General features: G+C 34.8%; 1 pseudogene; it reads right to left on the reverse strand.

Annotated features, from left to right (window-relative positions):
• Window positions 1-12,021: 12,021 nt before the first annotated feature.
• On the reverse strand, window positions 12,022-13,246 carry LOC100963067 (annotated as a pseudogene).
• Between the last annotated feature and the right edge of the window lie 43,792 nt (window positions 13,247-57,038).

Here is a 57,038-nt window from a genome sequence, read left to right on the forward strand (position 1 = left end):
GCTTCTGTAAAAAGCTGGCTGCAGTTCGCCATCTTGGCTCCGCCCCCCATACAATTTCTTTAGTGAGTTTTGTAGGAAGACATTTTAATTTTTTTGCTGGCCAATTGATCTTGATAATATTCCTCAGACTTTAATTCATGGATATATAGATATAAAAGGCATATTTGATACAACATTTGGTTGGCATTGATCTACATAGACATCTGAATAAATCTTAAAAAATCTGTCATGGCAACAAGAATGTGAGCATAAACTCCTTGACACGTGTGACCTACTCACACTGAAATTGTTTGAAATGTCTCTTCACTTCCAGCCCAAACCTTCCCAGTGAAATTCTTTTAGTGACTTCTCAATTTAATCCCTCTAAATCTTTAAATCTAATGACAAAGATACTTATTTACTTGCATCAGTTAATGTTATATTAAAACATTTCATAAGCGCAGATATTTATTTTATTTCTAGGTCAGATTATGGGGCAGTAATATTGATTTTATCATGTTCACAAAAATAAAATGTCACCAAAGATACACATAAAATTGCTATGAACCATTGATAGAGGAGAATGTATACTTTGTTCATTGTGATCATCCTTTGTCCAGAATATAAAAGGTAAATAAATATTGGTTATGAATGAATGTCACACTGTGTGGAAAATCAAGCTAATTAACGTGGGTGTCAAAACAACCTTGCACTCTTAAATCTCCCTTTCACACCATTCCAAGCCAGCTTGCTATCATTACTAAACCCTTAGCTCTTTCTTTGTCTGCATTCTTGTTCATGCTCTACGTCTTATTTGTTTCAAAGTTTTAATCAAGACTGACCTCCTTAATTAAATAATTCCTGAATTAGCTCATCCTTTGGGATGAGTTTCTACTACATTTTTGAGTTCCTACATAATGTTGTTTGGGAACATTATTTGATGTATGTTCGCTGTTCTAACTACACTATGGATCTTAAAGATAGAGGCAGAAATATAGATATTAGAGAAACTGAAAGAGCAATTTATTTCCTAAGCATACTCTCTCTCCAAAGTGGTATTTGTTTCACCATTTTTTCCAAGCAGAGATGTTGTTTGAGTTTATAGTTATTAATACATTATGAAAAGAAGCATTATAATGGTGAAACACTAAAAAGACATCTTCAGATAGCTACTCTTTTTTCTTTTTTTTTTTTTTTAACATGTTTGTTCCCCAAGGAGTAGACAGTAATAGACGTGGCCCTGTCTGGACCTATCTCTGAGCTTCCTCCACAAATTTTAGAACTCTCCTGCTTTTGCCCCAGGCAGAAGATAAACACTTCTGTTATTCATAGGCTAGCATGTGTTTATATGTTGTCACATTGTCATGGGAAGGACAGAAATGGCATATAAGATTTTCTGAGAATTGTAATTTTGCTGAGATTTTAATCAAAGCTCTACTTTAAGGTAAAAACCTGAAGAATATGACATAAATCCTAAATCAACAAAGTTCAACAATGTATCTTCTTAAGGTTAAAATATTTTTCTTTTAAAGAATGCTAAGGAAAGATCCAAGTTGAGCCTTCTGTTTGTAACAATCTTTCTTTCATTCTTATGACCTGTGCTATAAATGTGCTTAGCTTATTCATCTTTACCCTAAATTTTGAAAATATGAATAAATCGGAAAATAACCTTGTTTCCCTACTTCCCTTCTAAAGCAACACTTATTGAAATTGCATTCAGTGTTTGGTCCCTTACACCTACCCCAAAGCTTAGATAATGTCCAAGAAAATTGCTGCAAGGCAGTAAGTCTGTCTGTTCCCACACACGTTTCATTAGTGCAGCTTTTGCCACATCAGAGATTGAAGGTCATGAGGTCATGGCTCATTGGGAAGCATGCTAGTCAACCCCATATCAGATCTGATTATTAAGGTTTGCAGATTAGCCCAACAAAGTACAGTGAACTCCAAGGAACCACACTGAAATTTTGGCAGGTCCCCAGGATTGGATTTTTAATAACCTTGTTGAAATTTTGGTAGGTTACTTAGATTACGCAATCAGATGGGTTCCTGCAGTAGACTAGTCTGGGTGGACTAGTTTTTTCACTTAAAAGAAATGAGCACTTGGACTCTGTGATGTCTTATGGTAGTAAAAGACCCCCTTTTCATGCTATCAGAGGAAAATGGCTGATTGATGGAGAATTGTGGCTAACTAGAAAAAAATCATCTTTACTGGCACTGTAAGAAATCATAATTTTGCCTGCGTCTCTGGATAAGACAGACAAACTTTTCTCTAAGTCATCTGTTGTCTGTCTTCCTAGAAAGGTGATTTTTTTTCATGATAAATTAATTATAGTAGAACATTTGTAAGTTGACCACCCAAGGAACTGTAAGAAACTGATCAATATACAGGGGTGGTCAACACAAGGTAGTAGAACTACTGTACTGATATGTACATGTGGTGCATGTCCGGTCTGTGAAAATTAGGTTAACTTAAGGTGGTGGTTGATGTCAATAGGTGGTCAACTCTGGAGGTTCTACTATATTTATATTTGGCATTAATAGTAAAAAGTGAGTAAAAATAAATCTATGAAGCTCCCTTTCTTGAAAAATAGTTTATAAGCCATAACAAAAACTGTGCTTCTTCATATCCTCAAATTAATTATCAAACTGATAAAATAAGAGCTCTTAAAAATACTTGATCAATGTAAATGTAGCATAATTATTGTTTGGGAAGCTTTCTTTAATTTTTTTTTTTGCAGTTAACAAGAGACTTACTTTTATTATAAATCCTTCCCCTTCCACATCCTGTCATTATTTAATTGAAACTTAAAAAAAAACTTTTCCTTCCCTCTCCTATTTATTTCTTGAAATGTGGCTTATGATGGGGCCATTTTAAAAAATTATTTCAATGTATTATGGTGAAGTTTTTATTTTAATGAGGAAAACTATTTGAAGACAATTTTTTAACCCATTCATTGTATTTGTGAAAATAAGTGCACTCATAGTTTACAGATTAAGGGAAGAGTTTCAAAATATCAGTACACTTAAAACAGTTTTCTTTTCTTTTTTTGGAGACAGAATCTCACTTCTTCTCCCTGGGTAGACTGTCATCATAACTTATAGCAACCTCAAACTCTTGGGTTCAAGCAATACTCCTACCTCAGCCTCCTGAGTATGTGGGAGTACAGGCATGTACCACTATGCCTGGCTGATTTTTCTGTTTTTTTTGTAAGATAGGTGGCTCTTGCTCAGGCTGGTCTTGAACTCCTGAGGCTGCCTCAGCCTCCCAGAGTACTAGGATTATAGGCCTAAGCCACCACACTTGGTCAAAATAATTTTCTTCATTGTTTCTCTATCTTCTTTCCCTATTTTTGTTGTTGACTCATATGTCCTCTCCCCACTAAGAGTCTGCTAATTTTGGCAATTTTTTTTTTTTTTAGAGATAGAGTCTCACTTTGTTGCTCTCAGTGCTGTAGTGTCGTAGCTCACAGTAGCCTCTAGCTCTTGGGCTTAGCCGATTCTCTTGCCTCAGCCTCTGGAATAGCTGGGACTAAAGGCATTTGCCACAACACCTGACTATTATTCTTTTTTGTTGTTGTTGTTGTTGTTTGCAGCTTGCCTGGACTGGGTTTGAACCTGCCACCCTCGTTATATGGGGCTGGCACCCTACTCACTGAGCCATAGGCACCATCCATAATTTTGGCTAATTTATTTACTCAAAAGCCAGCATGTGGTGAGTTTGTTGTAACATAGCCAGAGAGAAGCTCTAAGCTTTCTAGGGTATTATGGGGCATGAGGATACCTCCAATAAAAGACTCCTTGAAGGGCTAGCTGTATAATCTGCAAAACAGTCATGCAGACTCTAGTATTTAGAAATTAAGAATTTCAAGATGGTAGCAGAGAGCATTAAACCCATCTTGGAAAGCACTGGAGGCCTTGTGAGTACAGGGCTCTTCATGACTACAGTCTTCCTTGACAACTGACCCCAAGACATCTTCTGGCTGGCCTTCTCTTTGGTTTCCTCATCCCTTTGCTTTCCTCCTATCATGGCTTGTGTGATCTGATTCTAATGCCCTGTTTTGTGTGTTTGGTCCCACACTCTTCACTGCACAATTTTAAGTCTTCTGGGGGAGGGGGGGTCCCTGGGATTAATCAATCACATGTTTTAAGATTAAATAGTAGCATCTTAATCACCAGAATTCCATTACCTTTCTTCTTCCCCTGCCCTCAAATTTTGGAGAGATCTAAGAACCAAATATGTACACTACCTGGGTAAATGGGTAATTACAACTTGGACTTTACCTAACAAATGCAAACAATGTGGCCTAATTGTATACACTCTCATATTAATCTGAAATAAAATTAAAAATATAAAAACTGAATATGCATTTTTTATTTCTGGATGTGGTTTATCTTTGAATTTATGACCTCTGTGAACTGGACCAGACAGTAACTTATTGGAATTTAATAAAACCATAAGCCTTTGATTTCACATTTTTTCTCATTTCTGGGCCCCATCCATAGCCTTATAATTCTGCAGATCAACAGTTTACTTTCTAGGAAGAGAAAGAAAGTGTGACAGAAGTAGAGGGAAAACATGTTCTAAAAAAGGACCTTTGAAACTAAAGGCATTTTTGAGATCAAAAATTTTCAGCCCCTCAAGCACACAATGCAAACAAGGAAAGTCAAGAAACCAAAGAATATATAGAGATTATTTTCAAAACAAATCATCCTCAGAGGTGGAGCTTATACTCCTGACATTAGTGTAAGGAATGGGCCCAAGTAGGTGACAGCATCCACATTTCATGTTGGCCCTATGTTTCCATTAATAATTCTTCATTTCTAATGTCCCTTTTTAATCCTCCCAATAACGGATAAGGTAAGGGATGTAGCAATACTCACTTTTGTTAATGAAGAAACTGGGGCTCAAGTGTTTTATCTGATATCTCCATGGTCACAAAACAAAGTTGTAAAAATTTGATAAGAACTCCCAATTCCCAAATGCCTGGTCAAGAGCTTTGTTGTATCTTCTTATCTTCCTGCTAGCATGGAAGATACAACAGAACAAGATGTTTGTCATTGCTGTCACTGTTTATTCCATTTCCATGTTGTTTCTAGATTCATTGTCCCTCAGGTCTCTAACTTCCTTTGCTTTGTTTTTCTTCTTTTCCTATTTATCATTCTTATGTATGACAACTCTTTATTTTACACGAGTCTAATTTTTTTTGATGGTCTGTTTGTTCAAGTATGGTATTTGAAACTGTTTCTTTGATATTCATTATTTCAGTAATGGGCGAGATAGCATGCTAAAAATTATTACAAGTGTTAGCTTAACCAGTAACTGTACTTTCCATACGTGACTGCATACGACATATAATCTCTCAGAACTGGGCTCAATAGTTATTTGCCCTGAGCTATTTTGTTAGCATTAAATACCATCCTGCACTTAGACAACTTAAGACTATACGGTCACTTAGCTACTTGCTTTTTTTTTTTTTCATTGCTTCCCATTTAAGCCAAAGACTAAATGAACAATTAGGACTTGGGATGTATGAGGGATGTGTTGTATTTGGCATGGACCCTAATGATCAGATAATGAACAGCTTTATTCCTATCAAGAGGATATTCTAAAGGATGGTTTCGTTTCTTAATGCTGACCCTCACTCTGAGAGGCAGGCTGCTCTAATCATGATAGTTAATGACCAATAAGTGGCAATTTGTCACATTTTCATTCTTTATTCCAGGCCTCAGCCAACCTCTAACATAAAGGATTCAAACTATGATGAAATGCTTTAACAGGTAATGATGAGAAAGATGATGAGGATTTTAAGGGCAGAGTTCATGCTCCATATGTTCTCTGTAGTAATCACATTGAAAAATAGTAGTTTGGTTCCAAGGCACTACGCAGTTTGATTCACTGGTCATTTATTGACTACCCTACATGGAACTCATTATAGTACATAGGAACTGAATATCAAGGTACAAATCTCCTCCTCTAAAAAACTTATTTTGTAGCAGGAAGCGAAGTTTTTATAAGAATTTAAATGAAATAGATTAAGACAGATTTGGCTGCTAGATTTGTGTACAGAAAACATTATAAATTTGGAGGGAATATCAGAACTCTCCTAAAGTTATGAAGACCTTTAAATGGTTTCGTATATACCCTTGGCTTGTGCATACTTGACATTGAATATGAACATAACCCAACATTTTAGAAGTTCGCAGTTAAATTGTGGAAGTTCATTAGCTACATGATTAAAGCTGATCTTCTGTGTTTAAATTTCCATAATCCATTTACAAGGTTTATCCATTTAAAATCTCTAAATTAGCAGTTTTCTCTGCTACTGTCATTCAGGTCATTGCACCTTAGATAAGCTTAAATGTTTAAGTGTTCCCTGTAAAGAAAGCAAACAAAATTTAAATATCTAATGTAGGAAGGTCAAATCAAGGAAAATAATCATCATTGGTCTGAACAGAAACTTTTATTATTAGAAGCTACTATTCTATGAATTATCCTGAAATAGTCTATACATAAAATTGTTCTATAAGTCAGAGACAAATTTTCTAATAATGGAAATATCTTAAAATATCATGATTTCATTTTTCATTTGGCCATAATATATCATATAGTCTAGATCCATTCTCATGAAGGATCATCCAAATCAAGTTGAAAATGAAAATAAACCTATTTTAGTGCCTTTGTTACTGATAATACTAAATGCCCAGGGAATCTCAAATAATGTAAGTGTTATATGTTATAATTTATGTTTAGAATCAGAATATGTTCTTTAAAAAGAGATACTTTACAAGATTTAATTAATTCAGTTGTAATTATATATGGTATGAAAGATGGGCGAATAAAATAGAAAGTAGATAAACATAAATAGAAATCAAAATTGTGGTGATGAAACTCAAAACATCATTGGTCACCAAATATGAATCTCTCAAAAAAGAATTTTGGTAATTAGAGACAATGGCCTACAACTTATAAAAACTTTTTGATTCTATAAAAAAAGATTTCTTTACTTAGTGCTTACTGTATCTGTCAAACACTGGGGGAGATATTTCTCTCCACAAAGCATAAAATCTAGTTGAAGAACTAAAATGCCAACATAAATAACTGCAATGGTTGGTAGACCATAAAAGATTCATATCTGAGGTCCAGAAAAAGTAATATGACTATTGAAAGGTGAGGAATATTGTGGAATCCTAGTCCAAAATACTGCCATCACAAATATTTACCACTTTTTAACCTCATTCAAGGAACTTCTGAGAACAGGACAATCTCCTGGCAAACCTCCAGATCCCTTGTGACTTGGAGGCAACCCACCAAGTGACCCAGTGTTCCTGGATGAGAGAGAGTCCAAATGTTTTACGATAGGCAGATGTTATAGATTAATATCCTTATGACACTTTGTTGCAAGGGTTGAGGAGTAAGTTGTGTAGCCCCTGATAAGTAATGTATACCAGAAAGTCACTTGTTGGCCCTGGTTCAACCTTTTGTACCTTGACTAAATAAAACACTGTGAGACGAAGGGTTCTGGGCTCTCCTGTACCTTTGGTGGGTCTCACCTCTTGCAGCTTGCGCTTCTCATCTGTGTCCTGGTCTTCTTCTTCATGTGACTCGGTCACAGTAGAATATCATTCTCAACAGATAGGATGGGAAGCGAGTTGATTTAATAATAAAGATTCTACAGATCAAGTGGTGTTACACTGGGTAGGCCCTGGGAGGATGAGGTAAGTTAAATGTAGAGGTGCCCGTGTTGTAGGAAGCATAGTGAACACTTTGCTGGACTGAGAAACTGAGGAATTGATGGACAGAACTCAAGTATTTTGAAAAGAATGTAGGAACACATGTATGGATGAGCCTTGAATGCCAAGTTGAAGGATAGAATTGTCTCATTCTATTTAGCAAATCATGTATCATGCAATTTACTTCTTATGCTGTACTCAAATCTGTGGCTATAAAAACCACCATGACAAGAAGATTTTAGTTCTCAATGAATACTTTTGGTCAGAGGAAAGCTAGGCTATGATTCAAAAGCAATAATTTGAACGTGAAGTGTAAAATAAACTGGAAAGGAAATGACCTGGGCAATACCCTCTCAAATGTCAGCATTCTCAATTTTATTTTATTAAAAGTTCTGCAAAGGACATCTCTTAAGAGAAGAAGAAAAATAAATATGCCAAATTATGTTTAGTGGCCGGTAGAAAGAAAAATTCTAAGTGGAATGAGCCTTTTTTTTTTTAAAAGGAATTCCAAGTTAATGTTATAATTTCACTTAAGTGAAGGTAATTCTGACATGCAGAGCCACCAGAATGATTTATTTCTTTAATATGCACAACTGCATTCACTAATGAGGGCAGAGGCATGGTGCCAGATTGTGAAAACACCAGTGTTCCTGCCCTCTCAGGAGATTGTCTCAGCAACTTAAGATCAGGACAAGAGAAAAGGAAGTGGTACTGAGGATCTGAGTGAGAGGGGTAAGGATGATGGAGGGGAGAGGGAAAAAAGGTTATGCTAAAATTAAAGAAAGGAATAAACATAAGCAAAATTAAAACTCATTCTTAAATTTCAGAGTGGAGAAATATGGCTCACTTGAATCATAATAAATGATTTCTCTAAAATTCTGCTGCTAAATTACTCAAGTGATTTTTCTCCATATGGTAGGCAGCATTCTAGGATGCTCCATAAGATTCCCACCTCTTGAAGTTGACAACCTGTTTAATCCATTTCCCCTGGGAGTCGATCAAACCCATGAATATGAGGATGCCTCTGCTGTATGTATATTACATAATATGGAAGAAATGAAGATATTTTTGCAGATGTAATTACGATTCCTCTAGTCCATTGGAGTCCTTTCAGTCCATTGGAAGGGAGATTATCCTGAGTGAGCCTGACCTAATCAGGTGGCCTATTTTTGAGTTTTGGGGTTCATTCTACTACAGCAAGAGTTTTATGTATTTCAATCTAAGCACCCCAAACTCTTTTGCTAATAGCAGAATATTTGTAAAGCATATGCCATCTACATCTGATATTTTTCTGCAAAATCTTGGACCATTATCAAATTCCTAAAATAATTTCCATGACCTCAGTGAAAGACTAGATAATAGATTCTGTTTTTGAATCAGGAATAGGCAAAAGTTGAGTAGTATTAGAAATTTGTGAACATAACTAATTGTCAAAAATCTCAAGGATTAATAAACAAATTCAACTTCTTGATTATATTGGTGTAATTCTTTTTAGTATCAAGTGACTAAAAGGAAAAAAGACCTATAACAAAGTGAAACCTTCAGATTTTAATCAGACAGTGATTATGAATAAAATGCATTAGACTATTTGCTTATTGGGAGAAAAAAAGGTTTTGATAACATATCATAATGTAACTTCATTTTCATATTTTTCTTGCACATAGGTAAAATCCATTGAAGCCTTGAACATATCAGGAATTTGTGTATGAACTAATCTTAGTGGAGCTTAATTCCGTCTTACAGAAAAAACTGAATTCAGAAAAGAACAACATGCTTTAGGAATCCAATGGATCTAGGTAGTCACCAAGGAAAAACATTTTTATTTTGCATGTTTTAAAATAAATGTTTGCTTTTTCTTTGATTATTGGTTTGTTTTTTAAATATTTAAATATATATAAAACCAAATTGATTTTGTTGATAGATAACCTTATCACTCAAATCCTTTATTAAGGGAAATTCCTCACAATACAAGTTAAAAAGTAACATGAAACTTAAGATGAACAATGCTTATGCTGACAGATGTATACATTATTAAAATTTATATATATCATTACATTTTTGAACACATGTAAAAGTCCAAGGATTAAACAATGTTAAACTATGCACAACAACAATCCTGTAGAGCAGATTTTTTTTGAACAATAAAAATTTTTATTGTGGACATCCCAGTGTGATATGTTTTTTAGGGAGTTTAAAGGTTATGGACTTATTTTCCCAGAACATATTATATAATAACTTATCAATAACATTTTTTTAATCAAATGAGTATAAATATAATGATAAGGGTTCACTTCAGTGTAAACTTTTGTTGTGGATGTATTTTACACAATAAATACAATATCTGCCTAAAATGTTATGCTAAATGTAAAATCTGAACAAATTGCTTTTTGAAAAAATTCAAGTGAAAGCTTACAGTATTATGGTATATATTTCTCACTAGTATTTATAGAAATTAATATCTGCATACTCATTACTTTAGTGTTTATGTAGCTGAAGGCTCTGGTGGCCTGCTGAATGGGGAAATTTTGATGCGTCTATTTAATACTTTAGAAAAAGTATGCTGTTCTCTCTTGCTTACTTTGACAGGCAAAGGCCTTCTGAAGCTGTACAGAAGCAACAGAGCAGAACTCATAACTATGATTTCTGGAGTAAATCTCAAGAGAATTCTCAGGAGAAGATACAACACAATTCTCAGGAGAAGACACCAATAAATGACTCCTTTTCAGTCTAGTAAGATAGTATGGTGATCTTTTTACTTAGTTTCTCTAATTCATGGATATATCATGAATGTCATCTTGCTTTGTGTGGGTAAAAATAATTGATAAGATATTTAGGAGTGCTTTGTAAGTGCATGATGTTCTGCAAATGCTCAGTAGTTAAGAGAAAAGCTCATTGTAACATATAAATCAAGTCTACTGGGAGAGGACGAATTCCAGGAAAGAAATCAGGCAAAGTGCCACCATGTCAGAGGCCTGGGCATTGTCTAGCAGAGTTAGGTATATAACCTTCTTTATCATCTGTTGCATCAGATACGATGGGCTACCTCCATGAGACACAGGTAGATGCCAGATTACTCTTTAGAGCTCTCAGACTTGCTCAATGATAACATCTCTGACCTAAGGTATTACATATCTATGCAGTGCAAGCCATGCTGGGGATGGAGCAAAGAGTGTGTTCGTCCTCCCAGAGCTTTGAGGTAGTGGACAGGGCTGGCAGTTAAATACATCTTAATATTTTGCAAACGACAGATGGCTGGAGCTCTTCCTGGTTGGGGGTGAAGTTTGTCAGAAAAAGCTTTTCAGGTAAGTGCCTGCCCTGCCTCTTGGTTACTGGGCTGAAAGTTTGTGCTAGGAAAGGATCATAATACCCAAAAGGTGATATTATGTTTCCAAAAAATTTCTAGTAGGATTATTTTGCATAGATACCGTGCACTAACCGATTGTGCCACACTGGAGCTCCAAGGATTATTTTAGAATTTTCATTTATTCTACTTATATCAGTTACTGACTGATGTCTCCCTCCAATCTGTACTTTAGCATATGTCATCCTTCCTCTCTGCCTCTCAAATTTCAGTTTCCTTCTAGCAGAATAAACTCCTGAATTTAGCTTTCAGGGTTCTCCAGAATCTGACTCTAACTCATGACTCTTAAAATTCAACAAAAAGAAAGTATAGTCTGGACATGGCAACTTCTGAGCTTCCTCAGTTGTGACTTTCGGTCTTTATCTATCTTTGCCTTTAAAAATAATTTAAGACATAACTGAAGTCCTATTTTCTTTGTGAGCTCTCTGATTCTACTCCTTGGAAAAATATTTATTTTCTAAAACTAAAAGATTTTGTTTGTTGTTTAGAATGTTAATTTGGCACTTACCTGTATAATCTTTTTTGAGATTTCACTGACATAAAATATTTAAATTTGAGAGACTTCGTTACCTGAAAAGAAAATGAGACTGCCTGAAAAATAAGTGCAAACATTATTTCATGTGCCACAATTACACAGTGAGCTCATGAGTCTTAATGCTACAAAATTCCAACACATACTTTAGCTCTGCTGTTTTTCAGATGCAGACTAACTCATTCTGAAGAATATAATACATCTATTTAATAGATGAATGTTTTATAACAGTTCTGTTCAAAATGATAAGATTATACTTTATGATATTTTATTCTTCTGTGCATTTATTTTTGGCTTTCCAACTACATTTTATTTTATTTTATTATTTTTTGTCTCACTGCTTCTTCAGTCAGGTATTTATTCAAAAAAGCCTGTCCAAAAATGATTTGACCTTTATGGAATAAACAAATTTAAGAGTTTATGCAGCAGGCTTCTTTTCAGCTGCTGGTTTTTTGGTAGATGCACCATTTTTTTTCCTACCTAAAACTTTTTCTGCTTCTTAACACCAACAGACTTTTCCTTTTTCTTCACAGCTTCAGGCTTCTTGCCTGCAAACCCCTTCCTATCTGACTTGACCTGTAGTGCTGTAGCTGCCTTACTCACCCAAAGTTTAAGATCCCTGACCTGGTGAAGAGTGGGATTCTGGCATGTGGTCTTTGCATATGAGTTTAACTTCAACACAATTCTCAGGTTTTTCAGTGGTTTCCTCCTCAGGACTTTGTGATGATCTTTTTGCATGGTGCTTGAAGAGCTCTTTGGATCTCTGGTCTTTTCAAGATTCTATTAAGGTCTGTGTTCATCATCTTGGGCATGGGAAGGTTGTAGGTACTCTTGAGGGATGCACCTTTATGCCAAATGACATGCAATCCATTTAACTTCCTCAAATCACTCTCAGACCAAATGCAGAAGTGTCCCACATACCCACCAGGAGCCAGTTTCACAATGTTCAGCTTGCTTACATTAAGCAGAGTAATTCCAGGGGTGTTCCTGAAGGCCTTGATGATACCATTGTCCTTATTTTAGATGATGCAGGGTCTCTGCCCTGGATACGACAGTGGTTTCTTATTTTGCCTTGGCCAGCCCTCATTTCCTGAAAGATATAAATCTTTTGATATCATTCCAGGATTAAGTTTCTTAAGAAAACAGCCTCCTTGGTCATTCTGATAGCTTTCAACTTTATCTTTCACCACCAAAGGAAGTTCAGGAACTTCCTCAATACAATGACTTTTGGACATGACCAGTGCTGGTAAGGCTGAGGCATCTAGGGCAGAGTAGATGGCATACTTCATTTGGGTTGTACACTTTCTATGCTGCCAGCAATGGCAGGTTTTGGTTGGTAAAAACATGCAGTCTCCATGACATGTATTTCTAAAAGCACCCTGGCCAGAATGGTGAGTTCCACCACTTTGAACTCTAGGAATTCTACACACAGCTCTGTCAGTACCCAGGAATCAGTTCCAGTCTGAGGACCTGCTGATTCACTGACAGCACAAGGCTGTCTGATATTTTTGCTCAAGTTGGTGTGGAACAAAGTTCATGATATCTGGTCAAATGAGAGCCTTGAAGACAGCAGGCAGTGACAATTTGCCAGATGACTTCTCATTTTTAGAGTGCACTGATCTCAGTAGACAAGCACAAGCCATTGTGAAGAGAGGGAACAGCCACTCTCCTCTCAACCTGGTGGCTTCTATTGGAAAAATTCCAGCTATATTTTAGTAAGTGCAATGAAGTGAGGATCTTTCTTCTTACCCTCCCAAATTCCTCTTTTTCTTTAGTTTATTTCCTTCCTCCTCCCCTTCCTTCCATATTTACTCATTAAATATGTTTAAACTATACACTCATTTAGGGAGCACTTGGATGCCAGAAAGAGCCTGTCTTAAATTAAGGAGTATAAAGAAAAGACCTACCAGGGTATGTTAAAGAATCCCAGTAATGGAAATATAGCTAGATTTCTAGAGGTGCTAGAATTAGAAACTAGAAAATCATTACTTAATAAAATAGTTATTTGATCTCTTTTTCCTTCTCTGAGGGAATATATCCTCTTATCTCTGCTTTTCTCTTTGTATCTTCTCAATTATCTTCATTTTCACCATAAACCTGTCTCTCACTAATTTTGGGGCACACACGACTTAAAAAATAAGAAACTACATTTTCTGAAAACATGACTTTCCAGATTCAGAACCACTACCAACTGATTCCTAGGATTTGTGACTCAGAGTTCAGATTTTGAAGAGAGAGAAACTAATCTCATCTCATGGTCCAAGTTTCCACTCTTTGTCCAAACAAGACAGAGGAAGGATTATGGTTGAACAAAGTTGGCAAGTGAATCCATCTCCTTTTGCTAGAATCATTGCAGCAGGAGGATCTGTCAACAAATGACAGAACAGCCTAAATATGTCTGTTATATTTGTTATACATCAAGAACTTTGGTAGGCATCATGAATGACAAAGGATAACATTTGAGAAGACAAAACTTGAACTAAAATAAAGAAATGAGATTCAAAAAGAAACAATAAGCATAAAACTTGGTAAATCTATTGATAAATATAAATAAAAACCAAACAAAACTTCTAGAAATAAAAAAAATTATTTAAGGAAATATAAAATACAATGGAAGGTTTTAAAAATAGACTAGACCAGGCAGAAGACAGGATCTCAGAGATTGAAGACAACTCTTTCAAACTAATTCAGTCTGTCAAAATTAATGAATAGAGAATTAAGAGGAACAAACAAAGCCTACAAGAAATATGGGATTATGTAAAATGCCGAATTATAAGAATCATAGGCATACCTGAGGCTGAAGGGAAAAACACACAAAGGCTGGAAAACCTATTTGAGAGAATAATGGAGGGAAACTTCCTTTGTCTAGATGTCTAGTTGCAAGAAGCTCAATGAATATCAGGGAGATTTATCACAAAGAGGTAATCACCAAGATATATAATCATCAGACTTGCCAAACTTCCTTCAGATTGACAAAGGAGGAACTCTTGTGAACAGTAAAGTGAAAATATCAAGTAATTTACAAAGGAAAACCCAGTAGGCTAACTGTAGACTTCTCAACTGAGATCTTACAAGCCAAAAGGACTGGGGCCCCATCTTCAGTCTTCTTAAGCAGAACAGTTTCCAGTCTACCATTTTGTATCCTAAAAATTAAGTTTCATAAACAAACAAACAAACAAACAAATAAACAAAAATAAAGACTCTTCGAGTCAGGTAAACACTGAGAGAATTTGTTAAGCCCAAACCTGCTGTGCACCAAAGACTCAGAACTGCATTATACTTGGATCAACATGATGGTCACCCTCCAGTGTAAAAACATCCAAAAAATAAAACTCAAAGTATAAATAAAGCAATAGTACACAAGGTAAAACAAATCAATAAGGTATTAACCAACAAGATGAACAGAATAGCATCCCACAAATCAATTTTTTTGATCAATGTACATGATTTGAATTCCACACTCAAAGAGACATAGGCCGAATGGATTAAAAAGTACAAGCTAAATATCTCCTGTCTCCATGAAACACATCTAACCCACAAAGACTCTTATAGACTCAAGATCAAAGGATAACAAAAATATTCCATGCAAATAAAACCAAAAGAAAGCAGATGCAGACATTCTTGTATCAGACAAAATTGACTTTAAATAAATAATAGCAGAAAAAGACAAACAGTAATTATATAATAGTAGAGGGAGCAATTCAACAAGGAGACATAACAATCCTCAATATTTATGCACCTAACACAAGAACACCATTATTTATAAAGCAAACCCTAGTAGATGTTCACAGGAGATGAATAGTAAAACTGTAATTGTCAGGGACTTCACCTTACTGAAAGAAATGGAGGGACCCACACAGAAAATAAACAAACACTTGACTTAAATGAGATGATAGAACTATCAGGGCTCACAGATATTTCCAGAACAAGTTACTCCAAAACTACTGAATATACATTCTACTTTTCAGCACAAGGAACATTCTTCAAGAGTGATCTTACTTTAGGCCACAAACCATGCCTCAACAATTAAAAAAATTGAAATTATAGCATGTATCATAGACCAAAGTGGAATAAAATTAGAAATCAACAAAAAGAGTAGCATCCAATTCTACACAAAGTCATTGAAATTGAACAACCTACTGCTGAATGATTATTAGAACAAAAATGAAATAAGATGTAAATTAAAAGATTCCTTAAACTGAATGACAAAGAAGACACAGTTACCAAAATCTGTAGGTACAGCAAGATCAGTCTTAAGGGAATACTGATAGCCTTAAATGCCTCCAACAAAGACACAGGCAAAGATTAAATATTGTCAATCTAATGTCACATCTCAAGGAAGTAGAAAAGGAAGAGCAAATCAAACCTAAAGTGAGCAGAAGGAAAGAATACCTGAGCTCAGAGTAGGACTAAACAAAATTAAAAACTAACAAAAAATTATATAGATCAACTAAACAAAAATTTCCTTAAAAAGATAAAGAAAATTGGTAGGCTTCTTTCTAGATTAGTCAGGAATAGAAGAGAAAGAACTCACATAGCTCAATTAGAAAAGAAAAAGGAGATATTATAACTGATACTACAGAAATACAAAATATCATCTGTGAATACTATGAAAATCTCTACACATAAACTAAAAAATAAAGGAAACAGACAAATCACAAACACAAAATCTCCTAAGACTCACTGAGGAAGAAATAGAACACCTGAACAGACCAAGAATGAGCAATCTGATTAAAGTAGCAATTAAACACCTTCTAACAATAATAACAAAAAAACATAGACCAGATGGATTCATATACAAATTTTACCAGACCTAAAACGAAGAGATGGTGCTCATTCTACACAAATTATTCCATAACATCAAGGAGGGAATTCCCCTATCTTCTGCCACAAAGCAAGTATCATCTTGATACCAAAGCCAAAAAGATGCAACAGCAACAACAACAAAAATAAAACTGCAGACCAACAGTCTTTGTGAAGAGCAATGTAAAAATCCTCAACAAAATACTAGAAACCCAAATTCAACAGCATTTTGAAAGAATAATCCACCATGACCAAGAGGGCTTCATCCCTGGGATGCAAGGATGGTTCAACATATATAAATGGATAAATGTGGCACATCACATAAACAAAAGCAAAAATAAAGATTATAAGATCATTTCAATAGATGCAAAAAAAAAGAAAGAAAGAAAAGAAATCAACAAAATTCAACACCATCTCATGATAAAAACTTTCTACAATCTAGGAAAATATCTCAAAATTATATGTGGCATATATGACAACCTCACATCCAGCATCATACTGAATGTAGAAAAGTCAAAATGATTTTCAACTGAGAACTGGGACAAGAGTGTCTTGCAATCAAGCAAAAGAAGGGAATGAAGATTATCCAAATCAAAGGACATCAGAGGACATCAAACTGTAGCTTTTTGAAGACAATTTGACATTATATGTAGAAAATCCCAATGATTTCACCAATTGATTCCTGGGATAGATAATTAAATTCAGCAAAGTCTCAGGTTACAGAATCAATGTATAAAAATCAGTAGCATTCCTATATACCAATAACAGTCAAACTGAGATTCAAATCAAAGACTCAATAAAATTCACAATTGCAGCAAAGAAAATAAACATACCTAGGAATATACTTAGTAAAGGAGATGATAGATCTCTATGAAGAGAGCTATGAACCATGAAGAAAATATATTGCAGATGGTACAAGCAAGTGGAAAAACATATCATCATCATGGATCAGTAGAATCAATATTATTTAAAGGTCCATACTACTCCAAATGATTTACCAATTCAATGTAATCCCTAACAAAATGCCAATGTCATATTTCAGAGGTCTAGAAAAAATAACTCTATGTTTTTTATGGAATTAAAAAGGACTCTGAATAGCCTAAGCAATATTAAGGGAGGGAAACAAATCAGCATCACATTATTAGACTGCAAAACAAAATGGTATTGGCACAAAAATAGAGATATAGACCAATGGAACAGAACAGAAAATCCAGATATAAAACCATCCACATACATAAAACTGATCTTTGATAGGAAAGACTATAATATATTCTGGGAAGGAGAATCCATGGTCAATAAATGATGCTGGGAAAGTTGGACAGCCACATGCAGAAGAATGAAACAGGATCCACATCTCTTAACATTTTCAAAAATTATATCAGTATGGATAAAGGACTTGAATGTAAGGCATGAAACCACAAGAATTCTAGAAGGAAATGTTCAGAAAACTCTTCTAGATATTGGCCTAGGCAAAGAATTTATGAAGAAGACCCCAGTGGCAATCAAAGCAACAGCAATAATAAATAAATGTAACTTGATTAAATAAAACTTAGCTTCTGCACAACCAAGGAAATATTTAACCAAGTAAATAGACAAGCTACAGAATTAGAGAAAATATTCCCAAGCTATACATCCAATAAAGGACTAAGAATCAAAATCTATAAAGAACTCTAGAAAATCAGAAAGTAAAAAAATCAAACAACTCCATTAAAAAGTGGGCAAAAGACGTAAATAAAGCTTTCAAAAGAAGATAGACAAATATCCAACAAATATATGGAAAAATACTCCACTTAACTAATCATCAGGGAAATGTAAATTAAAACCACAATGGGGTATTGTCTTACCCAGGTAAAACTGACCTTTATTAAAAAGTAAAAAAGCAATAGAAGCTGGCATGGATACAGAGAGAAGGAATGATTATACACTCTTGGTGGTACTGAAAATTATCAATAATACAATGTTTGTGGAAAACAGTATGGATATTCCTCAAAAAGTAAAAGTAGATCTACCATGTGATCCAGTAATCCCACTACTGGGAAATAAAGTCATTTTTATCAAAAACACACCTATATTTGAATGTTTATCACAGCACAAATTTACAACCACAAAGATATGGTATCAACTCAAATGTCCATCATCAGTGATGAACTAAATGGTTTACATGTAAACCACGGAACACTATGCAGTCATGAAGAAAGATGAATTAAGACCTTTCACAAAATTTGGGTGGAATTGGAGACCATTATCCTAAGTAGAGTATCTAAAGAATACAAAAACAAACACCACAAGTGCTCACCATGAAATTGGAGCTAACTGATGAGCGCACATTTGTATAGAGGGAAGTAAACACCAATAACAATCAACCAGAGATGAAGGGGATGTAGGGTTGGGTGAAAACCTTTTTATGAGTACAATGAACACTAGCTAGGTGATGGGTACACTTATAATCATGACTCAAGAAATATCAGAGCAATCCACGCAACTCAAACATTTGTATCTCATAATACTTTGAAAATAAATAAATAAATAAAATTGAGAAAAAGAGAATAGAGTGATGAGGATTTGGAGTCAGGCAAAAGATTGAAAAGATATGAAAAGAAGATCCAGAAGAGTTTTTGTCAATCTCACAGGTACTGAAAAGCAGCACAGTGGAGTTCAGGGCTAATGATGTACTCTGTACTCAAGGGAGAGTGATGCTGATACATGGCAATATGACAAGAAGTATCCAGGGCTCATTGTTCTTTCTGAATATATTTGCTGAATTCAAGTTCCTCAAGATAAGAGGTAAGTACAACTCCTCCAAGAAGCAGAGAGGAGTTTTGTTTTTTTTTTTTTTTTGGCAATTTCAAACTTCCATGGAGGCAGAAGATATAGATCAGAAATTACCAAGGATGAAGGGGCCTACTAAATGACCCAATGCCTTTGTATCCTATATGCCAAAATGAATCAGAAGTACAGAATCAATCTTATAAAACTTCAATGTAATTGTCAATCAGTAAAATACCTAATTGATCCAAGAAAAAAAACAGTGGAAATTACAGACCTGAAATACATGAAGTTGGACAATTAAGTTCACAAACTCATCCTAGAAAAAGTGATACATACCATTACTGAATGTCCTTGTGGTCACCTTCAAAGTACTCCTCTTGGAAAACTATGCACTGACATCAGTCCTTATTCCACCCATCAAATCAATTTTGGAGCTCTTTTTTTCTAGAACGGCCATTAGAGCTGGTGTTGAATATGACCTGACAATTAAGAAGAAAAACTCATTCTAGAAAAAGTGGGACATATCTCATTGCTGAGTATTATTACTATGGTCACCTTCGAAGTACTCCCCTTGGCCATCTGGTGATGTATAATAGTTTTTAAATCAATTAAGAAAGAAGAATACAGATTAATATTGTCTTATGATTAGACAATTACCTTTACCAGTGCTCTTTGATTATTTTGCATGGATTTGAATCTTTATCTGGGATTACTTATTTTTAGTCCAAAGTACTTCTGTTATTATTTTTAATAAATCTGTTTTGTTACCAAAGAATTCTCTCCGTTTTTGTTTACCTCATGTCTTTATTTTGTCTTCAGTTTTGAAGGGTAGTTTCACTGGACATAAGATTCTTAGTTGACATTTTATTTTCATTTCAGCTCTTGAATATGTCATCCTACTGCCTTCTGGACTCCTGGTTTTCTGATGAGAAGTCAGCTGTTAATCTTATTGGGGTTCCCTTGTATATGACAATTCACTTTTTTTTTCCTTGCTGCTTCTAAAATTTTCTGTTTGGAATTTTTCAGTTTAAAAATGTGTAGAATAAGGTTTTTCAGCTAATTTTGAGAAATATTCTGCCATAATTTCTACAAATATTTTTCTGCTCTCTTGTTCATCCTTCTCTCCTTTCATTATTTTCATTATGTACATGCTAGTGCTCCTTTAAGGAGTCCTCTATATCTCTGAGGTTCTGTTTTCTTTTTTAGTTCTATTTTTCCATTTTTAAAATTGCATAGTATCTGTGAATCTTGTGTATGAATCACAATTTCTTGTTTCTTTTCATGTCTCATAATTTTTTGTTAAAATACAGAAATTTTAGGTATATGTTGTAGCATCTCCTGATACTGATTCCCTTCCCTTCACTTTAAGGTTGGTTTTAATTGTGTTTCCCGTTTATTTGTTTTGTGACTTTATTTGATTTAGTGAATTCTATTTTACCCCTAATGTGAAGCCTTTGGTGTTGCTCCTCAGAAGGCACTGTCTTGGAGCTACGCACAACTTAATCCACTTGATTTAGTAGGACCCTCTTCTGCAGTTTCTTTCCTTTGTCTATCTCTCTGTTGAGCTGTCTGACTCATGTGGAATTACACTCAATCCTTAGTCATCCCATTATAATTCTAATTTTTGAAATGGCCTGGGGAATAAATTGCTCAGCTGTTTCTGGTACAACTAAGTTTTGAGGCCAATCTTTGATGTTTGTTCTGACTCCAGAATGTTCCTTTATAGCTACCCTTTTCCTTATTTCTCTCTGGTGAACTAGCTGGTTAACCTTATTGCTTTTAGTTAAAATTATCTGTTGTTAACAGCACCCTCGTTCCTAAGCTTTCTTAAACACTATTTCAAATAAAGTCAATTCCTTTGGGGAGAGATTGGGCTTTCTTTCTTTCTTTCTTTCTTTCTTTCTTTCTTTCTTTCTTTCTTTCTTTCTTTCTTTCTTTCTTTTTTTAAATCAACTACATGTCTCTCTGACAAAAGTACTAAAGCCACCACTCTGAGCACTGGCCCTGATGACAGCCTCTGGTCTTCTTGCCTATCTTCTATGCAACTTCTCCTCTACAAAGGAGTTGGGGTGATCAAGGCCCTCATTTATCTGGCATGCCATAGCTGGGGCATATCCTCTATCCTCTGAGTGGGGGTTCGGTGGAGGAAAGGAGAACTCATCCTCTCAGCTGCACTCAGCAAGAAGTTACATTCTTCAACTAGGGGCTGAAGGGGATGAAAAATACTGGCTTCCTAGTGTTCCCATTGAGATATGAGAAGACATGATGGGGAGCTTAGTGGAAGGTGAGCTCTGTCTTCTTAGGTACACCTGCCCAGAGTGGAACGTCTTTCAAATTGAGAAGGGACAGTACAGACGAGGCGGTATGAAGGGAGTAGCTCAAAGGCCCCAGCTTCTCGTTGTTTTTGCCAAGTTCCAGTAGATTTTCTTGAATAAATGTTTCCTGATTTGCTGTAAGCCCTTAGGACAATTTTCCAAGAATTTAAGTGGTTCTTTTTTATGGTTTTTGTCAACTTTGCTTGTTTAGCTGAGTAGTAGTCTGCAGTACTTCTCAGGCTACCATCCCAGGAGTGGAACTGCTGGAAGAGAATTTTGTGTAGGTATCACAAATCTGTGGTCTTGTCTTTTTATCCAATCTGACAATGTTTGCCTTTTAAATGGGCTTTTAATGTTATTTATATTTAATGCAATTAGTGATATGGTTGGCTTTTAATATATTATCTTATTTTTTCTTTTCTATTTATGTCATCTGTTCTTTGTTTTTCCTTCCCTTGTTGTCTGTCTTTTCTCGAATTATCTTTTGTGATTTATTTTATCTCCTTTTAGCTCATTTTAGTAAGCAATTATTTTACTTATTGCTTGTACTAAAACAATCACTCAACACCACAGTTTCAGCATTATTTGTTGTGTATTTTAGTGATTGCCTTAATATTTATTGTAGTCATCTTTAACTTATCACATTCTATATCCACGTAATATTATTCTATTTCATGTATTGAAAAAGAACATTAAAGCAATATACATTTATTTTTCCTCTCTTAGACTTAGTGCTATTATTATTATGCATTTCCTTATCTTCCTATGTTATTAAAACCCCCAAAGCTTTCTTATTACTTTTTATTTAAGCAGTCAATTATATTTAAAAGAGATCTAAATAGTAAAAAGGAAAGTCTTTATATTTATCTATATAGTTACTTTTTCTTGTAATGTTAATTTTCTTGTGTTGATATAGGTTTTGATTTGATATTATTTTAATTCTGCTTGGACTTCCCTTATTGTTTCTTACAATGCAGATCTGAAGATGAAGAATTCTTGCAAAGTTTTATATCTGAATAAGTCTTTATTTTACTTTCATATTTAGAAGATATTTCAACTTATTGACAAATTCTAGACCAAATTCCAACCTCTCTTCCTGCCCTGTAGGTAAAGATGCTGCTCCAGTCTTTTTGCTTTCATTGTTTCTGACAGGAGATATGTTGCCATTCTTATCTTTGTTCCTCTGCTTGTGGTGTGTCATTTGCTCTAGCTACTTAAAAGATTTTCTCTTTATTACTGGTTTTCCATAATTTGATTATGAAGCATCTTAGTATAGATTTCTTCATCTTTACCAAATTTGAGATTAGCTGAACACTTTAGCCAAGGGCTTCATAATTTTCATCAATTTTGTAAAAATTTCAGTTATTATTACTTCATATACGTTTTCAACCACCAACTTATATACCTGTTCAGATTTCTTACTTACATGTATATTTATCTGTTTGAAGTTGCACCTGGAAACTTTCTCAAGTCAGTAAGTTAGGAAAACAGTGGGGCTTATGTCCATTTTTCTCCTCTTTTGTGATTCACAGTCCCTTTTGTACTGAATTTCAATATCTTAAATGCCACTATGCTATATATTCTGCTTATGCTTTAGTTGTTTCACATGGGAAGGAAATCTAGTCCCCATTACAACATCTTTACTAGAAACAGCAGTCTCTAGAATGTCTATTACTTTCTAGAGAGAAAAATGTATTGGACATTTTCACGGGTCTCAATGCCAACTCTCTGCATGAAGGAAAATATATATGAGTCAAAATTACAACATTGTTGTTTAGTGGACATAGATGCCAAGCAAGAGAAAATTCCTACTAAGTTTTAAATTGATAAAGGCTAAACATGTAAGACAATCCAAACACCACAACCTCAAAAGAATGGGAAATTAAGAATACAACAAATGGAAAAAAAATGACACCTAACATTTACATAAAATCAGGGAAAACATCTGAAAAATAGTGTTATTTGAAGAATTTGAAAGTGACTTGTTTTCCACAATCTACTCATGTATGTATATTATCAGGAAAAGGTACAAGTAAAATGCAGCACATATATTTGTATGATAAAATCCCCATAAACTAATAAAAATGAATGTAGAATAGGTATACATACAAATATGGATCATAGTGATACTTTCAGAAATAACCCTTTGACTTAGCAAGATATACAAGGCAGAATCAGAAAGACACAGAACAGTACAATAGTATCAAATATTTATTACAACGAGGATACTGACATTTCACAGATCACAATTTTTGCCATAGAAGACAATGTAGTGGATGGTTTGTATCTGGGAATGTTGAATCTGCCATGACTAAAGATGGAAATAGGACAAAAGATCTAGGTAGTTGACTTAACTCAGAAGTCTTCAATAAATTTGGGGAGTTGATAGGAACAATGAGATTTTGAGTACTTCAAAGAATCTACAGGTTCTTGGAAAAGAAATATAGACTATCTTATGAAAGCTACAGGTAGATTATTATGCTGAGTATGTGGTGGGTAGCATAGATAAGGTCCAAAGAACCCAAGAGCACCAGAAATAAATCGAATGAACTCAAGTTATCAAGGAGGAGAATCATTAAAATGAAAACCTCCATGTCCAGAGCCAAAGCACACACTCTTCTTACTAGGCATAACTTAGCAACTTTAATTAGTAGACTTCAACAGACAGAAAAAGCATGGATCCTCAGAAATAAGCAGGACCAGCAATATTTTAGCAGGTGCCAGCATCTGTACTCAGGAACTGGATCAAACATCAAAACTCCAGATAAGTGCAGAAAGACTAGAAACCATATCAGGAAACACCTTTAATATCTCCTATGAGGGAGGAGCCAGCTGACAGACATCTTCCAGACAAAAGTACTAGAAATATGCAAGAAAGGTAATTCAGAAAATTATTATATTAATATTAAGAAATTTATTATATCCTCAAAAAGAACTACTTGACACTGATTTTTTTAAAAAGCAGAAGTCTTAGCTTCGTATGTTACTTCCTCTCAACAATCTGTCTCCAAAATAAATACTTAAGATTTTTCAGAAAATTTAAAAGCTGTATATGAATATATGTTAATTATTTTTCCCACTCTTGTTATACATACACACACAAATAAGAAAATATAGTCTCTCTGTCTTTCTCCCTTCATTCCTCTTTTATTCATCATTTTCTAGCTACCTAAACAATTACTAATTCAGGGTAGGTTAAGTATTTGTTAACTAAATGAACATACACATAATCTTTGTATATGATAAAAGAAACACAACAAAACAAAATAAGGAAAGATGATGAGAAAATCAGATATATGAAAAAAATGAGACTTGTAGGAAACTATTTTGTTCTACCCTAACTATACTAATACATTTCTATACCTGGATGATTTTCTAGGAAACTAAAAATTTTTTAAAATTATAAAAAGGATTAAAATTGAAAGACACAAATTATATAAGGTCAAAGATATAACACTGTCTATTTCTATCTCCCTAAAAATGCTTCACCACCTCAAGATGTTTGAGCAGATCAATTCTATCAAACATAAAGTAACATAAAATTTATTTGCTATTTAAAATATTCCAAACATGCTAAGTAAATGAGGTTTAAAGTTTGTTTAATGAAGCTGGCAAAACATCTATAAAGGAGAATTGGAGAAAACAGTATAAAGAATATAATAAACTAATAAATGTCAATGAAAGTATCCTTAATAAAGTATTAGCAAATAGAATCCAACAGCATGTTAAAATATATTAAGATACAACAAATCAGGATGCATAGCAGGAATGCAAAGATGGTTTAATATTAATTATTTCATCAACATAATTTAAAATATGAAAGGTAGAGTTATATTATTCTACAAAGATGTTGAAAATTCAGTGTCAATTGATTAAAATGATTCTTAATGAAATAGTAGTAAATTTATAGAATCTTCACATGTAAAACAGGTGCATCTCAACCCAAAAGTCAGAATCTTGACTGATATAGTAACACAAGAAGCATTTCTACTAAAGACAGTTACAAGAGATAGCTACCAAATTATTGCTATTACTTAAAATTTTTCTGGTACTGTCAAAACAAAGGGAAAATAATTAAAAAATGGCTGTTAAATGTTTTTGTTCTTAAGTGGACCAAATAAATTGATAACACTTGGCTGAGATTCTAGAAGATATTAGGTTTACTGTGGTTGAAATGGTGTGTAACCTAAGAAAAGTTACTTATTTGGAATTAATTTTTATGAGGAAAGAATGAGTGCATTTCCAAAGTGGCAGAAGGTATTTTTTTTGTAGGTGTCCAGGCTGGGTTTCTCAACTAGCCTCTTTCCTACACTATTTGAAAAGCAGATGTAAGTAGTGCGTGATATTTCTACTAGCTTTGTATTATTTTTTCTGTTTAATATTTGCATTTTAATAAAATGGATCTGAAAGGGTTGTTTCATAGTGCTACTTGAAGTGTTCAGCTATTTATTATTTGACCTCAGTCTTGAGAAATTCTCTTGAATGTAAATTTATGAGCACATTCTCAGAAGGGGTAAACAGGAAGTAGTGGTGAAAGGAGAAAATTGCCCATCCAGCTATACAACTGCCAGCTATGCAATTTTAATGGCAATAAATAACACAATCAATTTTAACAAAAATTTTAAGATGCACTGTCTAAATTCAGGGAGAATTAGGAAAAGGATTTATTTTAGCAATTTAGAAAAATGATGTTGTATTTTAATGTAATTTGTTCAGTCATTTACAGACTATCAATTAAGAAAGTAGTCATATTTTTGATGTAATGAATTTTGGATTTGTTTTCAAAATTCATATAAAATGTTTTCTAAATGTTAAAGGAAAAAAATCTAGTTTGCTAAACTTTAGGGAAGAAGATTAGTTATTTTTTACTTTGAATTTAAGAGAAACAGCTCATTTGTTGTTTTGTTTTGCTTCCAGAATGTAATTTATCTTGGGCCAAAGAAAGCCAAGAAAGAATTCAAACCAGACAATGTAAAAAAACATGTTTTTCTACTGAAATACCACTAAAGTGATGGTAAGAATAAAAAACATTATAAACCCATAAGGCAAAAGAGAATGGCTGAAGACAAGGAAGACAGAAAATATCAGAAATGGAGCTCAGCATGATATCTTAAAATATAAATAAAATGAACAAGGGATAACTCATCATAGAAATTAGAAAAATTTGAATTTTAGTTTCCATTTTATGGTGAGGATCAATCAATAAATAATTTGATTATTCCCACAGGATTTCCAGATTGGCAGCAACTACATATTGAAATACGGAATATGGTGGTGGTGGATGGGGGCAAAACAGAAAAAAATGTTGAAAATTGATAATACAAAACAATTAGGCCTCTCATTCTAGTTTTTTCTCTACTTGCCACTCTAAGTAGCAGAAGAATACCTCCTCTTCACCTGCAACAGAAGTCTGGATGTTTATTCTTTTTGGAGGACAACCTAGAAGGACTCTGGGTTAAGGAACAGTTGGCACTGTTGAATGTGGTATTGCTGCATTAAAGTCATAGGTTTATATCTCCTCAGGTGAAGTCTGAAAGATTCCGCTGGGAAAACTGGCAGAACAAAGAGAAAAGCAACTGAGATATTGGTCTCTTTTCAGTAATCCCGCATGCTGAGGCCCTTCAGCTAATAAGCTCTCCTACTTAGAGAGTGAGACTCTGGTCATCTTTATGACTACTGCACACATTAGCTAATGACCACAAATATTCAAGGAAATGTCTTACATCAAAGGCAGAAACCAAAAGAGGAATTCAGAGGAGGCCAAGCCAATTTAGGAGGCTGAAAAAAGACAATTAATACAAATGTAAAATACATAGATAAGAGAAGGTAATGTATTCTTGACTTAAAACCAGTTTACATTAGAAAAGGAATGATCTCAGAATTAAAAAAATGCTCTTGAAAATGAAAATGTATTAGCAGAAATAATAATTCAAAAATATATATGATAAGGCTTAGAAGATAAAGTTGAAGAAATCCAGGAAAGAAAATAAAGGCCAAAGAGAGAAAACTGGAATACACATGATCATCTGATTTAACAAAAGGGGTTGACTGCCAATTTGTTTGTAAAGAATGGTCTTAGTAAATGATGCTGTTCAGTTGTTCATCTATACCGAAAAAACTCTTGACTCCTAATACACACTATACACCAAAATAAACTTGAGATGGATCATGCACTTAAATGTGAATGATAAAGTATTAGTTTTGGGGAAAATATTTAGGAGACTATTATGCGTATAGTTAAAGATTTCCTAGAATAAGACACAAAGAGCACTAACCATTAAACCAACAAGAAAGATTGAAGGTGGAAATTCATTAAAATTAATAACTTCTGTTCATACAGGGAAAATACCAGTTGCAGAATGGGAGATGTCTGCCACACTCTAGTCCCCTTTAATTGAGGGGATACGTTCCAAGGGCACCAAATGATACCTGAAACTATGGATAATATTGAACCTTATATATACTATGTTTTTTCCACAGATACCTGTGATTAAGTTTAATTTATAAATCAGGCACAGTAAGCAGTTAACAATAAATAAGAATGAAATAGAACAATTATGACAATATATTGTAATAGTTCCTTGAATGTGTTCTTACAAAAAAAATTTTTTTTATTAAGTCATTTGTACATAGATCATAAATGCCTTTATGCCATTACGAGATTCAATGTGTTGATTATTTGTACAAACTGGAGTGCTTACATCCTACTAAACAACATAGACTTCACCTGAAAATTTTTTATCGTACTGTTCTGCTGGTAAGGTAAGTGGTACTGTAGAAAGTGAAATCATAGATACGGGGAGACTATGCATGTATATCCAACGAAGGACTTGTATCCAGAATAAATAAATAAACTAACAAATAAATGAGAAAACCCAAAAGAATTTCAAAAATGGATAAAAGCCTTGAATAGAACTTTTGAAAATAGGGCACATGTATGATTAGTAGGCCTATTGAAAGTTCTTCAACCCGAGTAGTAATCAGGGACATGCAATCTCAAGGCACAGTAGTTATCACTACACATTTGCCAAAGTATTGAAAATGAATGTGTGGAGGAGGAAAGTTGAGTAGCTGAAAATCTCCTATATTGTTGGTGGATGTATAAATTGGCACAATTGCTCTTAAAAACTGACAGTACTCATGGACCTCAATGCTTTATGAGTCTGAAATTCCCCTGGATGAAAAGCCCATGAAAATGAGTGCATATATCCATCACAAGACATACATGATCAAGTTTATAGCAGCTTCATGTATAGTTGCCCAAGACTGGAGATGGCCTAAATATCCAGCAACAGCTGAGTGGGTAAATAAATGAAGCTATATTTGTATAATCAAATGCTACATTGCAATAACGAGAACCTTTCTATTACATGCTATGTCACTGCTGAATCTTACAGACATGGCTGAGGGAAAAAAGTCAGGCACAAAAGAATACATAACAGATTATTCCATTTACATGTTCACAAGAGGCACCATTAATTTATGACAACAGAGGTTAGATTACTTGTTACCTTTGGAGATGTTGATTGAGAGATGGCAGGAGGAAGTCTTTGAAGTGTTGGAGAGTATTTTATATCTTGATTTAGATTATGGATATGATGTTTCCAGATGCAAAAATTCATCAAGATATATACTTGAGTACATTTTGCTGCATATAAACTGAGTCTCAACATAAAAAAGGAGAGAGAAAATGCAAAGCAAATTAGAGTATCCTTCCAGGAGACCTGTTATAGTTCATAGGGCTGTTAATCAATATGCCTATTGTCCTTGCAGGAACCTGGTGGGATTGCTCCTCTCCACCCTTTTGCAGTGAGGCATGGGGATGGGACTTTTGTTGACTGATAAAAGGTGAGAAGTGAGGCAAGTTCCTTCTGTGTGGAATTTTTAACAGCCAGTGTGTGATTTACCCTGTTGCCCTTTCTGCTTCAGTCCTGAGATCTCTGGGGACAGTGGGGACTCAGTTACCTGATAGCCTTATAGTAAGAATTATGTGGAGCTGAACTCTTTTCTGGTTCCCTTTAAACTTACAATGTCAGTGGGGTGTAAACAGCTGCCATATTAAACCACTGAAAATTTGACTTTTTACTGTAACACAACAGAGCTCATTAGAACTCATTCGAAGGCCCACCTTCCAAAAAGAGAGAAAGGATAAAAAAGGAATGATAAAGTAGTAAAATAGATAAATAGATAAATAAATAAAAGCAAGCATGTTTCCCAGGATGCATTTTCCAGGAAAAAAGCCCCTGTCAGTGCTGAGTACAACAAATGAACAGCACCAGACCCATGCCATGGTGCCAGCACATCACTAGCTTACCTTTCCTGGGAAAAGTCCTTCAATATATGCCACACCCAAATAATCTAGAAAGATAATAAAGTATGGCAGAGTATCCCAAATATTGTCTCCCCTTCTTTCGTCCTAACAGAAATTAGACAACCTCGCTGTCTCCGTGCAGATAGGCATGGACGTTGGAGTAAATTCCACTTACAGAACTTAAGTACAGCAAATGTTTGAAAGGGAACCGACTCGCTCTTCCTTATTATTTCCTGTCGGGTACACACAGGGGTGACACTGCAGCAACTGCTTCCTGGGTCACCTGGTGTCCAGCCAATGAAAACCAAGCATGGCAAAGCCGCGTGGTCGGAGGGCCCTGACAGCCCAACCTCATCCACTTTCCCTTCTACTCGAGGCCCATTCTTTCCGTACATTGAGTAGACTCCTATTTTATTTATTCCCTTGGGCGTGTTTCTGTTTTCCAGAGACCAGGGAAATCCTAACTCAAAGAAAGGGATTCTGAGAAAAAGGACTGAACACAGGAGAGTGGCAGAGGAAATCCTAAGTTTTCACGGGATGCAGTTCCATACGTGCTGTATCTTACTTTTTATTCTAGAAATTCAATATATAACATCTAAAGCTAAAAGTTGAGATTTGGCATTGTAAACACAGGCCCTAAGTACCAGAGGAAATCTCTAAGGGAACTAAAATGAATTCCTTCTGGGAAGTGAGAAGCCAGGATGGAAAGGCGTGAAGAGAGGTGATACAGGGCAATGTCATTTCCATTATGAACCCTGGTGAATTAGTAGATCAATTAAACTCTGTGAATGGATTAATTTATTATTTACTATTACTATATCTACAGGGATAAATGCTGTGAATTTTCTAAAAGGAAACTGAATGTTGAAGACAGCAATTTACATTTTTGACTGCGTCTGAATTGGAATGGTAAGGAAGTTCTGTTATTTTGCTAGTTGACTTCCCAGAAGGTGGTTTAAAGAAATGGCATTCTTAAATTGAGAGACAAAGGTCAAAGACAAGCAGTGTTTTAGCTGCTAGAACGTATATCACGAGCATGGATCCTTAACAGCGCACAGTGGCAGTCCATGGGGAGCAGGAGGAGTGCCTTTGGTTTGTATCTGTGAGTTATTGCTATGACATGACACTATTACATTTTGGTTTTTAGCATTTTTAAAGAGGAAGTAATAGTTATGTGAGATGAAGAACTCAGAATTAAGTACTGTAGTTATACACAGAAGGGTAATTTGGTTTTGATGTATTGGCCTGGGCCTGTTAACTAATAATACCAAATTTTAAGTAGCATCTCACCAGTATGAAAAAAAGGTTGCATCATTATTAATGTCTAAACTATAGTGTGTTTCACACAGGATTATGGTAAAGGTCAGGCCATGTTTCTCTGAATTAAAAGCTATTCTGAGCTATCGCATTCCTAATCAACTCAGACCTAAAGGTGCATAGCTCAGTTATAATGAGGCACAATGAATTTAAATAAACTGCAAGATACTGTATAGTGATTTATATGTGCACTGTGGTATCCTTTTAACTCATTAGCAATGAATGATACTGTGTGTTTGCAACTGTTTTTTGCTGTATAACTATTTTTTAATCACAATATTTCTTAGGAAAAATGCCTTATGCTCCCATTTTCTTTCTGTATGTGTAAAGTAAAAGGCAAAGGGTGCTCCTGGCATGCACCCAACATGAGTCACAGCAGAACGAAGCTGTCAAATATCCACCCAAATCAATTTCATAAATTAACAATTTGTAGCTGTGCTCACATGTTTATGGTTTCACGGTATAGAATTGCCTTGGGATTTGGGAAAAAGAATTGAAGGTTATATGCAGGCTTCTGAATTGTACTTCAGACTTATCCTTGTGGAGAAATTTTTAAAAACCTATTGAACACATTTGAGCATTTGTTAAGGAGGAAATAGAAAACACCAAAATGTAGCCAGAAACTATCCTGTTTAAATAATTCAAAAGAGTCTTATTTACTATCTTTCATCCTCTTATATACCCAATAATTTTTGTAAACAACATATCCCAGCATTTATATAGCAAGTTTATACAAACATGGGGATTTAATTTCTTTTAGTAAAACTTTAATTTTTTAAATTTCTAGGTTGAGAACAACTCATACATGAATGATCAGACACTGAAAAAGAAGTAACCGAATGGTAAATTCTTTTTATGGATGACTCAGTTAAACATCCTTTTTTTGTGAGGAAAGACAATGTGAAGACATAAGAAGAGGATAGATGTCTCTGAGACAGTGAGAGGCCTCAGAGGAATCCAACACCCCTGGAAACTTGATCGCAGACTTTTAGCCTTCAGAATTTTGAGAAAAAATATTTCTGTTATTAAAACCACCCAGTCTATACTACTAGGTGTGGCCATGACATTGAGTTTGGGTTAATGGGGTATAAGCAGGAGTATGTGTATAACTTCTAGATCATTTTCTTGAAAAACAAGATAGAATATGCTGAGTTGACTCTTACACCTTCTTACAGGATGTGCATAGATGTGGGTGTGGTGGGAACTCTTCACAGTAGGAATCTGGGCTGCTGAATGACCTTGTGGAGGAGAGTACTGAGCCAGGAGTACTTACATTTGGACTATTACATAAGAGAGAAATAAACTTTTATCTTTTTTAAACCACTGAATTTATTTTGGTGGAAGGATCTCTCTGTTATTACAGCTTAGCTTTTATGTAATTAATAAAACATCTTATAGAGTGATGACTAGGCAAAGAAACTTAACTCCATTATGTTAATTCTTTCATTTATATTCTATCATAATACATAATATAGCTATATGTAATAAACTATAAACAATTAGAATTTAAATATGTAAAAATAATATTCATATATTTTTGGATTATAGATTAGTAGTTGAGCCACAACTACTGTTTTCATTACATTTCCATTGCCACTACATTTCTAGCAGAAATAGTTTGATAGTATTCTTCCTTCTTTCCATTTCTTGGTCATTATCAAAAGATCTTTATGAACTATGATAAAACTCAATTTTATTCTTTTTGAAAATCATCTGAGGAACCAAAGATATCATCTAATCTTCATTGTAAAAAATGTGGTATCTACCCATAGCCTACCCTGGTCCCCATTCCAGACCTACTCTGAGGTGTTTCTGATTATTTTATAATTATCATTACTGTTATTATTAGTATTTTACTAAACTGTGAGACTGGGACATATGGCCTTATGTACCTTAGGCTTATTGATTTTCTACATGTTCATTTCTGATCATGTGACTTATTTTTTTAACAGACATTGATAACTTTTGAATGTGAGTTTGGTGGAAGTAATAACCACTCTTCTATTTCCTACTAGTGTCTAGGCATTTTAGATGATTTCTACATCTAAAATGTAGATTTTAGATTTCTTCATTTTAAAGAAGTTTGGCTAGTATACAATGTTCTTTTAAAAATTATTATTGTAGTCGGCAAGTCTAGGTTTTTCCTAATCTCACTTTATATAATCTTGCTGTTCGTTATAATCTATTGTATGTTGAATAGGTGTATCTTAATATCCAAAGCCTAAGATTTGAAAAAAAAAGGGATAGTGTCCCCTAAATGAAATGGTGTGTTAAATGTCACTCACAGCCATTTGTAACTTCTTTCCATTTTGATTTATAAGAAATGACTTGTAAGCAGAATAGTCTCACAAACACGTGTTCAACTTGAGTACTGTTGGGAACTAAAAGATGGGCATTTGCTTTCTCTCTCTCAAAAAAAGGATAAGTTTAGCTTGACTGAATGGTGGTAATTCCATCTACCCACTCTTGCATTAGGTGATTAACCCGCTGGAAATCTGTGATCTGCTTTGAAGTCTCTAGCTTCAAAAGACTCCCTACATGAGGCCTATTCACATAAACCTCTGAATAGGAAAAAGAAAAGTCCACAGCATTTTACTCTTAATTTTCTTTTTCAGTTGATGAAATGTCTTTGAGCATCAATAGGATTTTGAGATTATCATAATTTTTTCGCCGATGCACTACTGGGAAGGTAGAGCTTGACGGACCAGGCGCACAGTGTTTCCTTCCGTGTAAATTAGGCAGGAAGGCAACTATAAATTTCTCTTCAGGTTATTTGAGATGCTTTCCCCGTTTTGCTATCAAGTAATTGCTTCATTTCAAAAAAACAAGACATTGAGATTGTGAGGGATTTTAATCAAAATAAACATTTATTCTTTAAATTTTGAGCAGAAAATGCAGATTATTCCACTTTCTTTTTTGACTATCTGGACTCTGGAGAGTGCATTCTGTTTGGTAATTGCAAACAGATTTAATCAAGCAATGGGCATAGTTCTCAGTGGAGAAGGGCAAATAAAATACTTGATTTGAGTGGTCACTTTAATAAAATAAGTTTCTTCTTCTCCATTAACTTTTGTTTTTTAAATAAGAGCTGAAATTTTCCTAGCCCTAAAACATCTAATAATTGAATACCACACCAAAAAATAAATTAACAGAGTAGGATAAGGAAAAAAAAATAAGGCCTAAATACAAGCATGCATTTAACAGAAACCCAAAAGATTTGAGCTTTTTATACTGTGTATATACTTAAGCTGTCAGTTACCATCAGTATATCTATATGCTGAGGATTATAATAAACAGAAATAGATTTATTTGAAAGATTTAGGTTTAGATCGTATGGAATAAATAATCTAAGAGCATTTTTTTAAATAATGATTTATTTAGATATGTTGTTTAAAGTTTTCAAAGTCTGGCTTCAAAGTATTCTCTCCAAGGTATAGTCATCCATTTGTCCAGCACATATTTACGGAGCAAGTACTACCTTCTGACCAGAATGGGGTTACAGTTTCCACCGGCTTCACTGAACTTCAGACAGTGCTTTCTGACTAGACAACCCTGTGCTCCTTTTTGTAAAGTATTTACTTTAGAAAAATTGCAATTGTAAATTATTTCTTTGCCTCTTTGATATATAAATCTTCTCCCAGTCCCTTGCCAGTACAACTCAAAAATGTCTTTCTTAAGGACCTGGGAGCAATGTTTGCAAAAAATAATCATCAAGAAAGACAGTAACCTGTATCCCAACCTTAGTGGGAGTGAAGGAGCCTAACTTTGACAAGTGTCAGTTAGTAAATGTCGATAGCCTAATCACGCTGACCGCCTCCTTAACATCCTCCTTTGCCGTTAACTCACCCAAGTGTTTAAAATCTCTCCCATCTTCTGTTTCAGCAGAGTTCAATCCTTCTCCCTTATCATGATAGTCTTGAATAAAGTCTTCCTTGCCTATTTAATCTGGTCACTGCAACTTTTGTCTGACAATTCCAAATCCTGTGTTTGTGAAAAACATAAGAAATGATGGAGACAGATGTTATTCTTATTCTCAAAGAGTTTACCAGCTATTAAGGTTTTAACAGTTCCTTGCTTGTAAAGGCAATTTCAAGGAAAGCTTTAAATGTACACCATCAATCCATTTAATTCACATTTAAATTTTTCTACAAACTTGAGCACTCCAAAGTTCCTCCCAACTGATGATGCTTATTGAATAGTTTTTGGATCAGAACTCATCCCAAATTTGTACATACAGGTAGGCTTACATGGAGCTTGGATAATTGTGTAATTTGAATGGTATTTTACTTAGAAAAATCTTCTCCCCCAGGATTACTGGATGATTAAAATGCTTTACGTGGACATGTTGTTTTGTATTGCCAGTTACCTGCCCTCTCTTTTCACATGTGATAAATAAATGGCTAATATCTTTATGTGACATGCTACGTCATACAGTCCTCGCCTGTAGCATAATGCAGGTCGAGTATATTAGGAACTTTGGGCAGCTGAGCTAGAGAGAAGGAGAAGGACTGAGGCGCATGCTGACAGTGCAGTTCTTGGGTAATTTCTGCAGAGCCGATAAGTATTGTCAGGGTTATATTAAATAATTCGCATAAAATGGATGCTCAGAAAAATCAAACACATTAGCATTACTTGGAAACATAGAGAATGATTATGGTAAAAAAATGGTTGGATGATTTGGGGTCAGAACCAAAGCTTCTAAAAGGGAATAATTAAATATGCTACCCATTTTGATTTTCCCTTAGGCATGTCCAGTTCTTAATATCCACCAGGACAAACATGTTTCGACTCTCCTAATAACAGCTATTAGGTATTTTTCCTTTTCATTCAATCTCTACCTAAGTTTTCTTCCAAAGGTGAAATGTTTTTAAAGTAATGTGTGATTTGAAGAAATCCCATCTGATGGAAACATCCACTTAAGAAAGCACTTGGCATGTGCTGTCATATTTGTCTGGAGGCTCTGCCTACAGGCCTTCTGGTGGCCGCCACCGCCTTGTCGTTCATGGCCCAGCACACATCATCTCTTTGGGGAAGGCTTCCCCGGATATCAAAAATAGAGGAGCTTTCTCTGACACCCTGCCCATGTGTAGCACAGATTCTGTCCCATGACTCTATTTTATATTCACCATAGCATTTATTTCTACTTAGAATTATTATTTCTTCAATTTATTTACTCCATTAGTAAATGAGTTCTATGAAATAATGGGCATTGTCTGCTTCATTCAGTGTTACTTTCCACAGTGCCTAAATTATGCCTTGTACTCTCAATAATGAAGAAAACTTCAAATTAAATTCATTTTATTTTTACCTAATTATGTTACCTCATCAATGCTTCAGTTCACTACAAGTTTATTTCAATGTTATTTGAATTCTACATCTTAGTTTCCACTAAAAATTATTCCTCATCCTTTTTGAATTAAATCTTCTAAATTCTAGTTGAGGAATGAATGTTTGTTTGCGATTGCATTTATTTTCCATTTTGGATTTGTGTCCTGAACCATTGGAAAAATCTATGAAAACTAGCACGTGTCTTATTATGAACAATTTATTTCAAAAATGTGAAGGTTACGAAAGGAACAGGGCTTTATCAAAACTTAATTTGTAGGATGAAAGGAGTTGACAAGTTCCATCACCAACTCATATATGCAATATACAAAGATTAGTCCCCACGAGAGGTCCTTCAGAAATGCACTTTCTGGTTTTGTTTACTACAATCACAGGCATTCTCTTTGCTTTGTTCTGTAGGTTGCTTAATATATCATTTGGTTCTACATGTTTCTTTCTCCTGATATTTCTTTTATACTGTCAGATTCTGCCATGTCCATTCAAATCTAAAATTGTCTGAAACTATCTAAGTCACAACAAATCTGCTGTGTGAATAAAATCTTTATGGAGAGCTGTGAGGTTTCCAAGGCACATGCATAATAGAAATTCAATATCACTTCATTTGAGTACAGGCAGAACTACCAATAGCTGCATTTCACAGAGACCCACAAATTGTGCTATGAAAAGAATGATTACGACAGAATGCCAGGCCTGTGTATGGGAGCCTGGTAAATGTATTCCACAGTGTGCCACGTGAATCACCTCAGGGTGGTGGTGATAGGAGAGAGGAGTGTTCTCCAATTCAAAATTGTGTTAGAAGCATCTAATAGTAATCAATTTTGATCTTTAATAGCATATTCCTCTTGTATAAAAATTCAATTCAAATAGGAATAATGGCAATCTGCACAAGCTGCTTTAAGATGGAGAATTTGGCATTGGCTGCTTTAACTTTAGTGCCAACAAAGCAGTTAGCAAAAAAAAAAAGGTTCTAAGTACAAAGTTTATTATGCATATTTTTAAGCTTAGAGAATTAGTAAGGAATAATTCACTCCAGGATGAGAATTAAGGAAAGAAGAATATTTACATGTTCCTGAGTGAAAAAGAGAGAGACACAATTCAAATTGGGTTAGAATAAATATTAGCAGAGAAAAAGTTAAAAGGGATTAAAATTGTTTTAATGATTATTTTAGGCCAACCTATGATTACCTTATATAGATTCTGATCTTTAAGAATATAAATAATATACAATTAAATATATTAAATTAAGTTTCCATCTATATTTTCTATTTTAAGGCTAATTTTTCCAACTAACATATTTATCTAATACCTACATTATAAAAATAATTTAACATCAAAAATATAAATTTAATAATTTAGCATACAATTTATTTGTGAAAGAATAATGGTCTAACAACACTCCATTCGTTCCAGAATAATTTTCTAAAGAGTTAACTGAACAACTAATATATACTCTATAAAATGTACAGTTCTCTTTTTGAAAGAGAGACTCACTCTGTTACCCAAACTGTAATACATTCATGCAATCACACCTTCCTGTAACCTCTAACTCCTGGGCTCAAACAATCCTCCTGCCTGAGTCTCCTGAGTAGCTAGGATTACAGGCATACACCACAATACTCAGCTATTTCTTTTTTTTTTTCATTTAAAGAATGGGCCTTGCTCTGTCCAAGCTTGTCTTAAACTTCTGGATTTAAGCAATCCTCCCACCTCAGCCACCAAAGTGCTAGAATTATAGGTGTGAGCCACTATGCCCAGCCTTACAATTCTTAAAATCAAATTAAAGCTCAGGAGGCTTAGGTCATTATTATAATTGATCTTAATTTGGCATGAAAATGTTGTGTCTATGTAATGCTCCATTTTTATAACTAAAACATCTTTAGATGATGTAGGCACAATTGTTTCTTTATAGCTTCTAAAAGAAAAACAACTAATAATAATATATGGTTTTAAACATAATTAGATAGAATTTTTGTTAAGTTAAACATCCAAACTTCAACTTTTTCTATTGATTACTTTGAAATAGTCACTATTTCTATGACATCAGGGTCACTTACAGTCAAGAGGATTTTAGGCATGAAAACAGTATAGACATGCCATCTTTTTCTTTTTTTTTTAGTATTAAAAATGATTGAGTAAACCAAGTATATCAACTACCCCCCAAAACTATTTCTGTTATGTTAACCCAATGTCCTCTCAAAATTCATAAACTGAAATCCTAACCCCCAAAGTGATGGTATTAGGAGGTGGGGCTTTTTGAGAGGTAATCAGCTCACAAGGGCAAAGCTCTTATGAATGGGTTTAGTACCTTTAAATGATAGCTCCAAGCAAACTCAATTGCCATTTTTAATATGGGAAAAAATAGGAAGAAGCCACCATCTATGAACCAGAAAATGGGCCCTCACCAGACACTGAGGCTGCTGGCATCTTGATCTTAAAATTCCCAGCCTTCATAACTAAGAGAAATAAACTACTGTTATTTGTAAGCCACCCAGTTATGGTATTTTGTTATAACAGCATGAATGGACAAAGACAGACTAAACACTAAAAAAGATCTTATCCCAAGCCATACTGTTGAAATTAGGTTTTACTAAAAAAAATGAGAAAAAATTTACATGCTATATTATCTAATATTTAGAAAATATCAACTCTTAATGCAAGATTTTAAGTTCATAGAAAGTAAATTAACTTATTAAGCATAATATTTTATTCTCATTCAATACCTCATCCTTGACAGTTGCCATTTACTGAGTACCTACAATTTTTAAAATCCTGAGAGGTGTATTGTATGGCCTTTAAAGCTGTTTACTTTTTAGTAAGAAGCACTATTCAAATCCTGCTTTAGCAGTTACTGGTTGAGAGGCTTCTGGAAGGGACTCAAAGTTATCACTTCTATAAAACAGACAATAGCAGTCTCTACCTCTCAGTGTTCTGAGGAAAGAATCAATGAGTTAATACTTAAAACCCCTAGACCAATGCCTGGTACACAGTAAATGATTAATGAATTTTGATTAGTGTTTCTTAAAAGTTTAAATATTTTATTGTGACTGTCCCTAAAAGTTCTAGGGGAAAGATGTATTATAATTATTTTATGGATAAGGAAACTAATATTTTATGCAAGTTTCCTCAAATCACATAGCCAGCGATAGGGTCAAAAACACCTAAGTCTGTGTTCTTTCTGCTCTATTGCTCTTTCTTCAAAGGTAGTGTGAGGCACTGAATTATTTCTCAGATTACTAGAGAAATAATGTAAACAACACGGAGGCATTAAAAAACAGATAATAGATATGGGGTTTTAACAAGTATATTAACTCCAACCTCACATCAACAATAACGTTATTATTATTTCTATTTTGCAGACAAAGAAATAGACATGGAGGAGATTCCTAACTTGCTTATTGTCATACCGCTAGTAAGTGGCATAAGTGAAAATGCACCTTCAATATCCCTGTATGTCACCAAGTGAGGATTACTTACATTTTGCTCAGAAAAGGGTCAGCTCCTTAGACTTCCATCTACTTCCCCAGAACCAACAGACTGAACTGCTGAGTCATAGCTCCTGGAGGCTGCAGCAGCAGCAGCTTCCTGACCTTCGCAAACTTATGAATCCTTCGCTGTCCCAGTAGCGTGCTGCACAGCCCAGGGGACAAGTCTACTCTTCCTCTGCCACACCACAGTGGTCATCGTAGCCCTGTCTAGTAGTGACTGCCTTGGGCTCAAACTGGGAGATGGGTTATGGTAAGACTGGAGGGCTTACTCAAGTAATTTTCTCATGAATGGCATCATCAAAGGGCCTGAAGGAATACTGCTGTGTTGTCAAAGTGTTTTGGGTTTCTTTTGCTTGTCGTGTATCCCAGGACTATGGTGTCAGTAGATGGAGCAGAGCTACCATGTCCTACTCAGAGTGCCTTCTCAGCTGGCATGCCTAAGGGCATGATGCTCACCTCAGTTTATCATGCTGGGCTCCATAAGACTCTTCTCCATTCACCCTGACTTACCAGACTTGCCTTGATATAGCTGAACCCCAGATGGAGACGGGTTAGGTTCCACCCAAAATTCTCCTGTGCTTACTTGCAAAATTTTGCAGATCTACCAAATGTACCTTGGAAGTGGCCAATAGAGGGCAATAACTCTAATTAAGGACTTCATCAGCCAAACACATAGGCATTAATGGTGGGGTTATTTTAGAATGCTTTGTTTCTTAACCATGTCAGATGACTGACTGAATTATATTATGAATGAATTATATTATGAATTTTATATTATGAATTATATTAAAACTTTAGTAAATTATTGGTATTGCTACACAGCCAAAATGTAATATAATTATATAAATACTCTTAATATTTTTAATAATATATTTGGGAAAGTGCTTGTAGTGAGGAATTTAATGAAATGTTACAATGTTTTTTCTTATTAAACATTATGTGTGCACATAATTACTAAACCAAAATAAAATCTATTTGCAATATATATTTGTTAAGTATATATAGTTTGTATGTGTGTGTGTGTATATATATGTATATATATGCCATATGTATATATGTAAGCATCAGGAACACTAAGGTAAACATTACAGATAAAAAAAATGGAAGGAAAACATCAAGGCTAATTTATAAATTGAGAATTCAAGCTTCCTAATCTCAATCTTCCACAAATTTTTATATTTTATCTTTTAATTTTTATTTTTAGAATGCTTTGTTTCTCATTATTTGGGATTCATTAAGGGTACAAGGAATTAAGTTACACTGATTGCATGTGTTAGATAAAGTCCCTATTACAGTTATGTCCCACCCCCAAGAGGTGTGCCATACACCATGACCACCCATTCCCCTCCCTTATTCCTTCTCCCTGCTTCCTCATTCTCCTACCCTTCTCTTGTGTTAACTTATATATTGTCTTCATATTAGAATTGAGTACATTGAATTCTTGATTCTGCATTCTTGTGATGCTTTACTAAGAATGTGTTCTACCTTCATTGAGGTTAATACAAAAAACCATAAAGTCTGCATCTTTTTTTAGTGGCTGAATAGTATTCTGTGGTATACATATATCACAGCTTCTTAATCCATTCCTGGGTTGGTGGGCATTTAGGTTGTTTCCACGTTTTTGCCATTGTAAATTGATCAGCGATAAACAGCCTATTACAAATGTCCTTATGATAAAAGGACTTTTATTTTCCTGGGTAGATGCTTAGTAATGGGATTGCACAATCAAATGGGAGGTCTAGTTTGACTTCTTTAAGAAATCTCCATAGTTCCTTTCAAAAAGGTTGTATTAGTTTTCAGTCCCACCAGCAGTGTAAAAGTGTTACCTTCTCTCTATGTCCACACCAGTATCTACAGTTTTGAGACTTTGGAATGTGGGGTTAGATGATATCTCAGGGTAGTTTTGATTTGCACTTCTCTGATGACTAGGGTTGATGAACATTTTTTCATGTTTGTTAGCCATTCATCTGTCTTCTTTAGAGGAGGTTATATTCATGTCTTTTGCCCACTGATATATGGGACTGTTTGGTCTTTTTTTTGTTAATTAATTTGAGTTCTCTGTAGATCCTCATTATCAAGCTTTTGTCTGATTCATAATATGCAAATATCTTTTCCCATTCTGAAGGTTGTCTGTTTGCTTTGGTTGTTGTTTCTTTAGCTGTACAGAAGCTTTTCAGTTTAAGTCCTATTTGTTTATTTTTGTTGTTGCAATTGCCATGGAGGTCTTCTTCATAAAACGTTTTCCCAGGCTAATATCTTCAAGTATTTTTCCCACACTTTCTTTGAGGATTTTCATTGTTTCATGCCTTAGATTTAAATCTTTTATCCAGCTTGAATCAATTTTTGTAAGGGATGAGAGGTGTTGGTCCAGTTTTAGTCTTTTACATGTGGTAATTCAGTTCTCTCAACACCATTTATTGAAGAGGGATTCTTTCCCCGAGTGTATATTCTTGTTTGGTTTATCAAAGATCAGGTGGTTATAACATACTCATGGTTTTCTATTTGGTTCCAAATGTCAATATCTATTGAAAGTATTTTTTTTCCAATACCATGCTATTGTTTTGATCACTATGGCCTTATAATATAGCCAACAGTCTGGTAGGGTGATAACCCCAGCTTTGTTTTTACTACTAAAAACTACCTTGGCTATATGGGGTTTCTTCTAGTTCCATACAAAATGAAGAATCATATTTTCCAAATCCTAAAAATATGATGTTGATATTTTAATGGGGACTGCATTGAATCTGTAGATTGCTTTAGGAAGTATAGACATTTTGACAATTTTTAATCTTCCCAGGTATCAGCACGGTATATTCTTCCATTCATTAATATCTTCTGCTATCTCTTTTTAAAAGGATTTTATAGTTTCCTTGTAGGAAATTATTTTGTTAAGTATATTACTAGGTATTTCATTTTTTGTGAAGTTACTGTGAAGGGAATTTTGTCCTTGACTAGCTTCTCATCTTGGCTGCTATTGGCACACACAAAGGCTACTGATATTGTGGACATTGATTTTATGTACTGAGGCATTGTTGAATTTTTTGATCACTTCCAAGAGTCTTGTGGTTGAGTCTTTGGGGTTCTCTAAGTATAAGATCATATCATTGGCAAAGAGCAAGAGTTTGATTTCCTTTGTTCCCATTTGGATGTCCTTTATTTCCTTCTCTTGCCTTATTGTATTGGCTAGAACTTCCAGCACTATGTTGAATAGTAGTGGTAATAGAGAGCAAGTTCCAGTTGGAACTGGTTCCAGTTCTAAGTGGAAAAGCTTTCAGTTTTACTCTATTTAGTATTATATTAGGGTTTTTCATAGATGACCTTGATCAGACTAAGAAATATGCCACCAATTCCTAAATTCCTAAGTGTTTTTTTTTTTTTTTTTTTTGTGTGAGACAGAGTCTCAAGCTGTTGCCCTGGGTAGAGTACCAGGATGTCATAACTCACAGCAACCTCCAACTCTTGGGCTCATGTGATCCTCTTGCCTCAATTTTTCCATTTTTAGTATAGATGTGGGTCTTGCCTTTTTTGCTGAGGCTGGTCTTGAACTGGTGAGCTCAAGCAATACACGCACATTGGCCTCCCAGAGTGCTAGGATTACAGGTGGAAGCCACAAAACCTGGTCTTATTAAGTGTTCTAATTAGAAAAGAATGTTGAATTTTATCAAATGCTCTTCTGCATCTATTGAGAGGATCATACAATTTTTGTTTTTGATTCTCTTGATATGATGAATTACGTTTATGGACTTGCATATGTTAAACCAGCTTTGCCTCTCTGGGATAGAACCTACTTGCTCATGATGAATGATTTTTTAAAAATGTGTAGCTGTAATCTATTGGCTAGGATTTTATTGAGAATGTTTGCATCAATATTCATTAGTGTGATTGGTCTGAAGTTTTCCTTTTTAGTTGGGTTTTTTCCTGGTTTTGGTATCAGGGTGATGTTTGCTTCATAAAATGTGTTGGGGAAGATTCCTTCCTTCTCAATTTTAATTTCTTCAGTATGGGTGTAAGCTTTCCTTGAAGGTTTGATAAAATTCTGCTGTAAAGCCATCTGGACCAGGGCATTATTTTTTGGGGAGATTTTTTTTTTAATTGTTTCTTTGATCTTAGTTCTAGAATTTGGTCTGTTCAAGAGATCTATTTCTTCTTGGTTAAGTCTAAGGAGAGGGTGTGCTGCCAGATACTGGTCCATTTCCTCCACATTGTCCAATTTCTAAGCATAGAGTTTCTTGTAGTATTTAGAGATGATCTCTTGTATCTTTATGGCATGTGTTGTTGTTTTTCCTTTATTGTTTCTGATTGAGGTTATTAGAGATTTTACTTTTCTGTTTCTAGATAATCTAGCCAAATGTTTGTTGATTTTATTTTTCAAAAAAACAACTTTTTGTTCTGTTAATTTTCTGAATGATTCTTTTTTTTCAATTTCATTAATCTCTGATTTAAATTTGATCATTTGTTTTCTTCTGTTGAGTTTGAGCTTAGATTGTTCTTCTTTTTCCAATTCCATAAGATGGTTCATGAGTTTGTTGATACGTTGTTTCTGTTTTTTGAATATAAGTAATAAGTTTTCTTTCTAAGACTGCTTTTGCTATATCCCACAGGTTTTGGTAACTTCTGTCTTTATTGTTGTTATATTTGAGGAATTTAGTGATTTCCTCTTTTATCTTTTCCTGAACCCAACTATCATTTAGGATAAGGTTGTTTAATTTCCAAGTGGTTGTGTGGGGATGAATGTTTTTGTTGGAGTTGAGTTCTATCCATCTTTATTGCCTTGTGATGTGAGAAGATACAAGATATAATTTCTGTTCTTTTAATTTTGCTGTGGTTTGATTTGTACCCTAGGATGTGGTTGATTTTGGAGTACATACCATGGGCTGATGAGAAAAATGTATATTCTTTAGCTTTGGCATAGTGTGTTCTGTATATGTCCATTAATCCCATTTGTTCTAGAGTCACATTTAAGTCCTTTGTATCTTTGTTTAGTTTCTGTTTACAGGATCTGTCCAGTTTTGTCAGAGGTGTATTAAAGTCCCCAACTATTGTGGTGTTGTGGGATATCACATTGCTCAGACCAATCAAGGCGGGTTTCTTAAATTGGAAGGCATTTAAGTTGGGTTCATAAATATTTAATTTAATCATTCCTTTTACCAGTATAAAGTGTCTATCTTTGTCTTTCTTAACTTTAGTTGCTTTAAATATTCTTGAATCCAAAAATAAGATTGCAACCCCACCTTTCTTCTGATTTCAATTTGCTTGAAATACTGTTTTCCATCCCTTACCCCTGAGTCTTGATTTGTCCTTCAAGGCTAGGTGTGTCTCCTGGAGACAGTATATGGAAGGCTTGTGCTTTTTTATCCAGTCAGCCAGCATGTGCCTCTTAAGTGGTGAATTCAGTCCATTGACATTTATTGAGAGAACTGATAAATATGGCGAAGTCATATTCATTTTATTTTGTGAGAGTCCTTTGTGTAGTTTTACCCTTTGTGCCATTGTGGAAAGTAAGTTTTGACATTTAGCTTCTGGGTGTTTACTTTGCTGCTGTACCTTGTGATGGTTAGTGTTGTGAATAGGTATAAGTATTTCCTGTAGAGCTGGTCTTGCTGTGGTGAATTCCCTCAGTGTTTGTATATCTGCAAAAAATTTCATTTCTCCATCAGTTTTGAAGCTTAGTTTAGCAGGATACAGAATTCTGGGTTGAAAAGTGTTTTGTTTAAGAATGTTGAATGTGGATACTGTGGTCTTCTGGCTTGGAAAGTTTCAGTCAAAAAGTCTGGTGTAATCTTAATGGCTTTTCCTTTTGTAGGTCAGTTGGGATTACTCCTAGCCACTTGCCAATTTTTTTCTTTCATCTTGACTTTGGACAAATTCATTATTCGTGTCTTGGAGAGTCTCTGTTTGAGTTGAGATGACCTGGGGTTCAATATACACCTGAAAGGAATGCAATGTGGTCTTTAGTAAAACTTGGGAAGTTTTCATTTATCATAGTCTCTAGTTGGGCTTCCATTCTTTTGGGATAATCTTCTTCCCCTTCAGGAATCCCTATCATTTGTGTATTTCAACTCTTCATGGAATCTTGTAGTTATCTAAGCACCTGTTCTGCTTTCTCTCTCTTCTTTTCTGCCTCTTTAACTACCTGGGTTAACTTGAAAACTTTATCCTCTAGCTCTGAGGTTCTTTCTTCTCCATGGGCTAACCCATTTTTGATACTTTGTACTGCATATTTACCTTCCCTGATTTTCTCCTTTATTTCCTTATGCTTCACCATATCCTTTCTATATTTTACATATCTCTTGCCCAACTTTAGGTTTTGCTTTTCCATTTTCTTGTCCAGTCCTTTTATTGTCTTTATCATCCATATTTTAAATTTGTTATCTGTCAAATCAATTCTCCATTAATCCATTAATAGGTGGAATTTTCTGTAGTACCTGCTTCATGGTCCCTTGTCAAAGTTGCTCTGCTTTAGTTTTTCATGTTCACTAAATTTTTCTGTCAATTCTTCCTCATGTGTTCTTTCTTCTTCTTCACTTCCTGGTCCTCCCTTTTCTTTCTCACTTTCTCCTTTGCTTCAAATTACCATGTGTCACAATTTAGGTCTTGAAGTCGCCTCAGCTTGACCTACCCGAAACTCTTCCTCGTGGCTGAAAAACAGAATTCCTTGCTCTTGATTACAATATGTTGCAATATGTCACCAGGACACCAGGTGACACTGTGCTTTTTTAGTATAGAGAGAACACACCTAGCAACCTCTGTGGTCCTTATTCTGAACTTAGTTGCCTTTGGTGATCACCTGATTATTTCCTCAGCATTCTGACCCTGCTGTGTTGGGATGTTAAAGCTCACAAGTGTTTTTCAGGAGCAGGTCTCAGAGTGCTTCCTGACTTCAGTTCCCATGCAGTGCGAGAGTCCCTCAGTCTGTCCCAAGAGTGGAGTTCTAATCCCAGCAGGCAGAGTTATGACAGCTGTGCTTTAGGCCCCTACTAAGACCTCATGACCCTCCCACAATAGCAGTCCTCTGGCCACCAAGACCTGCTCAGAATGGCTGCCTCACCAGCTACCAAACCTATGGCAAGTCTACTCCAACCTGCAATCCAATCTGGTTGCTGTATACTGTTTGAGTCTGCCACCTCTTCTAAGCTTCCCTTTCAAGGCATTGCTTCCCTCAACAACTGAAAACTCTGGAAATGCTTCCTCCCATCCTGGACCTGTCTGTGTGTGGGGTGACTGATGCCAGCAGTTGGCAATCACTTGCCTAATTCATCAGATCCCCACTGGTCTGGATCATATGCTGTATGCAGCTCACCACCTGCTTTCTGTGCTCCCTGAGCTATGGCTCTGGATAAGGTCCTTGAGCCAGTTATGGCTGGGTTACAATCATTCTGGTCTGCCATCTTCTTCTCTTTTATTTTATTTATTATTTATTTTTATTTATTTTTATTTTTTGCAGTTCTTGGCCAGGGCTGGGTTTGAACCCACCACTTTTGGTATATGGGGCCAGTGCCCTTGTTCTTGAGCCCCAGGTGCTGCCCCTCTTTTATTTTTTTTGAGACAGCATCTCACTCTACCACCCTGGGTTGGGTGCCTTGGCATCATAACTGACAGCAACCTCAAACTCTTGGGCACAAGTGATCCTCTTGCCTCAGCCTCTTGAGCAGCTGGGATGATGGGCATCAGCCACAAAGCCTGGCTAGTTTTTCTATTTTTAGTAGAGACACAGTCACTCTTGTTCAGGCTGGTCTTGAACTTGTGAGCTCATTGTTAATATCATAAACATTTATAAATATTCCAAGTTATTCCTGCTATAAAAAGTCATATCATGTTCTCTCTTATAAGATATTTAATAGAAAAAGTTGAATGAAGGTACACTCCACTTTTAAAATATTAAAATTATATGACAGAAATTATATACATAAATATTCTAATATTGTTCTTTAAATTTCCTAGAAAATTACTGAAAATGGCAAGTTCATTGAAGGACTGGATATTTTATAATAATGTTTTGCTTCATTTTTCTCTATATAGTATACTCATAAAAATTTTATCTGGTCATATAAAAATAAGAGGGAAACTTTGTTTCATTTAATATTCAAGCAGAATTCCTTGAATGTTAATTGTGAACCAGAATTTTTTCCTAAGCATTGTTTTATCTTTAAAGGGACTCAGTGTAGGTGTGGGTTTAGAGAAATGGAGATCAATTGTAGTGTCTATGGCATTTCTGTATATATGAAGAAAAAGAAATTATAGTATTTCCTTTGAAGAAACTTACAATATAGTTTGAAAAAGAACACATGCTAGCAAAAAATGATATGGGGCAAATTATAGGGTGTCCATAAAGTTCACATGCAATTTTACCATGTGAAACTATTTAAATTGCACATGAATTTTATGGACACCCTGTATGTAATGTTGGCCACACCACAGAAAATCAAAGAAGGGAAATATACCACTTTACGTCAAGAACACAATTTGTAAAAATTTGATACGTGGGTAGCAAGTGGTGGAGTATTTCAAATTGGAGCAAATGTATATTAAAAGCCTGAGAAATGTGGGAAATATGGAAGAAGTATTTAAGGGAGAGTGGTTTTAGGTAACTGGAGCATATACCAATGGATAAATAACATGAAAAGTTGAAGTGTTTCCAAGATGGAAAGTTGCAGAATAAGAGAGGTATTAAAAAAAATAATCTGGTGGTGGTATAGAAATAGAAATGGAGAGGAATTGCCTAGGCCTGGGGCAAGATGTTTTTCTTTGAAATATATGTTGGTAACATTAACATATAATATTGTGAAATAAGACAGGAGTAATGTGAAAGGAATGCAAGGAATTAATGATGGAATCATTATTTCAATGCTAAATGTTATGTGATTTTCTGGTTAACCGAATATGGAAGAGAAATAGTATAAATTATAATCCTAAGTCCCATCCAACATTATCAAGTTTAGTGTGCTATAGAATGGTGGCTATGGAGCTGTGGCTAGACTTAACTTTGCACTCTTTAAAACTTCCACAGCCACTGCTGACACTCCTAGGATAGGCAATCATCAGCTAAACATGTGCCACTCTTCTCAACTGGAAACAAGGTAAGGTTATTCGTGTTTTCTTGATGATAGTGGAAGTGCAATTTTTGTACAATCAATAACTAAAAATTAATGAAAGATTAACAAGTCATGAATATTAATGTGGTTCTTAGAACTCTGTTTCTGAGAAATTTGTTTTAGCCTATTGCGTGATATTTATTTTTCCTTTATTGTTTAAAATGATAATCATATAGTAATTATTAAAGAGTTGTTTCATTTTAAAGCATGAAAGAGTTAAATCCTTAAAAATATCAAGTTGAAATTTCATTGAGATAGTCATTGCAAAAGAGTACTTTCTCACAAAACTTGAGAAATTCCCCTTGAGGTCTTTTTATACCCAAAGCAAAATTATTTTTCTCATTTGAATTTTTTCTAATCTTTTTTTAACTCTTGAAAAACTTATCTAATGACTTTAATTTAAAAATGGTTCCTTCCTATTGGCTTTTAATGACAATGTCAGTTTTAGACTAGTTCTTGGTTTCTTAAAAGAAGACAAAGGTTAATGAATCTTGTAAGAGCCAAGTAAATGAGTTTTGCTAATTTTTTAACAAGAAGAGTTCCTGAACTGTAGGATGTATATGTATATGAATATGTGTGCGTGTGTGTATGGTGTGTGTGTGTTTATTCTTGAAAGACCACATAAATTTGGAGCTACTATAAGTGAAGCAAGTAAAGCTGAGCCAGGTGTGTATATAAAGTAAATTTATGTTTATATGACTCATGCATGCATACTTTTATTTCAGTGTGTGATTATCTGGATTTCAATTTGCATATTGAAGATTGTCTCCTGAATACATGGAATGAAATCCAAGAAGAATCTAATTTCACATTCTTAATGTTTATAATTTCAAATACCCTCCAAAATATTGGAATCAAATATTAAATACACTGGGTAAATTTTGTCTTTGTTTTTGGATCAGATTATCAACTCATATTAAAACTATTGCACAGCTACATAATGTGAAATACGCTGTTTATGAAGAATTGCAGTCAAGTTGATTTTCCAGTTAACTTCTGCCCTTTCCCCAATTTCTACTATGCAGGTTCACAGGTTCACTGTAAAAAGTCATGCCATGTTTTCTCTTGTAAGATAACCTTAGGGAGCCTTAGAAGTGCCCTGGTAAGTTAAGGCTGAGTGTGGAGGAGTAGTGGACAAGAAAAAGGCAAAGAACTTTTTCCCAAATAAACTAGATTCTGCATGGGTTGTAGGGACTAGGAAGAAGACGACTGAGAATAAAAGAGATGATCAATTGCAGTACTTACATAATTAAACATTTCCCTTGCACTGACTAGACTCGTGGATGGAGAATTGTGCCCGCTTTGTTCTAGGTGCTTGGGAAGCCATGGTGAACAACGCTGACAAAGGACAGCTTGTCTTATTAAAGGGTCAAACTTAAACAGGTGTTTCACATCTAATGGGAAAAGACAAATCACCCCTATCATTCACCTATTATGATATAACCAACACTTATATGAAATTGGTACATGTCCTCACTTTGTAAATGAGAAAAGAGTTAAGGAAATTTAAGTAAATTGCCCAAAGACATACGTGTGTAATTAGTAAGTGATAGACTTGGATTTAAGCACATCAGTCAGTTTCAAAAAGCTGGTGCCTTTTTTATCATAGCACACATACATCGAGGTTTGTGGAATATTACGAACATACTTATAACTCACCAAAATGTTCTCCGAGAACATGGGCTTTGCAGGTGAAATTTTGTGACACTGAACTTTGCCATCTCACAGACCTGTGACCTTAGACTGGTTACTTAAAACCATAAGCCTTAGTGGGGTAATTATACCTATCTCATCAGATTATTGTGAGGACTAAGACAATAAATACAAGACATTTAGCACAGTGACTGGGACATAGTAATTGTTAAAATATGTTATCCCTTATTATCATCATTATTATTTATGGTATTTTATTATTCTTTCCAATAAAAAAGCTATTTGCCCTTTAAAAATCTGTAACTAGAATGAAGAACTAAAAGGGCAGGAAGGAATGTAAGTGTATATTTGAAGATATAAAATTTAGGAGACACAGGTATATAAAAACTGTACTATGGTTTCAACATTATTTTTAAAATTGAATTACCTACAGATACATGGATCATTTTGGTGTTTTTCAACACTATACATTTAAAACAAGAAGTACATTTCAAGGTGGTATTACTGGAAACACGACATATTTAACTGAAAACATAATTTATAATATTTGCATAAATATATTTGTACCATATACCTTCCACTTGTCTAAGTTTTAAGTAATTCTGGGTTGCAATTGCATATTAATGTCATAATTATGCACTAGCCATGCAATTAAGTGCTCACTTAAAATTAGCAATTATAAACTTTTCTGCATATATAGCAGCTCCTACAGAATGTAATGCACTTGTAGTAATATCCACTATATGCATGTGGCTTTTCTGCTGTTCAGCAAAGGCACAGAGTGGGGAAATAATTTCACACTGCATATAATGCATCTGATAGGAAGGAAACTTGAAAATTATTTAGTTACAGATTTCTCTGACCAGGCTTGCAAAATGGCATATATTATGTTAATAGGCAAGTATTTGAAAATGAATTTGAATATTAAATGCACTAAGTTTGGGTTCTGACATGAAGGCATAGCTGATATACAATTTTACAAACAGTTTCTTGTTAACTCTTTTATTACTGTTGCTCACAGTCAAGCTTGTGCTTACGAATTGTAGAGTCATTTTTTTTAATCACTGAAAGTTCTATGATATTGTAATCTATAAGAGTATATGAGTAAAGTTCTATTATAGTATTAGACTTTGAGCCATATCCTATGATCCGTTATATTGTTATTGTGCAGTGGAAAATAGTTGCTTATTCATTGAAAGTTATAAGTAGAAAACAAATGAGAGACATCACTCACTGTATTAATAGTATACCGTGTATTCCAGGTTTCATTTGTAAAGTAACACATGTGAGTTGGTGTACATTAGAACTACCAAGCTACCATTATTCATCCAATGGAAATATCTTGTTTTCAAGTTCAAGCAGAGATCACAAGTATACTATTAGTGAATTCATAGTGTTTAAATTTACAGAAAATGAATAGTTAATAGTAAGCCTTCCCACCAAAGCATATTTTTACTGAAAGAGCAAAGCATTATAGTACACTGGATGTTTTAGGTCATTTATTTTGTTTTTGCTTTGGGTCATTTTACAGAAGCACTTCTGCTCTCTAGCGTTAAAATGAGAGCCACTCTACTCCCCAGATATTACCCAGCAGCACTTGGGGGCTCTTAATGATTAATACCATCACCGTCCAGCCACAAACCTTTCTGCCGCAGATAATGCCAGGCAGCAAGCACGCTTGACACTTTTAATGTATAATTAAGTAGGAAAAGTCAGCACTCAGTATGCAAATTTTTCAAAATGATAAATGATGCCATACAGCAGTAGGGATTGATTTGGTGTAAATGAAACTAATTAAGGAAATGTCAAACATAATTAATAAAACAGGTTTAAGCTGCAAAACATTGTCAATTGAATGAATGAGGAGGCATTGGCTCCCATTGTTTCTGCTTTATTTAGGGCTTGTGTTTAGCTTGTACTCTGTTCCTAAATGCACTTTCGCTACCTCACACCCTCCACTACCAATTCCCAGAGAGGGGGAAAATAAATTTGCTTGTCTCTCCACTGACTGCAGAAATTAATTGCAGAAATCTTGTCCCATCCAAGTGTTACATTCACTCACAGGACATTAACATAACTAATTTGAAAGAGCCCAAATGACTGCATAATAGAGCACTGTCAGTGAGCCTGACAGTCTTTGGTCATACCAAATTAGCTTGGTTTTCTAATTGAAATTTTTTTCCTTGGATTCTTTTTATGATTTTTTTTCCTCAGCTATTCATTTTTGATAAGAACAAAGGTTTTATAATTTACAAAAGAGTGCTTGACCTATAATTACTAGGAGGAAATTAGGGAAGGCAGAAAAGTCAGATTTAGTCCTGGTAATGATGCTAGAGACCTTGCTCCCTCTAGGGAGCCTGAAGAATAATGGAATCTTCTATTTTTACGGGCGACCTGTGCACTGGTGCTGACTCTCACTGTGAATCCACTTTACTTTGCAGATCACTTGCTTAACACTAAAAGTGCCAGCAGAATGGCAGGCCATTACTCCAAATGTCATTCAAACCAGTGCCATTTCCACATGCCCTTCCTTCTCAAAGAGGGAACTCAAGAACATCTGCCAACCCTCTCGCCGTGCCCTAGTAAATCTTCCATGTAGAGTCCCCTGCAATTCAATTTGTGAACCACTTCATAATAAGGGTAGGAGGGGATAAGGGGTTTCTCAAGAGTAAGAAAGCTAAAGAATGGTAAACTGATTTATTTGGAAAAGAATCCAATAGGTCTTGACTTTAAAATTATGTCACCTGTATGCTCTGGATGTAATCTTCACATACCTGTTAAGGTTTTCAAAGTAAGGGGTCCACTGATACTGCGCACTCAGTTAGGGGAACTTTTCTCAGGAGCGCATGGGAAGTGAGAGATCAAGATATCTTTGAGAGTGTCATGAGATGACACTTAAGAATGGGACAAGTGGATTCTTTGTATACTTTACATTTTGAGTTATGTACTTACTGTACCATTTCAGATTAACTGGGGAAACTTATGAAAACGAAGACATAGATTGCATCAGAAGGCAGACAAGATACAGTCTTCTTTATCCATCATTTCTGCTGTAGAAATGTGTGGGGTGCAGGGGGAGGACATGGTTTGTTTAGTTTGTTCCAAGTCTTGCTTCTATAAAACCCTCTATTTTTATGGCTTCTTCATTAATTTGGTTCCAGAATCAGAAGTTTATTTACTTATATCCTATATGGAATTGTAAATATTCTTGACTTTGAATTCTATAAATCATTGGGGGCTCATTGCTAGATGCTGCCCAACATATTCTTTCTAGTTACTGAATGTTGTTCACATGGTTGTCGGTTCCTTTTACAGCCCTGATTGATTGTGTTGCTCCTCAGCGGTACACCTTCTGTGTTGTGTGAAAATGTAAAGAAAGATGGGGCTGTCATTTATACTTCACCTTTAAATGGAATGGATTTAGAATAAACCAATAGAGTTCAAAATAAGTCATTAATGGTTCATCTCTTTAACAAAAGGACCCAATGTATGATGAGTTTATTTTATCTATTACGTTACATTGATAATTTAAAGAATTTTTTTCTGATGTGAGTTGCATTTGACTCAACTCCAATCCCCAATAATTAAAGAATTTATCTCATAAAAATGAAAATCTGCAGTCAGTTTTCTAGAAGGCTGCTGATATCAAGACAAAACTAAATAAAGTGGCTCAAAAAATGCTATAAAGACCAGGCATTTCTCTTTCTTTTTCATTCATCTCATCGCTTGGCTTTGTTTTGCACTGTGTTGATTTCATCTCCAGACTCCATCCTGTAGGCCCAAAATAACTTCATGATTAAGATTATAACAATCTGAAGAGTTCAATGCAATGAGAGACAGCTGTTTTTCAAACCCCTAAAAAACGTCCTAGTTTTAGCCCTGATTGGACTAACAAAGGTGGTACACTTATCCTAGAATCCATCACTAAGACGAGACATAGGGAACACTTTGAACTTTATACCTAGCCCCAATACTGCTCCATCCATAAGCAAATGAACTTAGTGTGGAAAAGAGGGATTCCTGGAAGAAAATCAATGTGAAAAATTGTGCAAACATTGGCAAAAGCAATAAATATACATTCTGAGAGTATTCACTACAGTTTTTAACAGCAAGAGCATACTGTTGCCCTCCCTTAATTGTGATTTCTCTTTCCACGGTTTCAGTTGTACTTGAAAGAGAGAGATGAAGACAGAGAGAGGGAGACATATTTACAAAACATCTTTTATTACAGTATATTGTCATAACTGTTCTATTTTATTATAAGCTATTATTAACCTCTTACTCTGCCTAATTAACAAATTAAACTTTACTATATGTATGTATAAAATAGAAAAAAAAACAGTGTATAATATATGGCACTTTCTGTGGTTTCAGTCATATACTGGGGGTCTTGGAACTTACTCATTGTCATTAAAGGGGGTCTATTCTATACTCATCATAGAATTTTTATTCACTGTTGAATGTTTCTAACTTAAAAAATAGGAAAATTTGGTAAGTGAAAGGATTATATATTGCTTATAGGGAACTCCTTTAATGGAGGAGATAAACAAAAAGAATTAATCTTAATGCTTTGTTATTTACAATTTGGAAAGAGAAACATGATTTCTTAAACTTTTATTTTGAAATAATTTTAGACTTAGAGAATTATGAAGAATTTAGATTTACAGAAAATTCATGTATACCTTTCATTAATCTTCCCCAACTGTTAACATCTTACATAACCCTGGTGTATTTATCAAAACTAAGAAATTAGCATTGGTACAATAATATTTTTAGTTATTTATTTATTTTTTATGAAATCATAGCTATGTACATTAATGCAGTCATGGGGTACAGTGTGCTGGTTTTATATATAATTTGAAATATTTTCATCAAACTGGTTAACATAGCCTTCATGGCATTTTCTTAGTTATTGTGTTAAGATGTTTATATTCTACATTTATATATTTATTTATATATTTTTTTGAGACAGAGCCTCAAGCTGTCCCCCTGGGTAGAGTGCTGTGGCATCACAGCTCACAGCCAACCTCCAACTCCTGGACTCAAGTGAGTTTCCTGCCTCAGCCTCCCAAGTAGCTGGGACTATAGGCACCTGCCACAATGCCCTGCTGTTTTTTGGTTGCAGCCATCATTGTTGTTTGGCAGGCCCAGGCTGGATTTGAACCCATCACCTTAGGTGTATGTGGCTGATGCCTTAGCCACTTGAGCCACAGGCGCTGAGCCTATATTCTACATTTAGAAAGATTCACATGTACCCTTATAAGATAAACTATAGGTATGGTCCCACCAAACACCCTCCCTCCACTCATCCTCCCCCCGAACTTCCCCTTCCCCTCCCCTTTCTGCATATTCTTGGGTTATAATTGGGTTATAGCTTTCATACAAAAGCTATAAATTAGTTTCATAGTAGGGCTTTGTACATTGGATACTTTTTCTTCCATTCTTAAGAAACTTTGCTAAGAAGAATATGTTCTAGCTCCATCATGTAAACATGAAGGAGGTAAAGTCTCCATCTTTCTTTAATGCTGCATAATATTCCATAGTGTACATATACCACAATTTATTGATCCATTCATGGGTCGATGGGCACTTGACCTTCTTCCATGACTTAGCAATTATGAATTAGGTTTCAATAAACATTCTGGTACAAATATCTTTGTTGTAGTGTGATTTCTGGTTTTCTGGACATATACCTAGTAGAGGAATTGTAGAATCAAATGGCAGGTGTATTTTTAGTTCTCTAAGTGTTCTTCAAACATCTTTCCAAAAGGAATGTATTAGTTTGCATTCCCATCTGCAGTGTAGAAGTGTTCCCTTTCCTCTACATTCATGCCAGCATCTCTGGTTTTGGGATTTTGTGATGTGGGCTAATCTTACTAGAGTTAGATGATATCTCAAAGTAGTTTTGATTCTCATTTCTCTGATGATTAAGGATGATAAACATTTTTTCATATGTCTGTAGGCCATGCACTTGTCTTCTTCAGAGAAGTTTCTCTTCAAGTCCCTTGCAAACCCTGAGATGGGATCACTTGTTCTTTTCTTGCTAATATGTTTGAGTTTTCTGTGGATTCTGGTTATTAAACCTTTGTGGAGACATAACCTGCAAATATCTTTTCTCATCCTGAGGGCTGTCTGCTTGCTTTTCTTACTATGATCTTGGCTGTGCAGAAGCTTTTTAGTTTGATCAGGTCCCAGTAGTGTATTTTTGATGTTGCTTAAATTGCCCAAGGGGGTCCTCCTCATAAAATATTCACCCAGGCCTATTTCTTCAAGTGTTTTCCCTACACTTTCTTCTAGTATTTTTATAGTTTCATGTCTTAAGTTTAAATCTTTAATCCAGTGAG

The sequence above is a fragment of the Otolemur garnettii genome, unplaced genomic scaffold (assembly GCF_000181295.1).
Source record: "Otolemur garnettii isolate 467f Iridium unplaced genomic scaffold, OtoGar3 scaffold00017, whole genome shotgun sequence".
NCBI lineage: Eukaryota > Metazoa > Chordata > Mammalia > Primates > Galagidae > Otolemur > Otolemur garnettii.